Source organism: Lissotriton vulgaris, chromosome 4_1, assembly GCF_964263255.1.
Source record: "Lissotriton vulgaris chromosome 4_1, aLisVul1.2, whole genome shotgun sequence".
Taxonomy (NCBI): Eukaryota; Metazoa; Chordata; class Amphibia; order Caudata; family Salamandridae; genus Lissotriton; species Lissotriton vulgaris.
In genome coordinates, this window is record NC_141691.1 from 1,751,313,710 (window position 1) to 1,751,385,798 (window position 72,089).

The following is a 72,089-nucleotide window of genomic DNA, read 5'->3' on the forward strand; positions in this document are numbered from 1 at the left end:
CCTGCATTCCGCCACTTGTCTTTGATGCCCCTTCAATCCCGGAGCAAACAAACAACCAGTTCCTCCCAAGCCAGGAAGGCAAGAAATCAAACACTGTTCCAAAAAGGAGTCAGGACTGACTCGAATGGCTCCACGACACGAGCGCGCGGCGCTCCTTTAAACAAACATAAAGGCAAGTTAAATGTTTTCGTAACGATACCCAAGGCTGTACTTCCAGCGCGGCAGCATGCCTCAAAGCACTCTCTCCTTGGAATCAGCAGGAGAACCGAGAGCAGCCGCTGCCGCGGAATCAAAACAAATCACTAGCGCCGAGTATCCAGTACACCTGCGCTAAATCCTATAGAGGGCAAAGGCTCATGGGACTTGTAGTTCCAGGCCCATGATACCTGGGAACTGTAGTCTTTGGCAGGCGCGAGGGCTAATTCCTGACACCCAGTTTGAGAAGCAGGAGTGCCAGAGCCTGGAGTTAATCGGCTTAGCGCTCTCTGAGCATGATACGTGTTAAATAAACCCCTTGAACCTCAAGGCTGTATCCTATCGTCACTAACAGAAAGGCATACATTACAATGGCGACGAGGTCGGATTTAAAAAAAAAACGGAAAAATCGAGCAGTGAACCCAAGCAGGTGCAACCATCAGACCATCACAAGGTGCCTGAGAGAGCCACAGTCAAGCCACAAAAGAGGTCCCGAGACAGTAGAACGACAGCCAAGCCTCACAAAAGGATACCAAGGACATCAGAGAGCGCGGCAGAGCCTACAACACCCTACCCCACGAATGAGCCATAGGAAACCAGGTACGGGGAGCTCCCCACGCAAACACCCACAGAGGGAGCCAGACAGGGCACAGAGAAGGACAGAAAGGGCACGCAGCAGTGAAGGAACGCAAGGGATACCCCCACAGTAACTACACACCCTAGGGGCAGGAGCACTGGCGACTTCAGGGAAGAGTGAAGGAGAAGAGACAAAGAGTCCCCAGCTTCAACCTAAGAAGCAGGAGGAAGACAGCGCACCAGGCAGTCCCAAGGGCCAAAGTGGGATCTCACCGCCTGAAAGGCGCGAAACCATGTGCGCGCAGGCGTCTTCTGCAACAGCGCCCGTACCGTTCCTGCCCAAGATAGGAGAACCCCTTATGAAGTGGGAAGACTGGAGAGACTACATTGATAACTTTATTGAAGTACTATAGGATGAAAATGAGGAGAAATTTACAAGTAAAAGGAAGAAACGGATACTGTTACACAACCGTGGTCCGGAGGGGCTCAGAGTATTAAAAAACCTAGTACCTAAACAACGAGCAGATACCGACGACCATGTCTATGCCCACGCAATTGAAGAATTAAATGAGCACTACAGACCAGCAGTATGTGTCTGACTTGATCGATACAATTTTCAACAGAGAAAGCAAGAAGCTGGGGAATCGGTTGAAGAGTATGTGGCGGCATTAAGGAAACTAGCATCCACGTGCAGATACGCTGCATTCCAAGACGAGTTCATAAAAGACCAAATCGTGATGCACACCACAGGTAAGGCCGTGCAGGATAAATTATGGGCAAGTGGAGATGCCACGCTGAAGGAAGTAATGGCAATAGTAAAGAAAACAGAGTTGGCACGAGGATGCGCGGAGGAGGCGAAGAAAGAGACGTTGGCTAGACCTATGGTGAACAGAATAGAAGAGGAGGAGCCCCGAAGAGACAGCAGGAACAAGGGAACCCCACAGAAAGGCCCGAACAGGTGGCGGGGAAATCCAGGCCCACCGGGAAAACAAACGGGAGGCGGCAAGAATGCCTGCTACCGATGTGGAAGCTCGGCACACGAGGCCTATGACAGGAAATGTCCAGTGTTTCGCGCCAAATGTATGTTCTGCGGGATTGTAGGGCATTACGAGAAGGTGTGCCGTAGGAAGTCAGCCAGGAGTGTGGTAAAATATGTAGACCAAGGACAAGAAGACCCAGAGGAGAGCAACCACGAGGAAGAGGACACTGTACTCTGCATTTACGACCAGGTGCTATGCGTGGATACCAAGAGATCGAGCAAGCAGGTGCTGGACATGACGATTGGTGGAGTGCCAATAAGCATAGTGGCAGATACGGGTTCTCCCTACACGATAGTCCAGAGGGCGGTGTGGAACGAGACATTTAGACCACACTTGGGCTCAGAGTTAGAGCGGCCGGACATAAGGCCCGTCACATACAATGGAGACCGCATACCCATGGTGGGGTTCAGACCATTAAAATTCGAATTTAGAGGACGCAGTGCGAACTGCAAGCTGTACGTCTCGGAAAAAGGACCATCAGTACTGGGGTGGATGGACCAGGGTGACCTGGGCATCAAACTGGACCCGGGAGGAGAGCTTCAGATTTTACTCACCGAACCAGAACGATGGCCGGACCTGGACAGATGGAAGAGGGAGTACCCTAAGGTGTTCGGAGGCAAGGTGGGGAAACTAGAGAAGTGTGCGCACAAGATTGTACTCAAAGCAGGAGCGGAACCAGTGTCCCACAGGGTGAGGAATGTGCCCCTCGCTGTGAGAGACGCGGTGCAGGTAGAACTGCAGGAGTTGGAGAAAAAGGGCATAATCGAACCAATCACGTGTGCCGAATGGCTGGCACCACTGGTGGTGGTGATGAAACCCAGCGGGAAGGTCAGGCTATGCGTAGACCTGCGTGAGCTAAACAAGAACATTGTAGTGGAGAAGTTCCCCTTGCCACGGATTGCAGAAATGTTGGCCAAAACAAGAGGAATAAAGTGGTACTCCACCATTGACCTAACCTCAGCATACCACCAGATTGTGTTGCACCCGGAGAGTAGGAGGCTGACGTCATTCATCACCCCCTTCGGATGCTACCAGTTCCGCCGTATGCCATTTGGACTGGCGGCAGCGATGTTTCAAAAACTGATGCACCAATTGTTTAAGAACATGGACGGCATCCAGTACTTTCAGGATGATATCCTAGTGATGGGACGAGACAGGATAGACCACGATGCGAAACTTGCTAAGGTGCTGGAGGAAAAAGGCCTAACTGCAGAGTGGGAGAAGTGCCACCTAGGTATGGAGTCAGTGACCTACTTGGGACACGAAATTGGAGTGCAAGGAATCACGCCCAAGACTGAGAACGTGAAAGCGATTTGCGACGCGCCACCCCCCACCAGCAAGGAAGATGTCAGGTCCTTTTTAGGCATGGCAGAATATTATAGTAAATTTGTTCAACATTTCGCAACAAAAACCCACCACATGAGACAACTAACGAGAGAAAAATCAATGTTCAGTTGGACGGAAGAGGCACAAAGGGAGTTTGAAAGTATAAAGATGGACGTGGTAAGTGCCGTACCCCTGCAAGGTTACGACCCCCAAGGGAGAACAGTGCTCACGACAGATGCCAGTGACAAGGGACTAGGTGCCGTGTTGATGCAGGACAGAGGACAAGGAGTGGTTGAGACATTGAGCTTTGCATCTCGCACACTGAGTGACACGGAAAAAAAGTTCAGCGTCATAGAAAAGGAGATGTTGGCTGTGGTGTGGGCAATGACAAAGTTACGACAATTTCTATGGGGAACACGATTCCAGTTGAAGACTGATCACAAACCGTTGGTGAAAGTACTCACCTCAAGTGGGCATGCCAGTGCCACACCCAGAATTTCAAAGATGACTCTGAAGCTTTTGGAGTACAGATACGATGTGGAATATATCCTGGGCAGTCGGAATAAAGTGGCAGACTACTTGAGTAGGGCGGCAGCCATGGAGACGGAAGAAGAAGACAAGGAAGCTGGGGAGGAAATGGTAGCCTTGATGGATGACCAGGAGAGGGTCATTAGCAACCAAGAGTGGGACGAAGCCTATATGGAAGATCAGGACATACAGGAGGTGAAGGAGTGCATAGTGAAAGGTTGGCCAGAAAAGAAACACCTTAGCGAGAATCTACGGAAGTATTATGAGGTCAGGGAGGAACTGTCAGTGGATGATAAGGGAGTGTTCGTATACAGGGGAGACAAGGTCATCCCCCCAGCAGGAATTGTTCCGAGACTACTAGCGATACTCCACGAAGGAGTCTGGCTTCCGAGCCAACCACAGCACCGAGACCGCCCTCATCGCAGCCACAGACGACATCCGTGCCCTGCTCGACAACGGGGAAACAGCGGCCCTCATCCTCCTGGACCTCTCCGCAGCGTTCGACACAGTCTGCCACCGCACCCTAGCACAGCGCCTCAGCAACATAGGAATCCAAGATAAGGCACTAGAGTGGATCATCTCGTTCCTCGCCGGTAGAAACCAGAGAGTCCGCCTCCCCCCGTTCAGATCCGAGGCCACCGAAGTCATCTGCGGAGTACCTCAAGGATCATCACTCAGCCCCACCCTCTTCAACGTCTACATGAGCCCCCTCGCAGCCATCGCACTCCAACACAACCTCAACATCATCTCCTACGCCGACGACACCCAGCTGATCCTCTCCCTCACCAACGACCAAGCCACCGCCAGGACCAACCTACACGAAGGGATGAAAGACGTAGCCGATGGATGATGAACAGCCGCCTGAAACTGAACTCAGACAAGACGGATGTCCTCACCCTTGGATCATCACCCTCTGTCTGGGACGACTCCTGATGGCCCTCTGCCCTGGGCAGCGCACCCAAACCAACGGACCACGCACAAAACTTGGGCTTCATCCTGGACTCCTCCCTCTCTATGACCAGACAAGTCAAAGCCATCTCGTCTTCATGCTTCAATATACTACGCATGCTCCGAAAGATCTTCCGATGGATCCCCACCGAAACCAGGAAGACGGTCACCAAGGCCCTCGTCACCAGCCGACTGGACTACGGAAACACCCTCTATACCGGAACCACAGCCAAACTACAGAAAAGGCTCCAACGCATCCAGAACGCCTCCGCACGACTCATCTTGGACATCCCCCGACACAGCCACATCTCCGGACACCTGAGAGACCTGCACTGGCTCCCCGTCAGCAAGAGAATCACGTTCCGACTCCTCACCCACGCACACAAGGCCCTCCACGACCTGGGCCCCAAGTACCTCAACAACCGCCTGACCTTCTACACTCCCACCCGCCAGCTACAATCAACCAGCCACGCTCTCGCCGCCGTCCCACGCATCCGAAGAGCCACCATGGGAGGAAGATCCTTCTCCTACCTGACAGCCAAGACTTGGAACACCCACCCCATCCACCTCCGCCTGACCCAAGATCACCTCTCCTTCAGGAAGCATCTCAAGACCTGGCTGTTCGAGCAGTAGCAGACCCCCCCACCTCCCCCCCCCCCACCCCAACGCCTTGAGACCCTCCGGGTGAGTAGCGCGCTATATAAATGCCTTGATTGATTGAAGGACATCTGGGGATCGGGAAAACAAAACTAAGGACCAAACAGGGATACTGGTGGCCAGGCATGGACTTGCAAGCTGAACGATACGTCAGGGAATGCATCCAGTGCCAAGGAGCGGACAAAACGCTTAAGCCTTTGAGACCTGCGTTGGGAAAATTTGACTCCCCGAAGAACCCATGGGAAGAGCTGTCTATTGATATCTTGGGCCCTATCTTGGATGGACAAGGAACCCAGAAATATGTGTGCGTCCTCATAGACAGGTACTCCAAGTGGCCAGAAGTGAAGGTGGAAGAAGTAATGGACACAGAGACAATTCTAAGGTTTCTGAATGATATGTTCGTGTGAGAAGGCATTCCCAAATCCATACTGAGCGACAACGGTCCTCAGTTCACCTCAGAAAAATGGACTAAATTCATGGAGAGGAATGGCATCCTATCCAAACACACCTCCATATATCACCCGGCTGGTAATGGACTAGTAGAACGCTTTAACCGAGTGGTGATGGGATCTGTACAGGCGGCTATAATGAGGGACAAGGACTGGGAGAAAGAAATATGGCAAATGATCTGGGCGTACCGAATCACCCCCAGGGGAACAGGGTATAGCCCCTTCCAAATTCTGAGGGGCCGAGATCCTTTCACGAAGGACAACCGAGTGTGGAAGGAGAAAACAGTAACCAGCAAATGGTCCCCAACAGTTGTTCAGGCGAACTTGGAGAGAGCACAAGCTGTCTACGCCAAGTACTATAACTTACGAAGGAATGTGAGAGACACTGGATTAGAGGAAGGCGAATGGGTGAGAGTCAAGTTGGCGGTAATGCAAAGGAAGGGGGACAGAAAATACAGTAGACCCCTTCAGGTCAAGGAGGTGTATGATAGAGCCGCCCTATTAAGAAATGGCAATGTATGGTCTCAAGACCGCATGGCGAGATGCAATAAAATATTACAGTGGAACTCTGGTGAGCAGGAGCTGGAAGGGGCAGTGGAGCCCAATGAAGGAAATGAACTCCCCAATTTGGAGGTGGACACGGAAGATGGAGACTCGAACGAGGAGCAGGGCAGCAGAGGTACCACCAGAATGGAGATGGAGAGGAGTGTAAGGAGGTCGACGGGGAGCCCAGCTGAACTGAGCCATGGAGAAGGTAGTGGAGAGACTCAGGAGAGAGAAGCTACAGCCACCCCGGTAAGGCATACCCGGGGGGGGGAGCCGGGGGGAGAGCGGTGGTGAGACCATCCAGGTTCCAGGACTAGGATATGAGCGATGGACTGTAAATTTCCATGTTTGTTTCATTGGTGGAAAAAAGGGGAGATATGTAATGTCAACGCTCTAGCTGACTCACGTTGCGTGATGACGCAACGCGCCCGCCGCCATTTTGTGGATGCGCGCGCATCCCAGTTTGAGAAGCGCGAGTGCCGGAGCCTGGAGTTAATCGGCTCGGCGCTCTCTGAGCATGATGCGTGTTAAATAAACCCCTTGAACCTCAAGGCTGTATCCTGTCATCACTAACAGAAAGGCATACTTTACAATAGCATACATACCAACATTTTACGAATCAAAAGTGGGAGATTTCGAGAAAAAAAAATGAGGAGCATGAATTTTGTCCATTGTTGTGCATTGGAACCGTGACAATTTCAGGCGGGAGACAGGTAAAATAAAGTAATTCTGGCTATAAAAATCGGGAGTCTCCAGCATGAATTGGGTCGGTTGGCTCGTATGCACTAGGACTTTCACTCCATTGGACAACGAGGCAGTCAGACCCGAATACCCATCTGCATGGGACCACACAGAGACGTCCCAACGAAACCTAAACCCACAGAGCGAGGGCATCTTTGTCCCCGTTCTCATCCCCGCCCCAACATTTCAACCACACATCCCCATGCCCCGGCACTGCATTATGCTTTCAATGCCCCTGGGGTGCCAACCTGAGCTCAATTCTGATTGTTGAGGCTCATTCGGAGTCTCAAACTAGCAGTGCTCGCGCTGGAAAAAGACGCGCCTCGTGACGTAAGTCGTTATGCGCCGTTCGCACGAGTGATATCCGGTGTTGGTGTTCTCAAGTGCAGCGAAAATACAGGCTTGGATAGCGTCTGTGGATGTGATGAGAGAGGTAAAACCGCTTCCCAACTGACGTACCCCCAGAAAATAGGCTCTCCGTTTTCTATTCCTATCAGTAGCTGTCCTCCGCGCCATCAAATTCATAACCATTGTTCTTTTAGAGACATCCATCCAATGCTCTAGTCTGCCGTGGTATCTTCTCGTCCTATAGATTCTGATAATTGGCGCGAATATCTATTTTGTAGCGTTACATTTTATCCATCTTAATATTTACTTTTCAGTTTTAAGGGCATGATATGGAACCCCCGAAGGATGCACCGCCCCCAAAGCAGCAACCGATGATTTATATCTGTGGCGGTAAGATTAACTTTTCCCTTTAGCTTTTGTGGTCTTCTGTCAAGTTTAATCACGTTGTCGTATGATTACTTTACGTAAATTAAATCTTATGTAAAATTAGTAATGCATTTTTTTTAAATTGTATTCAGTGCTTTAGATGGGGGCACTCTGTAGTACGGTGTGACCCACAAAATGTAACCAGGTGTATAACATTTTGCTCAAATAACCTATATTGCTCATGGTACTCCAGAAATCTACCTGGCCCGTGAAAAAATCATAATCAAATTGTTCCTTTTCTGACAATGTAACGAGGTAAAACGAGCATTTGCAATGCAATAGGTCTCGCATGTGTTAAAGTTAAAGCTGTTGGCGTTTAAAAATGACAATGTTTTTTACTTTTGCTTTTTTTATTTGCAAAAATTAATGAACTGCTCGCTTTCACAGAATTAATAATCGACCTATAATACAATGGAAGCTATCGGGGAGCGATAACCTGAGTAAAGTTACCAGCATGGCAGTAACGTAGGGCAGTAATGAAGTGTTGCTCTTTAAAAATTAAAAAAATATCTATAGCTCAAAAAAAGAGATTAGTCTTATTTTCCTTTCTACGTTTTTATTCAGCCCACTTTATGTAAAGTATCTTGTTCATGATTTTCTGATTGCACTTTTTGTGGTGTCAGCGCTTTGTTGGCAAAGGCATTCGTGTCCCACTGGTTCTTTTGATAAGTTCAAGATTTGTGAAGATTGATTCCGACCTCGTATGATGTCAACCATCCTAGTATATATATAATACAGTACACAACAATAAAAGAAGAAATGGCAACAGAACCTTCAAAAGTCCATGTAAATGGCAATTCACATAGGGGAGATTATAAAATGCAAACATTATTTTATAGTTGTTAAATTATATCTATGGTAAAAGGGATTTAAAAACCGGCTACAGGGTTCAACATGAGCTGGACAGAAGAAAACCACATGAGCTGAATCTTGCCTGGCCCATGAGGGGATATTTCCCCTGATCAACCCATTTACCAGTAAGAGATTTCAAAGAGAGGTTTCCAAGGACCAGTAAAAGTATTAACCGTTTATGCTTTTGTCTGAAGACGGGAACAAATAGCTTTGGCTCCATCACAGGATTTTCTTTTTGGAAAAGTAATACATTTTTAATCTAGAACAGCAATCACCATTCTCAAAACTCAATCTTGATAAGGCATTTTTATGCTATAATTGCATCTTTCCAAGAGACCAGGAATCAAAGAGTCTTATTAAACAGTCAGATTTAGATGGTACTAATTGTAGATTTACTCCAAAAGTATAATTCTATGTTGGACTAAGGATAATTCGGGTTTCAGTAATTATCTGAGAGGGCCTTTTTTTGCATGAATTCTATTATACGCCACTCTCCTAGCTTTTGCTATTGTATATGCAAAGGTGCTAATGAGGCCAAATGCAAGATGTAAAGCCTTGATTGAAATCGCAGAACTTGCTGTGCTAAATCTCTAAATAAGTTTTCTTTCATACACGTTCAAACAAGATCATTTTGATATTGGTATATACTCTAAAGCATAACTTAACGTGGGTGTAAATCCTAACCTTTTACATTTCTTGGACTCCGCTGATTGACAACCTGGATTTCCCGCCGGGGTGTAAAACCGAATCCATGTAGCGATGGCATGAGATGGGCTGTAAAAAGGTGGACTCCCTTTCCGATCAGGAGGGACTCCTCCCTTTCGATCAGCTTCAGGCGGACTATGCAATCCCAGCGGCAGACTGCTATATGTACCAACAAGTGCAGCACTGGGTATCCTCGTTAGAAGTGAGACCCAGGGTCTCGCGACGGTTAGCACCATTTGAAAAGTGGCTCGTTACTAGCTAAAGATAACTGCCTTATATCAGAAATATACGCATTCCTTTCCTCGGGCACCTCTCTTGCAAATACCAAGGGACAGTTAAGGTGGGGGGAAGAATTAGGCAGACACCTCACAAGCCAAAAGTGGCAGGACATCTTCAACAGAGCACGGCACATGACATTTCAGGTACGGAAGCGGCATATAAGGTGGCCGCGTATTGTTATTTAGCTCCGGCACGACTCAATCACTGGAATAAAGAGCTGGCGGGGCTGTGGTTAGCCTGGGTCCCTAGTGCATATTCTGTGACATTTTGACATTTCCCCAAGCTAGTGCGATACTGGGACCTAATATTACAGGACTGTCGGAGAGATGGGAGGAAATGGATACTAGGAGGCCGGAGTGTTGGTTGAATGGTGAGATTTTATTAAGGAATTTTACAAGTTGTTTTATGGTGGTAGGTGTCCACAGTATGGATGGTCCAATGAATGTGGGATTGTTCAGCACAGGTGGTTGAGATCTGGGGTGGATTTTCCATTTATCGCTCTCCTCTTCGTTCGCTCAAGTCTGGTGTCAGCTGTCCCGGCAGTCTCAAAGAGAAGGAAAGCGCGGTCAGTGGACTGTAGGGTCTCTTATAAGGTTTATCGTCACCACAACCGAAGTGCACCAGGTCAGAAATCAAGATAAAGAAAATATCTAGTGAGCAAAACTTGTTCTTGAATCCTCCTTCTGTCGAGGAAATATTGTCTACTTTAGGCTTCTTTTACAGAGCACAAAGGTGGCTGAGTTATGGGGCGTACTCCCTTCTTTCACTACAGCTGTCCGAGTCCCCTCTCACACGCTACTTAGGGGAATACGGATTTGAGGCAGCGGCAATATAGGCCTATTGTCTATGGAGTGACGAGGATGAGAAGGGGGGGGTAAGTGCGGGGATGGTACGCCCATGCGGGCGTCGGGATATGACTAGTAAGGGTGGTGCCCCGAGTTACTTTCCTCCCCGGTGCTCCCTTCCAAACCTCCCTTCCCTGTGCGACCACTCACCGCGTCTGCTGCAACTCTCTAGAGTTGCAGCGGCTTTTCCGCATCCTCCGGGGGCGTCCACCAGTCTTCGGACCAGCTCTCCACGTCCTTCCTGTTGACCTCGATTCTGTCCGTGATTTCCTAATCTTCTGGCTCCGCCCGGGGCTCCTTCTTCACCCGCTGCTCCGTCTGCTTCAACTCCGTGGCGTCTTCCAGGTTCCTCCTTCTGCTACGCGCCTCTCCATTCAGCGTCTCCTCCCTTAAAGTTGGTTGTCCCGCCCTATCTGGCTGGTTCCTTTCATGCCATTTGTTAGGTTTCCCGTCCTTCTCCTTGGTTTCCTGTGGAGAGGAGGAAGGGGTTTTCATTAACTCTTTAGGTTCCTCATTGATATTCGGACAGAATGCAGAAGAGAGGGGTGAGTCCTCGTCCTTCGCCGGCATCGTTTCCTCACAAGGACATCAATGACTCCTTCGACACGGACATTCTAGGCTTCCCCTCGTACAATAGTGCTAGGCCTCCCCAACCGCGTGACCTTCCCTTTGCGCTCCTTGAGAGGGAGACAGACAGCCGTAGCCCTGACCGCCGCATGTCTAGAGTTGTTAACTAACTGGGGATCCAAGAAAGTCCTGGACCACTCTGCCTGGCTTAGACGACTTTGGGCAGTGTTGGGCATGGAACGATTATCATTGGTGTCAGCAAACACCGCCGGTACTGCTCTGTGGGGGCCGTGCGATTCCAGCCACAGTCAGAGTGGAGCTGCAGGGGCGCTAAGAAGATGTGAACAAAGCCTCATTAACATCTAAATGGGCGGCGGGGGAGAGTGAGACGCGGGGGCAGAGAGTGAGACGCGGGGGCAGAGAGTGAGACGCTGGGGCGGAGAGTGAGACGCGGGGCGGAGAGAGACGCGGGGGCGGAGAGTGAGACGCGGAGAGGGAGACGCGGGGGCGGAAAGGGAGAGGGAGACGCGGGGGCGGAGAGGGAGACGCGGGGCGGAGAGGGAGACGCGGAGAGGGAGACGCTGGGGGGGAGAGGGAGAGAGGCATATGCTGGGGAGAGAGACAGATGCTGGGGGGAGAGAGGGAGACGCTGGGGGGGAGAGGGAGAGAGGCAGACGCTGGGGGGAGACGCTGGGGGCGGAGAGGTAGACGCTGGGGGCGGGGAGGTAGACGCTGGGGGCGGGGAGGGAGACGCTGGGGGCGGGAGGGAGACGCTGGGGGCGGGGAGGGAGACGGGGGCGGGGAGGGAGACGCTGGGGGCGGGGAGGGAGACGCTGGGGCGGGGAGGGAGACGCTGGGGGCGGAGAGGGAGACGCTGGGGGCGGGAGGGAGAGAGGCAGACGCTGGGGGGGAGAGGGAGACGCTGGGGGGGAGAGGGAGACGCTGGGGGGGAGAGGGAGACGCTGGGGGTGAGAGTTAGACGCTGGGGGGGAGGGGGAGACGCTGGGGAGATGGTAGAGAGGGAGACGCTGGGGAGATGGTAGAGAGGGAGACGCTGGGGAGATGGGAGAGAGGGAGACGCTGGGGAGATGGGAGAGAGGGAGACGCTGGGGAGATGGGAGAGAGGGAGACGCTGGGGAGATGGGAGAGAGGGAGACGCTGGGGAGATGGGAGAGAGGGAGACGCTGGGGAGATGGGAGAGAGGGAGACGCTGGGGGGGAGAGGGAGACGCTGGGGAGAGAGGGAGACGCTGGGGAGATGGGAGAGAGGGAGACGCTGGGGAGATGGGAGAGAGGGAGACGCTGGGGGCGGAGAGGGAGACGCTGGGGGCGGAGAGGGAGACGCTGGGGGCGGAGAGGGAGACGCTGGGGGCGGAGAGGGAGACGCAAAGGATAAAAGTGAGGGGGACAAAACACATTTGTCCACCAATCCATTTTATAGACTTTTAAAACCGAATTAGCGAGAAAATGGCTGAATGAATTTACTTGAAATTTGGCAGGAATATGGATTGCTGTGGGAAGGGTCCTTTTTAGGTCAAAGCCTAATAGGCAGCAGCACAGCTGTCTGGCTTGTTAATGGCAAAGAACTCAGCAATTGCATCATGTAGCTCAGATTTAAAGATTGTGTCTAGTAACGAATATGGGGGGGGGTTCCTCCACAAGAAAGGAGGAGGACCTCGCGAAGGCACCATAATGGCCAGCAGGATGGGAGAGTGGTCCAAAAATGACCGAGCAAGCACCAGGCAACCCTGAACCTTGGACAGTAGCACTTGCGAGATGAGCCAACAGTCTATGCGTGTGTGACTATCATGGTGCGCTGAATGTGTAAATCCACCCCTAACATTGGATCTACCCCTCCAAACGTCAACCATTTGTAACTGTAAAGAAATATCCGCAATGGCCTTAGCAGCAGCAGACTGGTGTCGAGGTGGGCCTCTTGAGTACCTTTAAAAAATTTGTTAAAAAAACACTGGATACTGTTATCTCAAGAACCGGATTTTAACAATATATTCAATGAATTACCACTTTTTGCCTATCAACGATCTCCCAATTTAGGAAGTTTAACTAGGGCCCAGGAACTGAGTGAAAATCAGACTTTTAAAGGAACATTGCCTTGTTATAATTGCAGTCATTGCAACTGTATAATAAAAGGAAACGTCACGACACACCCAAGCAAAGGTTATAACATCAAACTGAGAGTCAATGCTACCTGCGACAGTACGAACATTATTTATCTACTGAAATGTCCTTGTGGACAAGGATACGTGGGAAAAACAGAGCGTAAAATGAAGGTTCGCTTGAATGAGCACAAATCTAACATTCGCAACAAATCCACAAAATCTACAGTTGCTATCCATTTTCAGGAAGCTGCACATATCAGCCAATTGAGATTTTTGATCTTGGAGACTGTTTCTAAACATGAAGGAGTTGATAATAACAAATTACTTTTGAAACGTGAAAACTTTTGGATTTACAAATTAGACACTCTGAAGCCCAATGGGATGAATGACCGGGTTGAATTTAGTTGTTACCTATAGAATCTAAACTTTAAATTAACTTTATTGACAATGTACTTGCTAGACATGCCAATGATTGACCGCGATCAGACGTTTTTTTCAATTTTCCCAAGTTATTTATTTTTTACATTGTTCACTTTGATTACGTTGTATGGTTGTATCATTGGAATGTAATATATGCTGCAAATTCTTAAACTATGAATGCTTCCTTAGGCTGTTTACATAGTTCCAATATGGCACTCATCCTCACAGCTAGAACGTTAGTCCTTCCTTTATGTTACAGCATTAACTTCTAATCGTGAGTTAAAACGCCGACTGACTTTACACTCGAGCAACATTTTTGAACGGATACTTGATGCGTTACTGCTTCTTACTTATGTAAGTTAACGATTAAGAACTTGTTAAGATTATAGGAACAATTTGTTCCTTTTTCATCGTATTTGCCACTGTTTAAATAACTTTTTAAATCTTGGGTGATAACTGCGATGGCGCGTAAATAACTTTTGAAACGCTTGGATATAAGATGAGCGCGTAATTACCATATTTGAATTCGATGACTATCTTGTTGTTGTTATATCTTTAGACATTCTATGGTCATTTATAGGATAAGAATTTGCGATTATATTCGACTTGTATGAATTTATTTTCCACTGTTCCTTCATTATGTCACGGGTGATTCAATTTTGGTCTATTAGGTTTAAGCTATTTTGATATTCATTACTGGGGGTGTTGTCCTTTTCACTATTTCTGTATTTGATAGATAGTTCTTTTTCTGTAAATTCACTAAATGTGGAATTTCTAGTTTCTGTTACCTCATGTATTATATCTTTTTGATTATAGACCTATATCCCTGATGAAGGCTCAATAGCAGCCGAAATGCATTGGATTATGGATATGTTATAAGGATGTGAATCAACTTAATTTGTTTGGAATTGGAATTGATAATGAATTTATGAGAATGAAGAAATTCTTGAAAATAAGAAAAATAAATGAATGTGAACTAAACAAATATTGGGATTAATTGGAATTCATCATTAATTGAGGACACCCCTTTGGGGTAATATGAGCTGTGACTAGGGGACGTCTCCCAGATGGGACACGCTGTTGTACTTTGCCTCTTGAGCGGTCAACAGCTAGATCTAAGTCACAATTAAAATCGCACCCATAGCAGCGGGAAGAGATAACAATCTTTAAGAAACCTAAAGATGGACTGGTAAAACTGTGGGTAATCATAATTCGGGCTGTAGGAATTAACACTAAGGAAATTCAGCTCTTTACTATACTATAACTACGGGATATAACATAACTACCAGCTGGGTCAGTTTCACAGTGTTCTATTTGGAGTCCCGACTTAGGAATAATCCAGGTCATCAACCCCCTAGAGTGGGAAGTAAAACACGCAGCATGGAAGGCTCTCGTTAATAGACAGCAGGTCAGTAACTCACAGCCAGGGTGAAGGTGCGTCTCCTGAAGCAAAGCAATGTCGACCTCCCTCTGTTTTAAGTAGACTGGTATTTTACGCACCTTTCTGTGATCATTTATGCCCCTGACATTCCATGTCATGAGGTTCAGTCGTTTAATACAACTCTGGCTGTTGTGCGTGGTTGACATGCAATGAATGAGTAAAAGTATAGCTCCCACCCTGTAATACCACAAAATCTACCCTGCTCAACAAGGGGAAATAAAGACGTGATCTGCAAAATGGAAAAATACCACATAAAACCCCAATACCACCCCACGCCTTGCATACCCCAACTAAGCAAAGGCAAATAGCATCCCACCCTGTCTCAAAAGGACATTTGCACATCGAACAAACATAAGCAACAACAAACCCCCAGAAATGCAGAAAATACAGCATGTAACGCATTGGGGCGGATGGTCCCCAGCGATATCCCACTAGTTAACCCCCTGCCGTACTACCAAACATCAAACGTAAAGCTTCAGTCGTTACAATCAGTAACATTCAGGAAATACTTATAATTCCCGGATCCTGTAACCCTCCCGTCTCAGAGAGCCCATCAGAACGCCTCATGCAGAAGAGACCCAAAGAACAAAAAAGGAAAGAACATGCATAAGCAAATCACGTGAGACTGGAATGCACTTAATAGCCATCCGCAATAACAACAACCCTCCCAGCAAAACATCAGAGCCAGCCACCTCACAACGGCAATAGGGTTAGACAGCTAGGAGGGACCCTGGTGTGACCAGCCTCCCCCAGCTACTAGACAGGCCTTATCTTTTTTTTTTGTTTTATTTATAAATCTTTTTATTAACTTTGGTCAGTGACTCAGCAAATACAGAAAAAATGTATAAAAGGCATGTGCATGGATACCAACACAGTTCACATTGGAAAGCAAACAATACAGTGCCATGGAACAACAATGCTGATCAGTCCTGTCCCACCCTCCCCCTCTGGGCTCTGTATTTGCGCCAGGGACCCCAGACCTTCCTCCTAGCTTTGTACACTGTCTCCTCCGCCCTTTGACACCAGTCCCGGTCTCGCTGCCACTGGTCCCATTTTGGGGCTCCTGCACCCTCCCATAAGCTCGTAATATTCCTCTTGGCCACTCCAGCCAATAGGGCCAGCCAAATCTCAGCGCAGCGTGTCCAGTCCGTCGGACCCTTAATCATAAGCAAAAACCACCTAGGGACCGGTGCGCCCACCACAGTTTCCATTGTATGTGCCACCCTAGTCCAGAACTGCACAATGTAAGGACAGTCCCAAAGAATATGGAAAAAGGAGCCCTCCCCGCGACACCCCCGGGCACAGACTCCTGCTCCAAGCCAACAGGTGAATGCGTGGGTAATACACCCGATGGAGGATTTTTAGTTGGACCACGCGGAACCGAATCCGAATCGCCACCTCAGGGGGACTTTGCCGGGCGTCCTGCCAGTCGCCGTCTGCCAGGTCTCCAATATCTTCTGCCCCTCTAGCCCTCAGAGACACCAATGGATCAGGCATAGTATTAATGAGTTTACGGTAAATAGTGGCCGTGGTTTTCTCTAAAATGGGATCTAGCAGGAGCCTGTCTTCCATGGGCTAGTACTCTGAGACCGAGGTGTCTGCGCCTATATGCGTGCGTAGGACATGCACTTAGCGAAGGTAATGGTACTGTTGTGAATCATGCATTTGATACTCCTTTTTGAGATATTCGAAGGTTCTAGGGGCACTCCCCCTTCAGACATCCCCAAGATAGTCAATCCCAATCAATTTCCACCCCTTAAAACCTGTTAGTCGTTTCACCTCCGTCAACAGATCTCCTGTCAAGAGCAGGGTCCTTCCCGTTACAGTGCCTGCCCACCCCAAATATTTATTGGCCTCTCTCCAACAATGAACCACCGCCCCAGTGTGCAAGGACAGATCTTCATTTTCCTTTTTCTGCGAGTACAGCAGGGGCTCGCAGTTTCCCTCCGGCATGACATACCTTTCAACCCTGTAGGCCGGATCTCTCCCCATAAATCCAGTCATTAACGACCAGCAACTGAGATGCCCAATAGTACAGCTGCTCGTCCGGGAGGGCCAGTCCCCCGTCGTAGGTAGCCCCCCGTAGCTTAGGTAGTGAAATTCTTGGGTGTCTCCCGTCCCATAGCAGCGTTCTCAGGGCCCGAGATACCCGTTTAAACATCCCCACGGACCGGGTATGGTGTATTTTGCAGGATATAGAGGAGGCGCGGGAGCGACAGCATTTTAAAGAGTGCAGCGCGTCCCATCGGGGAAAGAGGCAAGGACCTCCACTGGGCAACGTCCGAAGCCAGCCGTGCCAGGTGCGGCTCAAGATTTTTCACAAAGAACTCCGACCTGTCCCTAGTAACGTACACCCCCAGATATTTAAATCCTTACCGTAACTATCGATGCTGGACACCCCGACGGAACCCGGGGGGGGACCAGACAGTGGGTAAATCGGGGATTTGGCCCAATTGATCGTGTAGCCAGAGTAACTGCCAAATATTTCCAAAAGATGGAGCGCCTGCGCCAATGAATGGTATGGTCTGGCCATATAGAGGACGATGTTGTCGACGTATAGGGATATACGCTCCTCCCACTCATCAGACAGGGCTAAGCCCCAAAAAGACCGTTCCCTCCGGATCCAGTGGGCTAATGGCTCCAGGGCCAAGGCAAAAAGGGGCGGGGATAGTGGACATCCCTGCCTGGTGCCCCGCCGCAGGGGGAACTTCCGTCCGATACATCGCCATTGACTCACCCTTGCTACCGGTTGTGTGTACAGTAAACGCACCCAGCTGCTGAAGACCGGTCCAAAGCCCAATCGTCGCAAGGCAGTAAATAAGTAAAGCCATTCCATACTATGGAAGGCCATGGTGGCGTCCAGCACCATTAGGGCCGTTTGGGTGTCACCGACTTCCTCCGTCATGTGTAAGACTCCATAAAGGCGGCGCAGGTTCTGCCTAGTACTCCTATGGGGCATAAATCCTGACTGATCCATGTGAACCAGATGCAGTAGAACCGAGAGCAGTGTCATCGCTAAGGCTTTAGCCAGCACCTTGGCCTCAACATTAAGGAGCAGTATAGGGCGGTAAGACGATCATTGGTCTGCCGGCTTCCCGGCCCTGTGTATGACCACAATCGTGGCCTCTCGCTGATCCGGCGGGAGTTTCCCCACGCCTTGAGGAACATTCGTCTGAGGGGCTCAAGCACAACACTAGCTTGCCTCTTGTATATTTCAACTGGGAGCCCATTGGGCCCCTGCGCCTTCCCAGCCTGGAGGGCATTGAGGGCCTCCCCTAGTTCCAGTGCCGTGAGGTCAGCGTCAAGGCTATCGGACTGCTCCTGGGACAACGTGGGCAAAGCGAAGTCCCGCAGGTACTCCTCGCAGTCCGTTTCTGATCTGGTGCATACCAGGGTATAGACCCCTTCATAAAATGACGCAAAGGCCTCAGCTATCTCAGTCCTGGTGGATACCAATGATCCTGACTCGCCCCTCACCTCCACAAGCCAGGATCGCTCACGGTCCCTTCGCTCGAGCCATGCCAATAACTTCATGCTTTTATCCCTGGCATCGTAAATCCGATGCTGCGTGGCTAAGGAATAGGTCCGCGCCTCACTCTCCGCCAACGCACGAAGTTCTCACTCTTTAAGGGCAAGTTCATGGCTATGCTCCACCGAGGGGGGGGGGCCCGTCTCCCGCTCGAGCTCTTCAATGTTCCACCTGAAGTGCCTCCTTTTTCTGGGCCCCAATCCGCGCCTGAGCCTGTCCCCTCAAGACTGCTTTAAAGGCCTCCCACAGGATTAACTGGGAATCAACGGATCCCTGATTCTCGGCGAAATACAGTTGGGAGCCTTCACATATCTTTTTGGCTATGGAGTCATCTTTGAGGCACCATGGGTCAATTCTAGGGAAGGCCGCCCTAGTCGTTGCCGCCCCTCTAAGAGTAACCCCCACTGGAGAATGGTCCGAGATTCCCCGGGCCATGATACAGGAGTCGACAAAGTCACCCAATTGGTCCTCCCGGGTCAAAAGATGATCTATTCTAGAGAAAGAGCTGTGCCGTGCGGAGTAGGTGTAGTGAGGGGTGGTGTATGCGCCAAATATCACTGGGGCCCAGTGCTGCAACAAAGCCACTCAAGCCCGCCTCCCCCTGTGCCCTTGTCTCTCTCCAGAAAGGTCCAGGTCCGCATCCATGACTGTATTAGTATCTCCCCCCAAAATCAAAGTACCCCAAGGAAGGTCCGCCAAATGGGCACCTATTTTAACATAAGTCTGCGCGTGTAGCCCAGGCGAGATGTAACAGGAGCTAAGCACCAACGTGCGACCTGACCGCCACAGCCACCACACAACCAGAGCCCTTCGCCCACGTGCCCGTAACCACCATCGGGAGGGCCTTGTGTACAAGGATTCCCACTCCCCTAGACCCCGACGTGAACCCAAAGTGAGCCACCATCTTGTTGTCAGCACCCCCCTCTCACACCATTCTCCCCACAACGCTGCAGAGGTGTACAAGAGACCCTCAGTTTAGTCACCAAACCTGCAGGAGACCCCGTCCTGCAAAGACAGAGGAGACTGCTGCCCCAAGTCCTCCCACCCAACCACCACCTACATACAAGGACTTATGAGGCATATCACCCTCCCCGTAGCTTTCCCCAACAGTGCCCCAGGTTGTTACCAACGCAGTCACTTGTGGGATATCTGCTCAAGCTATTGGGGTTCTTGTAGTTGGCCGTTCATGCTTTTAGTCCCCTTACCAGCATGGCCCAGGGCAGAGCATCTCGAGCCATTCTGGTGGACCACGGTCCGCCAACCCTCCATCCAGTCGCTCGCCTCGGTCGGCGTGTCGAAGAAAAACGCCTTGTCGCCATCTAGGATCTGGAGGCAAGCCAGATAGAGCATCATGTATTTTATTCCTTGATCCCTAAGGGCCCGCTTGACCCCTTCAAACGTTCTCCCCTGGCGCTGCACGTTTAGCGTGAAGTCGGGAAAGAAACAAATTGTGGTGTTGTCCAGGTGCAGGTCCCCGGACACCCTTGATGCCTGCAGGATTGCGTCCCGATCCCTGTAGTTTAGGATGCAGGCGATAATGGTGCGCGGCGGGGCTCCCGCCTTGGGTCCCCAGATCCCGATGAGCGCTCTCCACGGAGAAGAAATTAGAGAGGCGCTTTGGCTTAAGATGGTTAAGTATTAAGTCCTCCACGAACCAGTCTGTTGACGGGCCTTCCATGCACTCCGGGACTCCCACGATTTGGACATTATTTCGGCGCCCACGGCCCTCCTGATCTTCCAGGTGGGCGGCCATGGCGGCTACTTGTTCCTCCAACCTCTTTGTCTTAGACTGCAAGCTACCAATGCCGCTTTCAGCCTCCGCTACCTTATGTGACATCTTAACTAAGTGCGCGCGCAATAGATTTACTTCTTCAGTCACAGAATCGAGCTTGGGCTTCATGGTGCCTCGACATGATGTACTTAAGTGATAGGTCGGGCCCACCGGCTGTCGTCTTGCTTCTCTGGCTCCCCCCTGGTTGATCGTCCTCCCGTCCCATGCTGACTGTGTACTTGTCTTTGTAGTTAGTCTGGCCTTGCGTCTGTGCCCTATTACGGCCCATACCCCCCCTCCCCACCCTATCCCCCCCCCCCCCCCCGGGCTATCCCTATGTGCCCCTTTTGATGCCTCTAGCCCCCTGCGATTCCATGTGTGCCCCACTGGGCGTGATGTCACTGCACCTCTCACACTGACCCGGGCTCACTCACCGTCCACTCCACAACAAGGTACAACCTGTAGCTGGCGCCGGGCAACTCTTCCAGGGCCTGCAAATTCCACGTGGCGTCAGAGACGGGCCAGGGGTCGGGGGGGGCTGTTGCCCCAGTCCCTAAAAGTCCATTCAGCAGGCCCGCAGGCGACGCTGCGCTTCAAGGTGTATGGGGGCCGGTATCAGTATTATGCCGCCTGGGGAGATAGAGCCACAAGCCCCAATCACTTTAGACCCTGGGCTCCAGCGCCAGCGAATGCTCAGGCCGCCGTTTTGTTGCGGCCGCCGCCTCACCCACCACCAAAGGCCCAACTCCGGCTTCTTCCCTGCAGTGCCTCCTCACCTCTGCAGGGTCCCCGAGGCCGCCACGCTACCAATGTCCCTCGTCGCAGCGGGACTCTAAATACAATCCACTAGCCTGGGTGCCGCTGACGCTCCTGAGGCTCTCTGTCCACACGCACCCAGGCACAGCAGGTTCCGCCCGCCCGAGCCTTTCCAGCTGATCGCCCTGCAACTGTTGTACGGCAGCCGGCCAGTCGCACCCCTAGGCGCTGCCGAGAGCCGCCACTCTGCACACACATTGGGCCAGGCAGCGGCAGTCCGGATATCCACCCCCTGCCTTCACCAACTGCTCAGATACACAGCGTCCTGGACGAGTAACCTCCGCACAGTAGGACACACTCTACCCCAGGTCCAATCCTCCGGGGACCTGAGGTGCCTCACGGCAGTCGCCCGCAGCTGCTCCTCCCGCCGCACTGCAAGCTCCATAGGACCGCAGCTGTGCTAGGCTGCGACGAGCGCCATTTTCTGCCCACCAGACTCAGGCCCGGGCCTCAAAGCAGCCGCGAGGAAACGCTGTGAAGCGGATCTGGCACGGGTCGGAAAAGCAGCCCACCGTTTCTCTGCAGCGTCAGAGACCAGAAAATGCTCTTCAACGTGACTGATTATGCGGGATGGTAGGTGAAGTTTGTGACCCTGCTACAGCAGCTCGCATATTGTGCAGCCATTTTCTTTGGCTGCCGGCCACGCCTCCCAGGCCTCCTCATCTTAGTAATCAGTCGAGGCCACAGCATGGGGAACTAACAGACTAACCCGTCCCCCGTGAACTGCATTAACCCACTACCCCGATGGTCCTTCACAGGGATCACTGGACTAAGTATATCTTGGCTTATCCCTCAGAATCCCTGCCAAGCTTGTTATTCCCCATGACGCAACCCACCACAACCATGGCCAGCAATCCCCGTGGCCAGCAATCCCCAATCAAAGGAACTGTAGACAAAATATTTTCATTGAGCAGCACAAAATAACCACAGTTGCACAACAAAAATTTCTGAACCACATAGAGCAACACTTAGTCAAGAATTTAGGAGAGAAGTGGACGTGCCCATCGATCACCACTACGTCATTATCATCAAGGTTGGTAGGTTCATCATCGGCTTTAGGACTGCCTTCTGGACCCTTCTGTTGTTTGCCAACCTTTTTTTTGTTTTTGTTTTCCAAAACCTTTATTGTATGAAAAATACGGTACATCAGTGCAATGCAATCAGATAATATAGTGACAAGCAGCATTGCTAATCAGCACCTTCCCGCATAAGTCAGTAAACATTGCAGTAAATAAGACCCATTTAGAACCAAATCACCCCCCTCCCCAACCCATATCCGATATTGTTCACAGTGCTGTAGGTGAAGAAAGCAAAGGAAAACAACATCTGATGGCTTAGCAAAGCAATTAAACAAATAAAAGTCCCTGTGACCTAGGTAGCTCAGCATGCAGGGCACATACAATATAGAAGTCTTAGACATTCTCGCAGATACGCAACGAGGTACATCATCTTGCAGAGGGCCCGTAGTTCCAATTTCATCTCAGTCTTATAGTGTTCAGGGCGTTTCATGCAATACACAGAACGTGAACTGTACATTTATCACATCAATTGCCATATAGGCTTCCCTTTTAGTCTCTGCATTCCTGTATGGCCTGGGGGTCCCCCCCTCCCACATTGTTTTCACTCTCCAGCTTCTCCCCTTCTCCACATTGCTGAGGGAGATAGGACGTTAGCGGGCCCCATATGTCTTTTGGACACGACTGAAGTGGCAGAAGTTCCGCGTATGATTGCAACTGGTCCGTCCATGTGGCCATGGTAGAAATCCATGTCTTGAATTTGGGGGCCCGCCCTCTCCCCCATCTGCAGGCAACTTGTCGCTTGGCTAGTAATAGACTCATCGCCAAGAACTTTTTGTGTGTAGTCTCTACGTTTTGCGTAAGTCTCAGAAGGGCCAGGCGCGGGCATGGCGCTAAGTCAGTGCTCAACATGTCTGAAAGACCTGCAACCAGTACTCGGCTACCTTGGGGCATGTCCATGCTAAGTGTGTAAAGTCCGCCCCGTTCTCTCCACACCGGGCACAGCGGTCCATTTCCCGTAGTCGGATTCTGTGGAGCTTGGTCGGGGTGTGGTACAGCCGATGTAAGAACTTAGTGTATGAGGCGCAGCCGAGCGTTATTGGTTATGGAATGTCTGCGTACAGCTGGTTTCCCTTTGTTCATCTGTTAGCGGGGAGTCTAAATCTCTGTCCCATTCGGACCTGGCTCGCAAGGGAGTAGTTTGTGGTGTGTTCTGCACATGTTTATAGATTAGCGAGACTACGTGCTATGGGGCTTCTGTTTGCAAGAGTGCGTGCAGGGGCGCAAGGGTGGCATGCTCCTCCGGGAAGGAGGGACTAAGCGCACGAACAGCTTGTTGAAGCCGTGTGTATAAAAAGACGTCCATGGTTGAGGGTGAGCGTTCTCCAAAGAATTGGTCTAGTGTACGAAATTGCCCATTACGGTAGAGATCCCCCCTTACCCCCCATGTGCGGTAATTAAGGCCTAGCAGCATCATGCGTCCAATAGCCTCACATGTGACTTGTAGTCGGGAGTCATTGAGTAAGGGTAATCTAGGTGAATAAAGAAGTGGACTGTCCATACACCGGGCTATGCGCTTCCATGCCATGGCTGTGCAGTCGACTGTCGTTGGGTCGCGCTTCCTATTCCCCACAGCGGTGAATACGAAGTTAGCAATAGGTGTCGGCCGCAGGTGTCCCTCAACCGCCAGGTGGGCCATGTATGGTGGAGGGTGAAACCAATAGGTGGCAAAGTGGGCTTGTGCGCTATCATAGTAGCGCTCGAAGTTTGGTACATCAAAACTTCCTTGATGGTAGGGCAACGTCATTGTACTAAGGCTGAGTCGTGCTTGTTTCCCGCCCCAGATAAGCCGTGTCAATGTTGTATTCAGTGTGCGGAAGAAAAATTTGCTGGGGTGGTAAGGGATATTGGTGAAAAAATACAGCAGTTTCGGCAGAATCACCATTTTAATCAGTGAAATGCATCCCACCATTGAAAGTGGGAGGCGCAGCCATTTGGTAATATTGTCAGTGATTTTATCTATTGCCACCCCGTAATTGGCTCTCATAAGGCTCTCCCTTTGGCACGTGACCTGCACACCCAGATACCTTGGGTCATCCATTTCCCATACTAGGGAGGAGTCAAGTTGGTGCTGTTGCGTTGCGTCCGTGATAGGGAAAACTGCAGACTTGGCCCAATTAATTTGTATCCCCGCGATATAACCGAATTTCGTGATTTCGCGTAGGATAGGGTTAAGATTTTCCTGGGGTTTGTGGACATAGAGCGTCATGTCGGCGTAAAGGGATATGCGCAGCTGTCGGGTAGGGTAGATGAGTGCCCGTGATTATGGTGCTGCCGCAATTTCACTGCCAGGGGTTCTATGGCAATCCCATAGAGTATGGGGGAGAGCGGGCATCCCTGACGCGTACCTCTATGTATGCTAAACGGCGAGGATCTGGACCCATTTAGTAGCACTACAGCTGTTGGTTGATGATCTAATAGTTGTATCCAGTTCAGAAAACTATATGGGAGCCCTATACGTTCTAGTATGCCCAGTAGATAATCCCACTCCAGCGAGTCAAACGCCTTCGTGGCATCGAGAAACACAGCCGCTGCTTCGCAATGTGGGTCAATATCTTGCATTACCGCATGGAGAGTGCGCAAGTTATGTAATGTTGAGCGGTGTGGCACAAAGCCCGCTTGATCAGGGAGGACCAGGCGTTCCGTTAAAAAATTGAGGCGGATCGAGAGAACCTTTGCTAGTATTTTAGTGTCGCAATTTAGTAGGGACAATGGCCGGTAGGAATCTCACTGCACGGGAGGTTTGCCAGGCTTCAGTAACAATGTTATGAGGGCTTCTCGCATAGTTGCTGGGAGGAGCCCCTCCTCTAGTGCAGCGTAAAACACCTTTTTTAGGATGGTAGCTAGTAGGGGTGCGTAAGCTTTATAAAATTAAATTGGCAGGCCATCCGAGCCTGGTGCCCGGCCCGACTTCATTGTCATGGTGGCTTCCGTAATCTCGTCTAACTCTAATTCGAGATTCAGGAACATCTGTTGGGTAGGCCCCAGCCACGCCAGCGCAATATCCTCTTAAGTATGTAGGTAGGTCTATTGGTGCACCTCTATGTGATGAGTATAGTGTCTTGTAGAAATCTTGGAAGACGCGAATCTGGTCCGAAAGTTGACGATGTGTTTTTCCCTGGGTGTCTTGTATGGCAGTTACGTAGTTGGCAAATTAAGGGGGTTTGATGGAGTTCGCCAGAGCCTTCCCGGGGCGGTCTCCCGATCCATAAATGCGTGCCTCATGCGGTTAGCGCGAAATTTACATTCCCTGTCTGCTGTGCAAGAAGCAAGAAAGTCATAGTAGTAGTAAGTTTATTGTTTGATTAATTAAAATCATTACAAACCCCACCAATGTCCATAAAAACGTAGTAAAAATATCATTACATTTAAAAATACACCTAATTTTAACATGGTTCCATAATTATATAAAAGGATATTGTTACTTTTCATTAAAAACTTGTAAGGGGCTACAATTTGAAACTTGGAGTGGCAAATAAATAAATAAATAAATAAATTTGGGGACCTTTTGGAAAAGATGATTGTATTGTATAAGCCCCAGTGTTCCAAATTTTGATATTCATGCACCACTATTTGCGACCTGCTGCTAGACGCTGGTGAGCATGCTGTCCGTTCATTAATGTTATTGGTCGGCTGTTGAAAGGTGACATTGATCCTGCCTATTTTGTTTACTCTCAGTCAGCTTGCCGTAAGAGGTTTCTGACCATTGTCATAAATTTGACGCCCCTGCAGACCAAGATAATGGAAGCGCCTTCCAGCCAGCTTATCACTGCTTATCTGCATGAACAAATGTTCAAATCATTGAAGATGAATTTTAAATACTGTCTCCTCAGTTCCAGGACTGCTGGACAAGCACATAATAAGTGGGTTACAGATTCTGATTTAAAACCACATAGTCGACAGTTTGCCGATTGATAAGGCTTTTTCCAAGTTGGATGCAGGTCTTTTGAGTCATGCAAGCCCATGCGGAAGTTTGTAAAACTCTTTTTTAATTGCAAGCTGAAGTGAGCGGATAGATAATTTTGGGGCCTTAGGGTTCTATATGAGTTGATAACTGTCCACCCCTGCCGGCGCTTGGTGATTGCTTTTTTGTCAGCCAGCACGGATTTCTTTTTAGCTGCGGCGTTTACGGCTTTGCCGAAGCTTACTCTATCTTCCCCATTTTCCCACGCTGTTTGTAGTTCCAGCTCGGTCAAAGCTGTTCTCAAAAAGCTTCCCCATGAGCTCGGTGTTTCTAGGTTCATTTGGTGCTTAATTTCATTCCAGCATAGTTTGTTCAGGGTGTCCGGGTTGGAACAGCGGATTTCGTATTCAGTGAGTTTATCACGTATATGGGCCATGGTCTCTGCATTATCTGCACCCTGACTTAGCATGCGCTCTAATGTCTGCAGTTCGGTTTCCAACTTGCGAAGGTCCGCCCTTAGGGACTTAAGTATTCCTTCGCCCTTGGCTATGCAGCACCCACGCTTCGTGACTTTAAAAGCCTCCCACACTGTTGTGATACTGGCTACTGATGTCAGGTTATGGTAAAAAAAATCCTGGATGTCCTGCTCTAGTTCAGCCTTGAAAGCCGTATCAGCTAAGTGGGAGGGGTTGAGGCGCCAGCCTAGATATGGGGAACAATCCAATGGAATCTGTAATTCTATCAGTACTGGGGAATGGTCGTAAAAGGTACGGGGTAGGTGGATCGCCTGTGTAAGCCAGTGCGCCATCCCCGTGGACATAAATACGTAGTCAAGTCGAGCCCATGTGGCGTGAACTGCTGAGTAGTGTGTATCCTCCTTGAGCCGTTTGACAACCTTATGCCAGTCTTTGAGAGCTCTCTGAAGGGACTGCAGATCCAAGAATATCTGGGGCTTCCCATCAAACAGTACCCTGAGTCGTGCAGGGTACAGCATAGCATATTACATTTTCTGATCACGTAGCTTACGCTTCTGAGGAGCGAATTGCCTCCTGGCTTCCTGGATGTTAAGGGTGAAGTCAGGGAATAAGGAAAGAGAAGATCCTTCATCTTGTAAGGTGCTGAGTTCGCTATCTTTCCGTAGTGCAGCGTCTCTGTCACGGTAATTGAGCATTTTAGCAATGATGGGCCGTAGAGGAGTGCCAGGCTGGGGTCTAGGGCCTAAAGAGCGGTGCGCTCTCTCGACCACAAACCTAGGTGAGAAGGTATCCGCACCCAGCAGCATAGTCTCCATATTGCCTGTCATTGTAGATTCAGGTAGGCCCATAATGCGGAGGTTACCGGTCCGTGACCTTGCTTCCAAGTCTTCAGCTCTGTCGTGCAGGGAAACCAGGGTCCTCTCCACTCGCTTCTGGGCATTGTTTGAGTCAGACTGGGCCTCCTCTGTTACCGCAATGCAACGCTACGCCATATCCAGGCGCTCTGAATGTCTGTCGACCGTTTCCAACATTCTGTTGGCCAAAGTGTCGATTTTGGCATCTATAGCCGTCCGACCGTGCGGCAAGAAGGCTATAATCTGTTTAATGTCGCCAATAGGATCCTCCGTAGGGTTATCCGGCTCAGACATCACGGATTCCGCTGCGTCTTCTCAGTGCCTGGTTTTTCGCTGCTCGAAATTGGTCTTTGCTTGAGATTTGTCAGGCTTGCCCATTGCAGCTTCGCAGGCACACAAGCATGGCGCGCCATGGCAAAATGTGCGGGTAGGCAGCTGGTCTATGCACCGGCTCTCCCAATAGCACATCATCCTAAACTTTCGGTGACTCAGGACAAACGGGCGCTGGGGATTCTGGCAGACATGGATATCATTATGATGGATGATATATACCCGGAGGGCTTCTTCATTACACTGGCACAGATTAGCGATGGGCATCAGGGAGCGGTAATGTCAGTCTTCACATACTATATATAGGTTGCAGGAGGCTCTCAAGGCTTTTAACATCGATCATCATGCTTCACCAGACACCTTGCGTTCCTTGCAGACTATTGGCAGGTCCCTCGCAGGGTAGGCTGGTCACCCGACTATCAAAGCATGCAATCTGACACCGCACCTGCACTCAGCCAGGACCGGGTGCGTTGGGAATAGGCTCTCAGCAGTGCGTTCACTGACGAGAATCGGGAATTTTGCTACTTAATGCAAAAACGGCTAACCGCTAATTGCTACCTGCACATAATCCATTTTAAGAATTTACAACAGATGTATTCTACACCCCTTCAGTTACAGAGGTATAGTCTGCGTGACACAGCTAGATGTAAACGGTACGGGACACAAGTCTGGATTTCCTCATCTCGCATGGGACTGCTCCGGTATTTGGGAATTCTGGGTCCTTTTTATCAACAGGAGGTCAAAGTTCCTAGATCAGGGTGCAAAAGTCGCCCATGGATCAAGGTGCAGACAGTCACCAACAAGGGTGCAAAAGTCACCCATGCGTCTGGGTCCTTGTCACACAGGCATTAACTGACATGATAATGGAAGTAGTGGAGTGCTCTGCTCGTTGAGTCTGGTGAAGCGTTTTCAACCAAAGAAAAGGCGACTGGTCTTGATAGCACCTTTAATGGCCAAGAGGAAGGTAGCACAAACATGGGACAGAAAAAAAAGCACCTAATTTCAGAGACTGGCTACGTGACTTGACATTTTGCAGAGAACAATTAGCTTGTTATGCTGAGGAACTGTCTGCTCCCTCTCGCCCTAAAGATGTATGGTCCCCACTGACTGCATATCTAACTCTAGATGCTGCTGATGACAGTTGTACACAGTAACAGCTCTTTGATGTAATATGAAATGCTCTGGATCAGTGCAATAATTCTTGTTGTATGATGCTATATTGTAAGATCATTGATTTTTTTTGTTGTCAAATGGTGGAGGGGGGTTGTATGTATTTGAAAATGCAGAAATAAAAAAATCCTCTAGTTCACTTAAATAGAAATTTCAAGTTACTCCATTGCAATGATAATGCTAATTTACCAAAAGCAAATGTTTAGCAGGTATCCTTCATCTAACCTGCCTCTCAAATTGTACCATGGAGCCAAGACCTTTTATAAAGAATGTATTGATTTGCTCCAAACATTTACTCTGGTGTAGAATAGCCACCCTTAAGGATGGCGCTCCTGAGTACCATTAACCAGGGATTTTGTCTGGTCTCTGCTTCACCTTGAGTCCTCTGGCAATCAGAATGATGGACTGGATACACTACAGAACTATCTGGCACACCATTGAACACATTCTCGATTTAGCAAATTGGCTAAAGCATATATTTAAGTTGGTACTAGATTTACAATATTTCTTCTGTTTTTTTTTTTTACAGAGTGTCACACCGAAAATGAAATTAAAGCCAGAGACCCCATACGATGCAGAGAATGTGGTTACAGAATAATGTACAAGAAACGAACAAAGAGATGTATCCTTTTTCAAAAATTGTGCGTGGGCTTCAACATAGTCCTTCTATACTTGGTTTTAACTGTTTGTTGATTACACGAACACATTTGTATTCCTTATCTCTAGGTCTCTTTGACAATAAACACTAGAACATGTGTGATCATCAAACTTATTTGAAATGTCTCAAAAATAAAATATCTTCTCAAGAAAATATGATTACAGGAGGCAACAGTTTTTTCACTATAAAGATGATTTGACCGAAAACACCACAATATCCGTATTTCATTAAGAAAAAATTAAGTTGAGGAATGACTGTCGTGTATTTAGACTGCATATGATTGAAAATACTCTGCTACTACAGTCTGCTTATTACATCACATGCATCAGGGTGTTAGTAATACTAGCCGATGTGTGCCATGCCAGTGAACATAATGAGGCCAAATAATATGCTATCGACTCTAATTACAAATGTTACCCTTGATGTATTTTTATGTTAGATTGTTATTTAAGGGTGGTTGGCTTAAAAAAGAACGTTTCATCAAAGTGCGGCTAACCATAGGCACTGATTTGAATTTGAATATGTAGGCTTTGCTTCCCTTTTATGAAATACACTGTTGATAAAATAATAGCCAGTAGTGAGGTCCAGTGGCTTAATAATTCTGTGGCTTTGATCGTTGAAGCTTATGCCAGCAAATCTGAGTTAACAGTGGGCCCAGGTTGCAATTAGAATGGTAATTTTTCGCAAATACACAGACTCAACAATATGCATAGTTTCCTTTTCTTCCACAAATAGACTGCTAATTAAACCCTGAGTAGTGGGTTAAGCTCTGAGACACTTGAAACTTCACTAGATTCAAGCCAGCCTGGCTGATGAGGGGCGATGTCCCAAAACCGGTCCCTGGATGCTTGTTTCTGGTCGAGGGAGGACCTGGCTGGGCAGTTCGGGCTGTTCCCATGAGAAACCGGGTCCAGGCTGATTTGCATATGGCGTGGTCCAAACTGGGGTGGCGTGGTGAGCAAAACAATGGATTATACCCAGATGTTTGTGACTTGGGGTGAATGTTTGCATTGTTCAGCATTCCGTCCATCAGTTCTTCCTTTTGTTTTTGGTACTTTGATGAGGACACCGTTTTGTTTAACTATCTTTCCATGCCTTCGTTGTTGCCTCTTCCTACCCACCCCCCTTTGCCCTCCTGCCCTCTTATTGATCTGTGATGCTCCCGCCCTCGCATTTATCGGTGTTGCTCCTTCCCTTCCATTATCCCTCTTGGTTTATCTGTCCCACCCTTCCAGTGTCCCTGTTGCTTCTACTGACCCACCCTTTTATTATCCCTGTTGCTTCATCTGTCCCACCCTCCCATTAACCCGGTTACTTCTTCCGTCCCACCCTCCCATTAACTCGGTTACTTCTTCCGTCCCACCCTCCCACTATCCCTGTTGCTTCTTCCCTCCCACCTTCCCACTATCCTGTTGCTTCTTCCCTCCCACTGTGCTTGTTGCTTCTTCCCTCCCATTATTCTGCTGTCTGTGTTGCCCCTCACCCGCCGTAAGGAAAATAAGCGTTATGGCTCGGCCAGCACTGGCAGCAATATAGCTTTTTTTTAACTTCCTGTCCCTTTGAAGCGAGTTTTTTTGTAATTTTTTGTAAAAAAAAAAAAATCTCCATCTTTTATACATGCTGCCACATAGGCCATGCCTACTGGCTATGTCGATGGTTTTCACACATGTGAGCACTATCTTTGCAAAGGTTTCACTTCATTAACCCCTTCGGTGCTCATGACCAAACGGTTCCGTCATGAGTCCGTTGGCTCAATAGAACCTTCAGCACAGCGCGAGAATTCAGTGCTGTGCTAAAGGGGTTAAGACCAGTTTGACACCCTTATAGACCAATAAGCGAAGGGTAAATGTGGCAAAAGTGACAAATTGAGGAAAATGCCACTGCCAGAAAAATCGTACAATTCCAGTGGCTCTGGTAATGGTTCTGAACGTGCACAGTCGCTGAAATTCGGAAGTAATGGTTAGCTGTGCATGCATCAGCTATGTTTTTCTCCTGACAACTGTTTTTGTTTCTGAACCTTTGCAAAATGTATATTTTGAGCATGTTGGACACAGTGAGTTAAGACGTGGGCACCTATCAATGGCCAAAGAAAGGGGCATAGTGGCAAACATGAACACCCCTCCCCAACTATTTTGGAGGGTGAGGCAGATCTCCCAGAAGCGCAAGAAAAGGGTCTGGTCAGAATTCTTTTTTTTTTTTTACTTTCCTAGTTAAAATGTAGTGACCTAACTATAACTTTCTCTATTGTAATACTCTGCTTATGACCTCAAATATTACATCACATAGCATCACTGTTGGTGTTTACAATGCCATAATCCATGATACTACTATTCACGTTATTCCATAGCATTATTTAAAAAAATTACTTTTAGTGAAGTGCCTAATGCCATATACAGCATAGTTACTGCGTCTACAAATGTGGTTGCAGTGAATAGAAATAGTAATGTGCATATTGAAAGTTTTTATATGCTGCACCATTTACAAAAGTTTGGGGTGCAAGAAGTACTCTGTGTTAAGCTAAAGGGCTTGAGGGAACCGGATGTGGTTTGTAGAGGCATGTTTTAAAGTAGGTTGTGGCTTAAAGACCAAGCCTGTTACAAATAAAATGTGAGAAAAGGCAGAGTTTTTGTTTACCATAGATTATCCACTAGTGTATTGTGGTTTATCAAACTACAGAGGGTTTTCCATAAAGCCTGGCAGAAGAGTTGTTAGTGGCAATTGCGTACCTGTTAATCTCTTGGCTTAAAATGTGTTTGTGTGAAGTCTTTAAGATTGTGACCCCATTATGGTGAATTGAGTACAAGTTCTTTTTGAAAGGTGTTCGAGGTTTTAAAAGTCTTTGGAGGTGGGTGATAATCAGTAAAAAGAAGGTAACTTCACCATATATTGGTGAATCAAAAGAGGCTTTGTATCCAGCATGTGGTCAAAGGTTGTCTCCATTATCACTTGATTGGTGATCGTTTTTTTTTCTTAAACCTTTATTGAGAAGCTTGCACATCAAGTTACAATATATAAAGGTGGAAAGTCTGCGCAAAGGGGGAAAAACCACATCTGCTACATGCATCATAGGAGCAATTGTACTAAGCAGCCCATAACAGAGCTTAAATGGGAGCGACAGGAGCTGGAGCAAGAGGAATGTAGAGAAGCGCCCAGGGGAGGACGGGAGGCCAGGTACAGGTGAGCGAGACAGCCAGGAAACTGGCAGGTAGCATGAATATGGGAACTGCACACTACAAGCCAATACTGCCAGCCGCTGCGGGCAAGGAGCCGGCGGGGAGCGGGGGAGAGGCAGCGGGTGGCAAAGCGCTCTGGCACTGAAGGTAGGAAACGAGGGAGCACCAAATGTCAATCGGGCGGCCAGTTACTGGCATCAGATCCCAAAATTTGGAAAGAAGCGCCTGACAGCGCTTGGCTTCTTCAAGCCAAGCGCCTACCATGGGCTTCTGCCCCAATGCATGGCGACCCTATGCCGTGCATGAACTAGCAGCATAGCAGTTAGCTGGCGGGAGACGTCTGGACAATGTTTCACAAACCCTAAGAGGCAAATCAATGGGTCTGGCAGGATAGGGGAGAAGGCGATCTTAGTTATGGCGGTGCACACTTCGCGCCAATATGCAGAGACTTTCGGGTACAGCCAGGCGAGATGGGAGAAGTCTGCAGCGGGTTAGAGCATCGGAGGCATCTATCACTGGGGGTGACGCCCATTTTATGCAGCTGGGCAGGGGAGAGATGCAGTCTGTGCAGGTATTTAAAATGTATGAAACACCGGCGGTAGTTAGGGGACAGACCTGTGGTTTGCTTGCAACAGTACATCCTGACCTCCTGGGAGAGGTCGGTGCCTAGGTCCTCACTGCATAATGTCGTCAGTGAGGTAAATTAATGTGTCATCAGTGATGTAATATGTGAATCAGAAGCAGTAAATGACGCAGCACAGGTTATAATTAGTTCACTAAACTATAACTGCAAAGGGTTTTTCTCAGTGTAAAGTGTGTATGTATAGTACATATTTAATAATTTGATTGGGGTGGGTGACTACCTACCTCAATGAATAATCACAACCCTTATCAGGGAGAACCCTCAAAGTCATTAAATTAACCCAAGCTCAACCCCCTGATAGCAATGGTGCAGACAGACCAGCTTGGCTTAGGGCAATGAGTAAGGTATTTATGAAGTACTAAAACAATTATAAACTCAAAATACAAAGCAATAAAAATCCCAAACCAAATTGAAACGATAGAATAAAAATGTAATAAACAAAATAACAGAAATCCACTGAGGTGAACCAGAGCTATGATTCTTTAAAGCTTTAAATAAAAATAGCTCGCAAAAGCACAGAGCACCAATGATAGTTAATGCTCGTGGTAGATAGGGACCTAGATGCAATTTGAGGCTGACCGCAATGCAGCGCAGGTTGGATACACCAACCTGGGTCATCTTGGTCAAAGATTTTACCTTCCGGTATAGGGCCTGATTTACATTGGGGCTGGCGGCCTGTGGGTCTGCCATGGGGAGGCTGCCCACCTTAATTGTAAATGACAACTGAGCAGGCGGTAATTTATAAAGGCCAGGACCTGTCATGGCGGTTCCTATCCATGCATTTTACTGTTGGCTACAGTTCTGCATCGGAAGGATGCAGCTCTGTAGCAAACAGTATTTTTTTTATTCTTTTCAAAAAGAAAAAACCAAAACAGGATTTTCTTCTTCTTTTCACTTTTCTTTTTTTTTTAAAAATGCTCCCCTCTCTAAGGGGTCTTCTCCCATAGCGGGGAGAGCATTCTAATATTTTTTATTTTTCAAAACCTGGTGGTAAGAGACAGTAAAATGTGACTACATCTCGCCAGTCTAAATTAGGTGGGAGGACATGTAGACATTTCTCTGGCCCTTATTCCCCAGGGTCATTGGAGAAATTAGTCTCTGCCGTAGCCACACTAAAGTTCCACCTACAATAAAATTTGATGGACTGGGCCCTATATTGTCAGGGAGGGAACTCCGTCACCGTTGTGATGGAGTACCCTCTCTGCCAATATATAAATCAGGCCCTTTGTTTTTTAAGTCCCAGTCCACCACAGTAGTACGCTTCTAAAACTCCCCAGGACATTAGTGGAAGCACTTAAATAAATAAATAAATAAATAAAATAAATAAACTTAGAGACTCACGTGGTAAATGCAGAGGCCAGCAGCATGCTCAAGTACACTTGCCACTGGTCCAGCTGGGTACTTCCAGCAAAAGGCCTCTTGTAGCTTTTTGTATCCTTGTAGCTTGAACAGGAGCTCAGCCTTATGACCATTGGAGTCCACTTTGTCCTGCATACTGGAGGAAGCAGGTCCATTCCTTCAGTTCTCCTCTTTTGTCTCCACAACAGGTTCAGTCCTGTTCTTCCTCAGGTCCTGAAAATATTTTGAAATTGGTGCTTAGAGGTGCCACATTTATGCCTGACACCAGTAAGTGGTTGGGAATTCCTCGAGGGCATGCCCAAACCAATTCCTCGAGGGCATGCCCAAACCAATGGGATAAAAGTTCTGGGGTCTAACCATACCCACTTTGGACATTTTCAAGGTGACCAAAGTCTTCCGTCACACTAAGCTTTGGCTATAATGCTGGGTGTGTACTATGGTAATCCTCGTGTACTGCCACACCCAGCACTAAAATCCTATTTGATGCCGCCACTCTACCCATAATAAACCCAGAGACTGAGTTCTCTTAGAACAAAACCAGTCCTGCAGCAACCACACTGTGGCTCTACAGGCATTGTCTTTGTTTCCTGTTCTCTTTCTTTTCAAGTGTGCCCCAGGGGTTCTATGTTGACAACTGGATGGGCATAGCTCTTACCCTTCGACTGGGCTCAAAGGAATTATCACTGCCCATTCAGATTGCCCGGTCAATCAGTGACCTATTGTGTAAGTCCTGAGAAGAATTTCACACCTCATTCACACCTTAGTACGGCCTGAGAAAAGCTTGAGATTTAATGTAAATTTAGCCTCCTGGAACTTTAGGAAGGGAAAAGGTAACTGTCTTGGAGTTTCTTTTCCTAAATATTTATCAAAATGCAGCTTCACAATTGACTTGGATTTTTATTAACTTATAAAAAATAGTTTTAAAATTCTTTTTCTAGCAGGCCCTTTTCCAGAGATACAGTATCCGTATTTAAACTGTGTTCTGGTTTCCTACACAGTACCACTACGACTGCCACTGTGAAAATAGCTTTTGGGTGCTGGTCACATTAACGACATGTAGAAGTCTAGTGGTACCATGTCCTACTTTTTAAATACCACGCACCTTCCCTTCTGGCTACAAGGTCTACTACATATGGGTGACTTGTTAAAATTTAGGAGGAACTTTTTATCTGTCAAAAAGGATTTATTAGATTTAATAGAATTGCAAAAAAAATGTTTTACACTACTATAGTCCGGCTCTTATGGTAGGTCTCAATCCATGTTTGCACTGCCATTGTAGTAGATGGCATAATAGGTGCTGCAGTCCACTAGTGGCAGTTCACTTCCAAGCCGTGGGTACACTTTGTACCATATAGTGCGGAATAATAGGCAAGGAAAGTATGCCTAATAGGAATATGCTAATTCAATCTTGTTGTAAACTGGGAGCACAAGCACTTTACTACTGGTTAGCAGGAGTAAAATGTATAGAGTTCTGAAGCGGGCAAAAAAAAAATGGGTTAAGCAAAAAAACTGGAGTACCAGGTAGAAAAAGCTGCTCTTCCTACATATATAATACCATGGGTAAACCTTCTTCTTGAATGTTTGCCAGTGGCTTCAAAACTCATATTTCATAGAAAAGAGATCTTAACTGAAATATTTCTCATAATTCATTGCTGAATTTGCTTTTCCTAAAAAAAATAATAATAAAGTTAAATGGATTGTTAACAGAGGATTTTGTCTTTCTGTGCTGGTAACGAAGAAAAATGCTTTCACAATGACCGTGCTACTCTCACAGCATAAATCGGTGCAACTGACAATCTCAACTTTGCAGGCCAACCATTCTCTATAGTGGCAATGTACCACCAAAATGAAACCACAATTTAAAATGTTTTTATTTACCTTACAATGAACATTGCAGTTAAAATGTAACTTGTAACAATACACATTGTTGCAAGAATCCCTTTTTAAATATAAGAATATTATCCCCAACAAAACTAATTTTCTTAAAACATTAACCTCATCGCTGCGGATGATATTTTCCTCCTGTGCTGGGCCCCAATGATAATGGGTGTGGTCGTGACGGAACCATTCCGTCATCAGCACAGCTCAACCGTGACTGATGACGGAATGGTTCCGTCACCAGCATCGAAGGGGTTAACAGACTATTTGCAGTGTCAAGCAACAACAAAATTATATGAATCTTTCTAAAGAGTACTAAAATCAATAACTTGCAATATAAAGACTATATAATGACTAATGTGTAATATAGTCCGAAATTGTGACTTCGGGATTCTGGTAACATTTATAAACCACTCTGCATTCAACCTCCTGGTTTATAAATGTTATCAGGGCCTCCTGATGGCAATATTAGTTATTTATCTCTTTCTTCTGAGTGAAGTGCTTTAGCTTCTTCAGTTCTCGGTTTATCATTACTTTGGAGCGTTTTTCTTTTCAAAAGCTTCACTCTCATATAGTTCTCATAGGAAACCCAGGGCAGAGGTGACTTTATTTGGCCACACCAAATATGCATGCAAAAGATGAGGTGCTTTATAATGTTTTCAGTTCTGCCAACATACTCATTTTGAGTTTGAGGAGACCCTGTATGGTCAAAGTTGTTGGGGTTTTCTATATTGTATGCATTTATATTCCTAAGAATAGGTGCCTTAGTAAATGAAACATCTGATGTCACTAGTAACCAGTTTCATCAAACAGGTCTGGTATATAAGGGCATCCAAATTTGCTATTAAATTCTAGATTCTCTATGTGCAATGCATTTCACTATTTGTCTGTAGTCACTAGCATGGTTTCACTAAACAAAATTAAATGGCCAGGTTGAGTAGTCCTACATTTGTAATGTTAAATATATTTTTAATTGGAAGTATTTGTTCCTTAACTCATCTTGTACCAGTGGTCGTTTTTGATGCACGATGAAGCACCAGCATTACTTTGGAATCTGTTTTCCCCTCTCCTTGTTAGATTATGCAAAATGTATGTCCTGATTTACGAGCCTGTGTTTTCTAAAACTAAGTTATTAAACATTTTAAAACAATTTGTCTCATTTGATCATTCAGTATCTGATGTGGATAACACCTTCTTTAGAAACGCAGTTCACCGTAAAAAAAAATGGACTGTTAACACAATTCCTTTGGAATATTCAGTTTTTTTCCATTGTCGTAATAGCATTGTTTTTGTGTTCTAATTTGTATCTCCATACAGATTGTTGCTCATCTAATAATTTATTTTCAGCAGGATGTTTTTCATTGGAGGTTTGAAGTATTTTTACCTCCGTGATTGTAAATCATGGCTTCTTGCAGCTTCATACTTTTATTAATTGAAATATGGCCTCTCTCAGTTGAGAAATAATATGTGCATTTAATACTCATGTTCAGTTCTAGTGCTTTTGTAATACTAATGTTCCCACTCTGGTGGCTTTGTGGTGCTAGAATCCAAATGGACAGGGATCTCTAGACATGATTACTTTCTGGTTTGCCAAAGTTCATTATGTCGGGGATCCTCAAGTTAGTTCCCATTGACCTGACTCTAGAAGTTCTGCTACCGTTGGGTATAGTGAGTTCTCCAGTATTGGGGTGTCTTCAATAGATTCACATGCTTCAATATTCCACGTCGTCGAAGTGGGAGTTCCACGGTAAATAACTTAGCAATGTAGCCATAGCACAAGCATATATACATAGAGAAAGCAAAAAAACATGGAGTTTTCCTAGATAGACAACATATCACTTCTATGATATGTCTTAGTGATTATGTTTTGGTCCAAATTCCAGACAATCAGGCATCAGCACCCTCTTAGAATGTTCTCCTCAGAGGCTCAGGCCCTCAGATTTTCTACCGCATGTCGTGTGAAGGAAGTCTCCCTGAGCTCTGCTCAGTTTTTCTTCTCAAATCTCTCGAACTTAGTTTTTTGGAATGTCTACCACCAAGAAGTCCCTCTTCAGGCCTTGTGGTACCTGTGGAAAGCAGAGACTTCATTCTGAAGACCCTCATAAAAAATGTGTTTATTGTCTGTATCCTGAACATCAAGTTAATGATTGCAAGATGTGTAGAACCTTCTCACAGAAGACCTTGAAAGATAGAGAAGGCCGTCCCCTTCTGTGGCTACAGACGTTGAAGACATCAGAAAAACCCTGTCTCTGATGCGGAAAGTGTGTCTTCCATCAAAACTTCTTCATCTTTGAAGAGAACCAGTGAACATCAGAAGACCTCTCCTAAACCTAAAGTGGTGAAGAAACATCACCTGGAACAGCCTTCCACTTCAAGAGGGGTGTGTTCTCCCCCTCAGTCTTCCTACTCCTGTTATGCTCTCGAGATCTGACTCTCAGGCGTCTAAAACTCCATCTATGCAGTTTTTACCTCAGAAACTGCTATCCTCGTCGACGACTCCATCATTGCTTCCCCAGTCGACGAGCTGCCGTCGTCGAGTCGATTACGTCGATATCATCATCTATGAGGACTGACATGATCCTGTTGTCGGCATCTTCGCCGTCGACTGTGGTATAAGTGAAGGTGAGGCTTATCTTATCGACTATACCTTTGACATCGTAGACGATACCATCCAAGCAGAAGAAGAAAAAGGCTCCGTCGACGCGTACCTTGCGTTGAAGGCGGCCGCGACGGTGGTGGCTTTGTCGGCGGTGGCTTTGTCGGCGGTGGCTGCGTCGGCGGTGGCTGCGTCAACGTTGGCTTTAGTTCCCCTGAAATAATCAAGTTCTCTTCAATGGCGCCATTCGTCTTTAGAAGATTTAATACCGATTCAAACACCTTCTCAGCATCCAGCAGTATTTTCTTCAGATGATGAAGATTCTGATGATGACGGTCGATTCAGGGCGGCTCGAAGTCCTTCGGAATTACTGATAAAATGTCAGGACTCAGATAAAGACCTACAGGAAGAAGAAGAGGATGAAGATTACTCTACTTGTGGGACACACCTTGAGCCTGAACCGCTAATGACACAGATTCCCCTGACTCTTATCTACAGTATATGCTGGATGATTATAATCGCCGTTTTCCGAGATCAGGACAGGCCTCTCCAGCACCTCAACCACCTAGTCATTGGTGGCACCTTCCGATTCTGCAACGAGGTCTCAACAGACACCTCAAGTTTTAATTGAAGACCATGATCATAATGATGATGGTGAGAGAGAGGAGGGTGAGCTGGATGATAGATCCATACTTTCAAATGGTACAACTATCAAATTCAAACGCCATCCCCTATTCCAGCTCCTGTAGATTCCCTGCCAGTTGACATAGGCAGTTTTCATGCGCTCATGGAAAAAGCAGCTAAAAGACTCTTCCCATGACAGTAACCGAAGAAGAGTGCTTCTTATATGATTTTAAAGAGCCGCCCCAAAAACAAGTCCGCTCTATTCCCATCATTGATTTTATTTGGCAAGAAGGATGAAAAATTATGCAAAATCCTAATTCTATTCCACCCGTCCTACCGAGACTGGACAAGAAGTATAAGGCACCTGAGAATACACCTGCATGTTTGATTTCTCAGTCTAAACCTGATTCCATAATTACTCAGGCAGCACAACGACGATCAAGAAATCCTTCGTCTACAATATCCTCACCACCTGACCGTGAAGGTAGGCGTCTCGATGCCATCGGCAAGAAATTCTCAACAACGACAGCAACAACAGTTTGTGCAGCCAACTCAATGGCCATGCTTGCCAGGTACATTTCTGCTCTAGTGCAATTAATACCCGAGTCTTCAAAAGCAGAAGCATTAAAGATTCTGCATTAGGGAGAAAAGATTTCTTCTGAGATGATTGACTGTTGCATCAATATATCTTCCACTGGTTTCCGCCTTTTGGCTGGTGCTGCGGTTCTCAGAAGGCAGGGATGGCTCGTCTTTCCGTCAGGAGGTTCAAACAAAAATATTAGATATGCCTTATGACAGGGAAACTTTGTTTGGCCAACATATGGATAATGCCCTCCAAACAATAAAGAAAGACACCGGCACAGCCCGTGCTCTTTGGACTCTCCAATTTAAAAGGCAAACTTTTCGAGGCGCAAGGGGTCATGGTTCCTCGTCCTCTTTTTGAGGCTCTTCCAATCAATATAAACAAGGTCAACAGCGATACTCCTCCCAGACTCAATCGTGCAGGCAACAACACTCTTCAGCCTACAGGCAGTACAGAGGAAAATCCTCTTACAGACTAAAGGATTCTTCCAAGAAAACATGACTTTCATCTTCAATCTTTTCTAGCCCCACCCGAGTGTCCACGAGTTGGAGGTCAAATCTCGCACTTTTACTCAAAATGGCCACAAATGACTAAAGACCAGTGGGTCTTGGATATTGTACTCAGGGGACATGCATTAGAATTGCTAAAAATTCCTCCCAATTCTCCACCAAGAGGTCCTCCTCCTGCTCCTCTCAAAGAACTTTTAAACCTACTCTCTTTTCTAATAAGAAAAGGTTCAGTCGAAAGGGTACCAAAACTCCAGAGAGGCAGGGGTTTTTATTCAAGGTTTTTCCTCATTCAGAAAAAATCGGGAGAATGGCTTCCTACTCTGGATCTACGTGTCCTAAACAAATACATCAAAAAACAAACGTTTTGCATGTTGTCCCTTCAGGAAGTACTCCCGTTACTCTCTCAAGGAGAATATATGACAACATTGGATCTCCAAGATGCTTCCAATTCTTCAAAGGCACAGAATTTCTCAGATTCAGGGTAGCTGGGAAAGTCTTTCAATTCAAAGTTCTCCCTTTCGGGCTTCGTTCTGCTCCCCGTGTGTTCACCAAGGTTCTCGCACCTGTGGCAGCTTATCTTCGCCTGCAAGAAGTAAAAGAAATTCCGTACATAGACGACTATCTGCTAAAGGCACGATCATTCGAGCAGACTTCCAAACACACTCCAATCTGCAAGTCCCTCTTTCAGTCACTGGACCTCACATTCAACATGGAAAAATCTCAATTTCTTCCTGCTCAAAACAGATTATTCTTGGGAGCCATTCTGGACACCTAACTAGCAAAAGCTTTTGTGTCACAAGAAAGACGTCTGCGTCTCCACAAATTAGCATCCTCCTGCTAAAAGAGTCCACTTCTGTCCGACAGTTGAAATCTTTCATATGGATGTTATCCTCTTGCATCCCTCTTGTCCCTCACTGCCGGCTGAAAATGAGACCTATTCAGGAGTTGGACAAACAATGGGCTCAAGTTTCGGGAACCTTCAACGATATAGTTGGCATCACGTCTCGAATGAGAAAACGTCTCAAATGATGGACTCTCGAAAGGAACGTCTCGTCAGGTCGTCCATTCTTGGAGGACGCTCCAAGCTACACTCTCACAACAGATTCATTTCTAGAGGGCTGGGGTGCTCATCTTCAAGGATTAAGAGTAAAAGGAAAGTGCAACTTTCAGCAAAAGACCTGGCACATCAATCTATTAGAGTTACTGGCCATTTATTTAGCACTAAAAGCGTTTTGTCACGTCATACAGGGAGCATCAGTGTTGGTTCGAACAGACAACACAACGTGCATGCACTACATAAACAAGCAGGGGGGCACAAGATCCATCCTACTATCCCGTCAGGCTCAACAGATTTGGGAATGGGCTATTCAGCATCAGGTTGTCCTTTCAGCAGTGCATGTTCCGGGAGCATCAAACGATCTTGCGGATTCTCTGAGCAGGTCTTCTGCAACCAACCACGAATGGGAGTTACATCAACTCAAGCTGGATCACATTTTTTGGGTATGGGGCCACCCGAATCTGGATCTATTTGCAACACATCTGAACCGCAAGTGGCTGTCCTACGAAAGGTGGCTTCCCCAACCAGAGTCATGCGGAAATGCCTTTTTGATGAATTGGTTGACAATATATGCCTACGCTTTTCCGCCAATACCTCTGGTTTCCAGAGTTCTTTGCAAAATGAGGAAAGAACCCTGTCTCATTCTAATTGCTCCAGATGGCCGAGACCAGTATGGTTCACGGAACTCCTGCTTCTGTCCAAGTGCGACCCGATCATCCTTCGCCCTCTTCCGAATCTCCTGACCATGCATCAGGGGCAAGTTTGCCATCCCGACCCAGCATCTCTACGCTTGGCGGCTTGGAACCTGAGCACTATGAATTTCTGAATTTGGACATTCCTAAGGATTGTAGAGAGGTCCTAGCAAAGGCAAGAGCACCTTCAACTGTGAAGACATACAAACTTAAATGTAAACGATTCTGTCTATGGTGCAGTGGTGCCCAAGTACACCTAGCTATACATTCCACTCCAGGGCAACTTTTGCCTTTCTTTTTGCAATTGGCAAAGTCAGGCCTCTCGTTTGCCACCTTAAAGGTTTTTCTAGCAGCAATCTCACGATTCCGTCAGGATGGCTCTAACTCTGTTTACTCTTCCAGAGTCATTCAACAATTTTTTAAAGGTCTTTTTCGGATGTTCCCACCTATTCGTAGATCACCTCCTCGTTGGCGTTTAAACATTGTCTTGGCACAACTAATGAGACACCCTTTTGAGCCGATTCATAAAGCTGATCTTAAATGCATTACCTGGAAAACTTCTCTACTTTTGTCTCTCACTTCCTCACGTCGAGTCAGTGACATTCAGGCGTTTACTACTAAACTGCCTTTTTCTTCAGTTTACTAATAACTCAGTCTTATTACGCACCAATCCCGTTTTCATCCCTAAGGTGCCGTCAGACTTCCACCTCAATGAACCAATCGTTTTAAAGTCATTTTTTCCTAATCCTCAGACATCAACAGAAAGAGCACTCCACTCCTTGGATATTAAAAGGTATCTAAAATTCTATCTTCAAAAGACAGCAACCATACGTAAATCGGACCAGCTTTTTGTGGCCTATGGGATGATGCGGAAAGGACATCCAGTCACCAAACAGACAGTTGCACGCTGGATATCTTCTTCTATTAACTTTTGCCATCAACAAGCAGGAAATCCACTTCCTGCGTCTGTCAGAGCGCATTCTACTAGAAAAGTTTCCACGTCTACGGTGCTGTTTACTGGTGTGCCTCCATCACATTTGCACTTTTACGAAGCAGTACTGTCTAGATGCTGCAGACCACGCTGATTCAGCTGTGGGACAAGCAGTACTTCGAAATCTTTTTAAATAAGGTAAGCCTCTGTTGCTTCCCTCCTCCTATATACAAGGTACTTTCTATTTCTTTGTTATATACTTCAATCTTTTGCACTGTGCATGATTATGGTTATCATTATAGTATCCTTATTAAGATGATTGATCAGTACCTTGTATTATTCTAATTCTACTGCTCACTACTCTTATTCAAGCATGTGAATCTATGAAAGACACCCCAATACTGGAGAAGAACATAAGTTACTTACCTGTAAACTGTGGTTCTCCAGTATTGGTGTCTTTCATAGATTCACATGCGACCCGCCCTCCTCCCCTCAGAGGCTCTCTCTTTATCTCCTGGCTCTATATTACTCTGCTACAAAAATCTGATGGCTGGACCCTCTGAGGAGAACATTTTAAGAGGGTGCTGACGCCTGATTGGCTGGAATTTGGACCAAAATATAATGACTAAGACATATCATAGAAGTGATATGTTGTCTAACTAGGAAAACTATGTTTTTTTGCTTTCTCTATGTATATATGCTTGTGCTATGGCTACATTGCTATGTTATTTACAGTGGGACTCCCACTTCGACGGGGAATATTCAAGCATGTGAATATATGAAACACACCATTACTGGAGTACCACAGTTTACAGGTAAGTAATTTTTGTTCTTTTGGATCATTGAGCAGATTCTGAGTAAAGTATCAAAAGAGGACACAAGCAGCAATATCCCTGTGAAACTTGTGGGTGGGAAAAAACTTCTGTGATTGACTCTGCTTAAAATACAAGACAGCATTAAACCTAATGTGCTGATCAATTAACAACCAGTGAATTGTGGGTTAGTTTACTTGCTCCTACCTTCTAAAGTCTCTGGATATAAACCAGAAGTTTCATTGTGTGGCCAAAATGAAGAATGTTCCTAGTTCATACCTAGATGAGAAAATGTCATTGGTAATGGAGACTTGATAGGAAAAGGGTGGAAGTTTGATCAGCACTCTGAGGTTTTACCAATGTGAGCTCCAGAGTAATGCCGCCAGTATTTCCCTAAGGTACCTGCTTATAAATAGTATGGGCTTAGGGCAGTTATCTAAATTTGGAGCATAATTACACAATCCAGAGGAGGAGTTCCGTCAAATATTATGACCTTTGTCTTAAAAGTATTCCACTTGAGCCCTGAAGTTTGCTGGCGTGGGTATTACCCTGTGACTTTGAGACAACAGCAGATTGACAGCGATATAGTGCAATCTCTTCTACTGCTTTCCTATTTTGTTGGTGCATGTACACATTTTGGGAGCAGTTGGAATCGGCTTATTTGTATTTTCCAGCCCTCTTATTCCACCTTTTGTGCGCCTGGGTCGCAGGTTTGCCAAGTCATTGCTTCCTTCCTACTCATCCATGTGTGAATTGATAATTTTAATGTTAAATTGCATTTATAAAGCGCTAATCACCAAAGGTCTCTAAGCGCTGCATCGTGGGTCAGACAGTGCGAGTTCCGTTGCGCCACTGAGTTTAGCATAGATCCGTATAGGCCTGCTCAAATGCATCTGTGAACAGCATCGTCTTGTCTCCTCTGAAACTGGAGTAATCGGACTTCCTTGCGCATACCATCCGGCAGCTTATTCCACATCTGGGGAACAGAGACCGAGAGGGCCCGGCCTCCAAATGTTGCTCTGTTGAAGCGAGGGCAGGCAAGGAGGCTAGCCTGTGATGAGCGAAGATGACGGCCTGGTTCGTAGGGCTACAGACTGTCTTTGATATATTTGGGTGCTTCACCAAACAGGGATTTGTGTCCAATGCACAATCCTTTGAAACTTAGCCTTTGTTTGATATGCAGCCCGTGCAGTTGACGCAACAAAGGAATAACATGCGCTCTATGTGGTAGTTTATATATCAACCTTGCTGCATCATTCATGACCACTTGGAGTATCCTCAGGAGTGTACCAGGGAGGCCAATGTAAACTGCATTGCCATAATCTAGGCGGAATAAAGCAGTCGCCACAGCCTGCATGGTGGTAGGTGACAACAGGTCAAAAGTTTCCGAAGTCGACACATCAATCCGATGCAACTTCCCGCGGCAGCCGACGCCTGGGTCTCCAGAGTCAATCCGGTGTCCAGCCTAATACCCAAACTCTTCACAGCTGGCACTGGCATTGGGTAGTGCCAAGCTCTTGGGGCCAAAAGAGGCTGGACCAAAGGTAAAGATCCTGGGGAGAATACCAAGACTTCGGTCTTGTCTGGATTCACCTTTAAAGAATTGGAGGTCCTCCAATTCATGGTGTACCGGAGAATGTTCTGAACGTTCCACTGTGAGTCAAGGGAGTTATCGATGGGTACTATTAGCTGAGAGTCGTTCGCATAGTTGAACACCTGGCAATCTGCTTTTGCCGGAGCCTCAATCAAGGGTTGGCGGTAGATAGTAACAAGCATTTCCAATGCAATGGTTTCGCCTTTTGAAAAGTTTGAGCTATTGGCATTGTAAATGACAATTTTTATTTATGTGTTTGTTTTGAAAATAAATAAATAAATGGCATTGTCATTTACAATGCCAATAGTTTCAGAAAGCTTAAAAAAAGGCAAGAGTGAACGTCGTGCAGGGCCAAAACACAATTATGCTCAACAAACTCCTAAATAATTTGTTGCATGCAAATAATAATAGGAAAACTAAAACCGAATCATGCTGCACACTTACTAAAAAAATATATATATTGGCATTATTAAAACACTAGTTCGATTTCTGAACTCTAAACATTATACATAAACGCAATAACATCAATGCACCAAAACCTATAAATAAGGCACATAAATCATGCCATGTCTTCTACTATAAAGGCCAATGTTTGGGGTAAGAAACTCAAAGTATACATTATACCAAGGGATAAATATTCATCTAGGGCCCTTAGTACAAATTTTAGGTAAAATCAAGGGGCATATTGAGCAATGTGGCGTAATTGCATAACTTCGGAAATTTCATAACCGGTGCAACATGAGTTTATCAAAAGTATGTCAGATTATGCCAGCAAAACAAAAATGTTATCTCTGCCTTCTACAAAGCGGCCAGTGACTGTGTGAAGGTGAACATCGGCTCAAAATCAACTTCAAATTTAAAAAGTGCAACACATGTAAAATCAAGAGTTGATGCATCATACACATTCTTGATGAATTATGTACACGTTTAATACATTCTATTTTAATATGAGTGAGAAGTCTTCCGCTTTAAAAGCAATCTTCTTTGAAACTTTTGCAACTAAAAAGGTCATACGAACCATGGTTCTTTTGAGAACAGTTTGTGTCACACTTAAACAATAATGTGGGAATATATGTTTGAAAGGGGAAAACAATGACATTGTTACACATCTAGCCTTTGATGCATCATTTATGACTGCTTTCTTCTGAAATGGGAAACATACCAAGACTCACAGATCGCTGATGCTAATTAAAACATTGATGAAAGCATGGGGTGTACCGAAGATCAGACCAGAGAACCTATACTGTAAATGTATTTCTGATTGGTGCCGGTAGGAGAGGGGGGAGGGGGGGGGCAAAGGATCGGGTGCAAGCGAGCTCCGCACTGCTTGGTGCTGGTAGGGGGTGGGGGCAGAGGATCGGGTGCAAGCGAGCTCCGCACTGCTTGGTGCCGGTAGGAGAGGGGGGTGGGGGGGCAGAGGATCGGGTGCAAGCGAGCTCTGCACTGCTTGGTGCCGGTAGGAGAGGTGGGTGGGGCCGGGGGCAGAGGATCGTGTACACGGGAGCTCCGCACTGCTTGGTGCTGGTAGGAGAGGGGGGTGGGGGCAGAGGATCGGGTGCAAGCGAGCTCCGCACTGCTTGGTGCCGATAGGAGGGGGGGGCGCACGCAGAGGATCGGGTGCAAGCGAGCTCAGCACTGCTTGGTGCCAGTAGGAGAGGGATGCTGGCCAGAGAGGTAGCATTGATAAGAATTTCGTGCGAGAGCATTACAGAGTGAGGAAGGTTTAAAGCAGCAGGGAGCCAGTGGGGCATGGGGGGTTAAAAGGATGCAAGAGAGAGTGCTTTGAAGTCTGGGAAGATGAGGACATGCGTGTGTATAGAAGTAAAGCAAATGAAAATTACAGGGGTGGGAGAGATAGGAGGAAAGGAGGAAAGTAAAACAAGCATTAGAAATGCAATAGGGCTCGGATTTATTTGAGTTTGAGCTAATGGCATTGTAAATGGCAATGTCTTTTCGCCATGTGTTATGGAGTGTGTGCATGTGGTGTGTAGTGGAATTATGTCGGATGGATTGGAATTGTAACAATGGTGGCATGCTGTACTTTAGATGAATATGTTTAAAAGTAAAGTGTACCATACTGCGATTACTACAATAGTTAATTGTGGATGCGTTAACAATTGATGCGTGCACTGATGGCTGGTGGTGTGTGTGTCTACCTGTAGAAATTGTGCACTGATGGCTGGTGGTGTGTGTGCTTGGTGGAAGCATGCACTGCCGGCTGGAGGTGTGTGCGCCTGGTGGAAGGGTGCACTGACGGCTGGTGGGTGTGTGCTTGGTAAAAGCGTGCACAGATGGCTGGTGGTGTGTGTGTTTGGTGAAAGCGTGCACTGACGGTTGCTGGTGAGTGCGCCTTGTAAAAGAATGCACTGACGGCTGGTGTTGTACGCCTGATGGTGTTTGTGCTTGGTGAAAGCGTGCATTGATGGCTGGTGCTGTGTGGGCCTGGTGAAAGCGTGCACGGACGGCTGGTGGGCTGTTGTTGTGTGTGTGTAGTGGTGAGTCTGGGGGGGTGTGTGTGGTAGTGAGTGTGTTGTGGTGATGGGTGTGTGTGTGGTGTGTGTGTGTGGTATGTGTGCGTGGTGTATGTGTGTGTGTGGTCTTATGTGTGTGGTGTTATGTATGTGTGTGGTGGACTTAGTTTGAGTGTTCGTTTCCTGCCCACTCACACACTGCCCCTACACATTCACACACTGCTCACTCTGCACACTCACACTGTTTACCCTGCCCACTCACACTGCAGTCACTGTCACTCTGCAGTCACACTCGCTCTGCAGTCAGTGTTCACTCACTGTCACTCTACACTCACTGTCACTCTGCACTCACTCTTCACTCACTGTCTTTGCACTCACTCTTCACTCACTGTCACTCTGCACTCTGCACTCTCACACTTACTCTGCACTCCCTGTCGCTCTCGCACTCACTCTGCACTCACCGTCACTCGCACTCACTCTGCACTCACTGTCACTCTGCACTCACTGTCACTCTGCACTCACTGTCACTCTGCACTCACTGTCACTCTGCACTCACTGTCACTCTGCACTCACTGTCACTCTGCACTCACTGTCACTCTGCACTCACTGTCACTCTGCACTCACTGTAACTCTGCACTTACTGTAACTGCACTTACTGTAACTCTGCACTCACTGTAACTCTGCACTCACTGTAACTCTGCACTCACTGTAACTCTGCACTCACTGTCACTCTGCACTCACTGTCACTCTGCACTCACTGTCACTCTGCACTCACTGTCACTCTGCACTCACTGTCACTCTGCACTCACTGTCACTCTGCACTCACTGTCACTCTGCACTCACTGTCACTCTGCACTCACTCTGCACTCACTCTGCACTCACTCTGCACTCACTCTGCACTCACTCTGCACTCACTCTGCACTCACTCTGCACTCACTCTGCACTCACTCTGCACTCACTCTGCACTCACTCTGCACTCACTGTCAGCCTGCACTCACTGTCAGCCTGCACTCACTGTCAGCCTGCACTCACTGTCAGCCTGCACTCACTGTCAGCCTGCACTCACTGTCACTCTGCACTCACTGTCACTCTGCACTCAGTCTGCGTCACTCTGCACTCAGTCTGCGTCACTCTGCACTCCTTGTCTCTGCACTCACTCTGCACTCCTTGTCTCTGCACTCACTCTGCACTCCTTGTCTCTGCACTCACTCTGCACTCCTTGTCTCTGCACTCACTCTGCACTCCTTGTCTCTGCACTCACTCTGCACTCCTTGTCTCTGCACTCACTCTGCACTCCTTGTCTCTGCACTCACTCTGCACTCCTTGTCTCTGCACTCACTCTGCACTCCTTGTCTCTGCACTCACTCTGCACTCCTTGTCTCTGCACTCACTCTGCACTCCTTGTCTCTGCACTCACTCTGCACTCCTTGTCTCTGCACTCACTCTGCACTCCTTGTCTCTGCACTCACTCTGCACTCCTTGTCTCGGCACTCACTCTGCACTCCTTGTCTCTGCACTCACTCTGCACTCCTTGTCTCTGCACGCACTCTCTGCACTCCTTGTCTCTGCACTCTCTGCACTCCTTGTCTCTGCACTCTCTGCACTCCTTGTCTCTGCACTCTCTGCACTCCTTGTCTCTGCACTCTCTGCACTCCTTGTCTCTGCACTCAATGTCACTCTGCACTCACTCTGTACTCACTGTCACTCTGTACTCACTGTCACTCTACACCACACAGCACTATCGGGTTCCCCATTGATTATAAGACAGTAGCACTGTGTGAAATGCAGCGGGGTTTACAACCATACAGATGTCCCAAAAGGCTGCCATGAGCCCGTCCTTACCTCATCTCAGCTGCCACTGTCCTACAGATGTAATGCACCCGAAACCAAATGGGTGACATGCAGGCTAGCACAGAATCGGGCTACAGTCGCCTCACCCTTTGATTTAGTGCCTTAGATACACAGCTGCTCTTGATGTCGTTCCTTCATTGCTACAGTGCACGGACCCACCTGGATACTTTATCCGTGACCTGCGCCTGTCTCTTAACACACATGCAGTAAAAGAATGACAGGCGAAAAGCCTATTTACAAAGTAAACTGTGTCAGAACTCCTAAGTTCCTATGCTTTGCAAGAGGGCTCTCATGTAAAGCGCTCCGACACCTTTGGGCTAAGTTCGCGCTATACAAAATTGCATCAAGTAAATGAAAATGAACCGGAGATGCCAAAGATGGAGCCCAGAGCTCCGCAACACCTCTCTCTGTCTGCATCTCCGCCCTGTGTGACTTCACAACTCATACATTTACAATTTATAACTCTGATTGTAACCACCACCATGAGTGCATCTATTTCAATCATCTCTGATGCCCGTAGGGGCAACCAAACTGGCAACCTTCGCGCCATGCAAAGCCAGCTTTAAACCCACAAGCCGACCACACAAATAATCATTCGGCCCGCCAGATAGACATAAATGGCAGTGACTCACTCTGTGAGCGAGCCTTCCCCCCACTGCCGAATCATTAACCATGACCGAAAACACCCAGAGTTCCGCACACCTCTCTCTGCCCGTATCTCCTCCTTGTGCGACTCTACAACTTCTACGCCTGCAATCCTGTGCCACAGTCTCTTATGTAAAGCGCTCCGACACCTTCGGGTAAAATCTGCGCTACATAAATTGCATTGAGTAAACAAACATAAACCGGAGATGCCGAAGATGGAGCCCAGAGCTCCACAACACCTATTTTACAATTCCTAATGCAGTTTGTACCTTTACGTAACATGTCTAATCCTAAAACCTTATGTTTTGTAACAAACTCTTATGTAAAGCGCTCTGGCACCCTCGGCCAAAGTTCGCACTATATAAAATGTCACTAATTAACTAAAAGGAACCGGAGATGCCAAAGATGGAGCCCATAGCTCCGCAACACCTCTACCAGTCCGTATCTCTTCTTGTGTGACCCCATATGCAACTAGGTAGAGAGGTTGAGGAACAGGTTTAGAGAGGCATAGACTGGAACGGACAGCGGGACATCGCGCAACCCACCCCTGCAAAGGACACTTCCGAAATGGCAAAACAAAGCTTTGAAGAGAAAAAAAAAACACGCCCACAGCCGCATGACGTGGGCAAAAGCCTAAAATTCTCGGGAACGCCCACGAATCTGCTCCGGCTATGACGGACAGATGTCTGTTCCAATGGCTAGCCTCCATTTATGGAGCTAGCCAATGGAACAGAGAGGCGGTGACCAAGCCACATACTGTTCTCATTAGATTTGGCGAAACCTAAAAAGCAGGGGGGATAATGCCGAGCCCTGCAGAACACCCCCCGCCCCCCCCCCCCCCAGCGAAGATCACCCTGCCTAGAAATGAGGTCTCCGAATTGGACCTTATGCCGACGATCCTCCAAGAACGAAGTGAACCACTGAAGAGCCGTCCCAGTGACTCCCAGCCGCCGCATACGAGCAAGTAACTGCCCATGATTCACCGTATCAAAGGCTGCTGAGAGTTAAAGTAGGATTAAAGCCGAGTGGGTATTCTTGTCCACTGTGAGTCGCAGATCGTCCAAGACTGAGAGCATAACTAACTCAGTGCTGTTATGAGCCCGAGACACAGCTTGACAATGATGTAACCGGTGATGTTGGTCAATGTTTGACGAAAGAACTCGAAGAACATGCTGTTTGAGTATGGGACTACTATAGCTTCCTTAAGCTTCTGAGGTACTGTTCGTGAGGTGAAGGATCGGTTCAGAACAGACAGCACCTCAACCAGAGGAATAATCATTTTGAACACCTTCGGAGGACAAGGGTCCTCTGGTGACCCAGATTTCACTTTAGCCACTAAGTGAGCCAGGTCATGTGGTTCGAACGCAGGGAACAGAGAGAAGCCCAGAAAATCAGAAGGCTCATCCTCCGCCGATAGAGGACAAGGGGTGATGTGCATATTCTTAACAGTGACAATATCTTCGACCTTGGTTAGGAAGAAGTCCTGTATTTTGTCACAATCTGCTTGATTAGTGACTGGTTTTTGCTCAGTCAACCTACTCAGCTCCTTGAGTACAGTGAATGTCTCTTTTTGCGTATCACTTGCCTCGCTAATCCTAGCTTCATAATGAGTGGACTTAGTTTTGATGAGGGAGGCCTTGTAGTGAGCCTGTTTAGCTTTAAATCTGCTTGGCTTTTGGATCAAGGAATTCCCGCCATGAACGATCAGATTGACGGAGAGCTTGTTTTTCCCCTCTGAGCTCATGAGTATACCATGGAACCCCTTTTGAGCCTTGCATGATCCTAATCCTCCAGGCAAGAGTAACTTCATCAATGGCTATCCTCGGCCGATGTGAGAGTACTTCAAGTTCTAAGTCCGGGTCCTTAGACAGAGGTCTAGGAACTGAGAGCCTATTCAGAGCGTCCCTCAGATTGGCAGCATCTTATTTGCACCAATTCCGTAGTGCATTCCACCCCGCTGGCACCTGCTTGGAGTGGCTGTCTATGGGGAGTAAGAGGCGGACCAGATAATGGTCAAACCAGCTGCACTGTGTGCAATCAGCCTGGAGTTAAGCTGCGAAAGTAGTCCAAATAAGATCCAGAGTATGACCCTTCTCATGTGTGAGAGACTCCACGATTTGATTTAGCCCTAACATGGCCATAGGATCATCAAACTTACAGGCCGCGCCTTCTCTCACGGTCGAATCCCAATGATAGTCAAAATCCCCAATGACCAAGATTTGTTGATATCTGGAGCAGAGATCACTCATTACTTCAAAGAACACAATCATTAAATAGGGGGGAGGGTGATAGACAACTACCACTATCAGGCAGGAGGTAGTGAGTCCGAGTTTGATCCCCAGGACTTCTGCCCCATCCAGGCTCTCCTCTACTATTCTCTCCGAGGCAAGTGTCTTGAGACTAAAAAGCGCGACACCTCCACCTCTTCTGTTGCCTTGCCGGTTATGAGTCCAGGCAGTGAACTCAGGAGAAAGGAAGAATGGGGCGTAACACAGGCCCCCGCAGCCCATGCGGTGCGGGGGGCCCTAGTTCATGGGGGCCCCCTCGGCACAGAACTCTGGCCGGAAGAGCTCCTGATTGAGACCGTAGGGGGCCCCCCTAAGTACCGTGCAGGGAGGCCCCCTCACTTTTCGTTACGCCAGTGCAAGGAAGCCACTAAGTAGGGCCCTGTCGTATCGTCTAACCAAGTCTATGAAAGTGCTAGGATGTCTAACTCAGTCTCCTGCAGCAGTGTAAAGATTTCGAGGCTATGCTTAATAAGGGATCTGGTATTTAATGAGGCGACCTTCGGGCCCGAGAGAGCCTCTGAACACATCTGTGGGGAATCTCAGCTCACAGCAGCTTACTGACTGGGGCAGGGAGGACGGTCCTGAGGGAGGAATTCTTCAAATTTACCAGTTCTTCCTTGGAGTAATGCACTTTTCGACCAGGGATCCTGGCCATGGTCTGACGCGGACCGGCGCAGACGGGCTTGCCTTAGGCGTGCCCACTGCGCGCCCGTCACAGCATTGGGTTTATGAGCGCGAGGAAGGGCAAAGACTAGACCGCTGACCACGACTGGGCGGAATTGAGCCAAAGCTTTCTCCACTCAATCATCACATACTGGTGGACCGGAAAGCGGCTCAGCAGGGGGGGAGGGAGGGATGGCGGAGCAACAGCTGGTGAGTGCAACACAAGATATGGCAAAGTAAAAAAGTTTAGAAAAACAGCGTTTCAAAAACCAAAAAGCGACATTCAGCAAGGTTTGCAATACAGCAGGGCGAATGTGTAGAGGCCAATCAATGTGAATCTGAGTGTTTTAAAAGCTATTAAAAGCGTCTAATCCATGTGCGGCTGGGAATGAAAAAGGATTAACTAAAGAAGCTTCTGTAGATCTTGCAACTGTTGTGATCGGGGGCAACAAACCAGTCCTTTTGAAGTCTGTCATGCCACATCGAATCTTGCACACCCTCATGTTTATTCCTGCATTGTATTGCAAGACAAATGGCGATCCCTTGCATAAGCAGAGTAGCACCTGGAGGCTGGAATTGTGACAACCAAGAGGGTAGCAGGCAAGGGTAGTCCTGAAAAAGAATTAGTTTGGTAGTATCCCAAGACCCTCCGGAGGCATGAAGGATGGGTACTGGAGGTCTCTGGATCCATATGTTTATCTTCTGGAGCCTAACCCTTCAAAAACCAGAACAGTGAAGCAGACATGGGGGGGGGAGGGGGCTGGTGCCTCACATTAAGCACTGAGGTAAGAGGACAGAGGGACTAAAAAGAGGCAGCAGGGAATCAATTGGGCAGTAACAAAAGTCGGTGGGGCACACTTTCAGAGCCAGCGGTCATCTGGGGATTCAAAGAAGTGTCCTAACTACACTGGGATAGATCACATTGTGTTGTATTTAAAAGAGACAGCATACTGGGACATTTGAGATTGAGGAATACCTTCCTAGAAACAACAAAAGGATGGATAGTTGGAGCCTGGATACCAAAAATGCAGAGTTCAAATCTCACTGTGTGCGTGTATGAAACTGATAGTTGGCGTTCAACATATTAAAAAGGTTTTGTGGAATTGACTGCTACACATCAAGTTTGCTCAGTTTGAGAGATAGCAAGGGCCGGACACTATACATATATATTCACACAAAATAATGGTTAATAGTTTATAGTTAATCGTTATAGTTAGGTGAAATGTTCAGTAACACTGTAACTTTTTAAACTCTAAAAACCACAGAAATTCACCCGTTCTAGTGATCTCAAGTAACTATAACTTGCACCCCCGCCATGCACAGTTTTCCCATCCATACTTTCTTTGCTAATGTTGCAATGTTATTATCAATGATGTCCTAAGACCCGCCCATGTATGTATGGTATATGTATGTATTATTTATATATACACGTGTGTGTGTGTGTATATATATATATATATATATATATATATATATATATATATTCTCCACAAAGTTCCCAAAGCATTGAGAGAGAACACTACAGTGCTCCACCATCCGGCAATTAGATGTAGCTTGCTTCCTGCTCCAACTCTTTAACATATGCCAACGCGTTTCACGGTCTTGCGCCGCTTCTTCCTGGGCTGCTGAAATCACACAAACAGGCACGCATTACCTTCATTTCCATTCTATTTATTCATGCTTGGCCACAATGGGCGTGTGCTTTCAAGTCTTTTATAGTAATGCATGATGGGACATTGAGTTCCCGAATGCGAGCAAAATCAAGTTCAATGTGCATTTCAATTTTTAAGCTTCATATTAACCTTAAGTAGGTGTCGGGGCTTAGATGCAAGTTTCATTAGCATTTCGAGCACTGTGCTTCCATGATCTCGATAAGTTCGATTTCAAAGCCTCAGTCAGCTGGCTGAGGTGTATCTCCAACTGACGATGGTTCCTCTCTCCACGGCAGGGATGCCGTGTAAGTAAGTTTTCCACAAAGTTCCCAAAGCATTGAGAGAGAACACTACAGTGCTCCACCATCCGGCAATTAGATGCAGCTTGCTTCCTGCTCCAACTCTTTAACATATGCCAACGCGTTTCACGGTTTGCGCCGCTTCTTCCTGGGCTGCTGAAATCACACAAACAGGCTCGCATTACCTTCATTTCCATTCTATTTATTCATGCTTGGCCACAATGGGCGTGTGCTTTCAAGTCTTTTATAGTAATGCATGATGGGACATATATATATATATATATATATATATATATATATATGGTTCAGTGTAAACAGAGAAACTGCACTCACGGGGGTCAAATCCAGCCTGATTTTATTGCACACAAATTAAAGATAAAGACGCGTTTTGGCAGTACGCCTTCGTCAGTTAGCACAGTTTTCTCATCCATACATTCATTGCTAATGTTGCAATGTTATTATCAATGATGTCCTACAAGACCCGCCCATGTATGTATGGTATATGTATGTATTATTTATATATACTTGTATGTATATATATATATATCCATACTAATATATATATATATATATATATATATATATATATATATATATATATATATATATCCATACTAATATAATAAAGAGAGAGCCCAAACCTTTGAGACGGGTAATCTCAGGAACCACAGCACCAATCACAACAACCAATACAGCGTTGGAAAGGGCAGTTGCAGCAGCAGGACATAGGCTATGCAGACGCCCACCATATACATTTAAAAGGTAAAAGAACCGTGCCAGCAAAGTAGTCCCTTGTGGGCGTGTCTGGGTTGTGCTGTGGGCGTGTGCTGGGGGCGTGACAAACGCTGGGGGCGTGTGGTACGTTCCACCCTTCATGCCATGTCTCATATTGTGTGCTAATCCCACCTTGCTTCCTTTAAATACCCCTGCACCCCATAATCATAACCCACCCTTACTCCTTAAAATACCCCAACACCCTTAAACACTAACCCATCTTAACCCTATAAATATACCCTGTACCCCAAACCCCAAACCTATCCCTAAACCCTAAAAATACCTCTGTACCCCAAAACTCAAACTTAGCCCTGAACCCTATAAATACCCCTGTACCTCAGAACCCACACCTACCCCTGAACCCTAAAAATACCCCTGTACCCCAAACCTAGCCCTGAACCCTAAAAATGCCACTGTACCCCAAAACCCAAACCTAGCCCTGAACCCTAAAAATACCACTGTACCCCAAAACCCAAACATACCCCTGAACCCTAAAATACCCCTGTACCCCAAAACCAAAGCCTACCCCTGAACCCTAAAAATACCCCTGTACCACAAAACCCAAACCTAGCCCTGAACCCTAAAAATCAGCCTGTACCCCAAAACCCAAACCTAGCCCTGAACCCTAAAAATACCCCTATACCCCAAAACCCTAACCTAGCCCTGAACCCTAAAAATACCCCTGTACCCCAAAACCCAAAACTATATCTGAAGTCTTAAAATACCCAAACACCCCAACACATATACCTCAGTACCCCAAAACATATACCCCAATACCCATACTTACCTTATACAAACATTAAAAAAAACATGTTTTTACCATTCATGCATTTACAACGAATTTCGTTGTAAATGTATGCGTGGTAAAAGCATATAAAATGTAATGCCATGCGTTATAATGGCATTGCGGAGTCATGGTACTTTCGTAATGCAAGTATGCGGAGTGATGGTATGCAGAAAGAAAGTTGCGGAATAATGGGTGTTTACCCTCCCCGGGTAAGTACATTGGTGGTACGGCAGCCCACATCTCCAGCAACATACTTATATTTTTTCACCATCCATTTGAAAAATGCACAGGTCTCTCTCATTGATGGCCAGCACGGACATACACTTTTAGACACACCTCCCGCCACAAGTTCTAGAATTGCGAACTTTAGAGCTGGGGAGCTACGTTCGAATCTCGGCATCAGCTCAACATCCTGTGATTCCAGGCAAATCGCTTTGTCTCCCCGTGCCTACCACAAATGAATGTGTTCTTCTGTAATGTAAATTGTGCTCATACCATGTTGTCGAGTTTGCGCTATATAATATTGCAAGGAAAAATAAAGTAGGGAAACTCGAGTTCACACACTACTGAACGCGCACTCTTAAGTGCATCAGCAGTGCACTGTGAATCGGAGCGTTTCACAGGCCTGTCACAGATAAGAAATGCTATCAAAACGAAATCCTACAAAACAATATACTACTGGCCGGCAGCAATTCATACCCGGACAACGTCAGGACGGACTGCTAGTATATATATATTTACACACATATCCCCCATGCCACAGTTTTTGCCAAGTTGGGGGTTGCAGGGGGAGGCCTACAGAAGTTGGCATTTAAAAAAAAAAAAAAATAATAATTTTGGGTTTCGAGCTTTAAAACCTATTCTATATAGTGTGTGGGCTTACAGCCTTCCTACTGCTTTTCAGTTGTTTATTTGTATCCTTTAAAAATCCTTGCTTGCTAATGGTCAGTCCTTCCTCTATCCCTCCTTTTTAGGTCTCCGCCTGCAAAAGACTGCGCACATGCGAAGTCTCGCTGGGGAGACTTAATGTCTTGGAGTAGCGGGGTTAACCCCGCCCCTCTTCTACATTGGCTGGCCTCCTAAACGCTGGCCAGCCATTGGAGAAGAGGTCCCAGGGACGATCTAAGCCCGTCTTTTTCGGATTGGGGGGGCGTGTTTTTTTCGTTTCTTTCTCTCCTCTTTCCATTGGCTGGAATGTAAACAACAAGTCAAAAACAAGCAGCCTGTTGTTTATATTCCAGCCAATGGAGAAGAGGGGAGAAATAACCCCCCCCAGTCTGAAAAGGCCGGGGCTTAAAAAGTTTGTGTTCGCCGAGAGGGCCTCTCTCCGCATGTGGCATTGCATTTGATTGTGCATATTATAGCATTTTATGTGTGATTAGTTTATAAATGTTAGGTTATGTTTCTGCACGTTGTGTAATGTGTGTAACATAAAGTGTGTTATGGAGTTTGTCTTTTGCGTGTCACATGATCTGATTTTATACATGGTTTTTCCTTGGGGCGACACAGTGGTATTTTACGGATGTGGCTTGCAGCTGCCCCCCATATGCCACCCCCACCTGGGGCAGACGAGCTCTCTTGTGGGTTAGCGCTTTCTGATTTTTTGCGTATCTTCCCAATTTCTTTGAAGCAATCACATCTGAATGTGAAAGATTTGCCTTCTTCCTGCATTTGGTTGCCATGGCGGAAGCCACGGCATATTCCCAGAATCTTACCAGGCGCTAGATTTTCTTAGAGTTGTTTTAAATGGAAATCATTTCCGTGGGGTGGGATCTGGCTGGCGCCAACAGTCGGGTTTCGCGTCCGGTCCGTGGAGCTCCTTTCCCTGAGGGGGTGCCGCGCAAGGAATAAGGCTGTTCTTGAAGACACTGGAGGCGCACACCTCTCGCTCAGGCCTCGCCCACAGCCACACAGATGCGCCCTCTGGAGCACAGGGATGGTTGCAGCAGGTGCACTGCCTGCCCCGCTGGAGCCGACTTGCCTCGAGGGAAGCTTCGGGGGTCCACTGTGCCGACTAGCGCCAATTCCCCTGCCTTTAGCCGCTTCACCACCCAGCGCGCATAGAAGAGCTTCCGCATAGATGCACTCTCGAGACTTTTTCAAGGTGAGCACAAACCGTGTTAACCATCCCGCTCCCCGCATGCTCCTCGAATACCCCAAAATATAGTACAACAGTAAAAATGATCATAACATAACTTGCTTTTTTGAGAGCTCGCCGATGTTGCTGTTTCCTAAGCACTATTGTCAATTTCAGTGAATAGCTGATTTTACCTCTCAAAAAGGAGATTTGTATTTATGCAAAAGGTGTGTGTGTGTATGTATATATATATATATATCTCCCAGCATTTATCAGCATTTCCGTCATTGTAGATGTGGGAAACGGGGCACGGGGAAATGAAGATATTTGCACAGGATCACAAGCGTTACTAAAGGGGGAATGTCGGTACTGAATGGAGTGCCCGGGACCCAAAGCTACAGCGTGCTCTCTGGACTCCAGTTCGCACCCCTTAATGGGAGCTGCAGAGAGGAAGACTGCACTGGACCCCGCATCCCAAAGATGAGGAGGAAACAAGAGCCAATTGTTTCTGACTCTTCCCCCCCCCCCCCCCCCCCCCCCCCCACCCATCCATCCCCAACTCACTGGGCTCAAATGAATCGCCTCCCAGCTAAGTATGACGTTCGGTGCTTGCACTCAAATTGCTTTCATAGTCAGACTCTGGGCCGGTCCGAGGATTTTTGAGGGCCTGGGCAAAAGGGAATGTGCGAGGCCCCTGAAATTTACCTAAGTGACACCTTTTGATCTCGGGAAGCTGCGTTGTGCAGACTCCCCCTGGGCCACAGCTCCTCCTCTAAGCCACCCCAAGCACATCTTGAACAACCTATTGCGGACTGAAGGTGTGAGAATTGTTTGGGGGCTGAGTTAAACCTGTATGGGCTAAAGTGCTGACAATGGGGGCCCTGCAGAGTCTCTGATTGGGCAGCCTGAGAGGTGTCCCCCTCTCCATGGCCTTCCCACACCATCCCTCAGAGGCCCCAGGAGGGGGGGGGGGGCTCCCATGAGCCCAATTGTGAAGAGACGCATTTCTTTCACTCTGATTGGCAGGGGAACACACACGAGGACTGGTGGGGTGTTAATTGACATTGTGGGGGGCCCCATCCTGGCAGGCAGAGTGCGCGAGGCCCTGGGCAGCTGCCCATGCCTGGCCCCGGCCCTGGTCATACTACAGATTATTAATTAACCTAATTTCTGGGCAGCTCCCTCCCTGCTCGGAGCGCCAGAATCACGGGTTATTAAAGGTAACCAGGATCACACAATGCAGACAGCCATACATGTGCGGGGATGGAAGGGAGGTGGGGCTCAGGGGTGCGACAATACTTTCGCAAGTAAATGATGGGTGAGTCGCCAGGAAGCGCTACCCGCACATACACGCTGGACTTCCGGTGGCCAGCCAGTTTCCACTCTCCTGCAGAAAGTAGGTTTTTCTTGACAGTGGGGGGGAGGGGGGAGGATGAAAGAAAAAGAAAACGCAGACCTCACAGGTAAATGGGTTTATTCTGTGTGTAGGGGCCCAATGGAAAAGAGAGTGAAAAGAGTTTGCTGAAGCAGAAATAAACGAGGCCTAAGATATACAGACTTGGGTCTCAGAAAGAGGTGTGGAGTAAAAGGGCACACAGGTTGCAGAGGAAAGTAAAGGAAAGGGAGAGAAAGTGAGTAAGTGTGATGGAAAGGGAGAGAAAGCGAGTGAGTGAGCCACCCTGAACAGGACTACTGCTTCCACAGGCATTATAATGGTTAATTCTCAGTGTCACATTTTCATAACTGAATGTTTTCAAGTCTAATTAGTCACAACAAAATCGTTGTTACTCCTTGTCCTGAAACTGCTGTCAAGCATTGGCAAAGCCAACAGGTGTATGTCCATTACTGTGTGGTACACCTGGATGTAATAACTGAAGGACCAGAGCGAGGCATCAAAATACTGGTTGGCTTGTAGCTGTGGGAAGGAAGCACAGGGTTTTAGTCTACATGCTTCAACCCATGACATTGTTTAATATACACGCCACAACTCTTGGAAGGGATTCTTAGGCTGTGTCCCTTTTAGAGAGCCAGAGAATGTAACCAGTGATGCTCCCTACCAAGGGGGTGTAACCTTAGAGATCTGTTGTCACGGGGGACAGTGCCAAGAGCCCTGTCTGTGAAGGGAATGTAACTAGCGCCTGCCTACAACGGTAATGTAAGCCTAGATGGCTGCCTGCCAAAGCCTTGTTGCTGTAGATGCCTGGATGCCCTGAAAGTAACGTCCCAGATGTCTTAATACAAGGGAATGACTGTGGAATGTAACCATACATGTGTACACACTGGAATTACTAGATGATGTAACCTCCACAGCCAAGAAACGTAGGTGTGTAAATGTCCCTGTAGTATGTAGCTGTATATATCCCGTTACGCTTGCAGTGTGACTGCCAATGTCAAAGGTTACAAGGAAGTCTAACCGCATAATTCTAGATTCTTTACAATTGTAGAAATGCATTAAAGACTGTTACACACCCAGGGAATGTAATTGCAGATGCCTCTTAAGCAGCTATTGTACATTTCTGGAGACCCATGGGATTTTAGCGCAGCTGTTTAGGAATGTGCAGTGCAGGGTGTGTGTGTGTGGGGCTCTGTGTGTGTGCGTGCCAATGCAATCGGTCTCGTATTTACGAGAGATTAAGCTATTGGCATTGTAAATGACAATGCCATTTATTTATCTGTCTTCAAAACCAACACATAAATAACAATTTTGTCATTTACAATGGCAATAGCTCTAACTTTTGCAAAGGCGAGACCGTTGCATTGTAAATGCTTGATGTCTTTAGTTTCCTTCCACATAGCATTAAGCAAGTACTGTAGCTTTATGGTTTGGTTCTTTTTCTGTTCTTTGGGGAGACAATTTTCATTTTTTCTGCTCGTGTTACTGTTTGAAGCTTTGGCGCCTGTAGCTTGCCTGCATGTAAATACTCATTTGATGGCATCTTTAGTTTATAAACCCACACACAGTATTTTTCATTTATAAGCCCACATTTTCCATTGTTTCCCTTGCGTGTATTTTTTTTTGGGGGGTGGGGGGCTTTTTGTTCAAAACGCGCATAGTTGTTGGTAGTTTACAACCATACACAGGAGAGCCAACGCTGAGACTTAAACCCGGTTCCCCAGTTCCAAAGTCGGCAGCTCTGGATGTTATGCCACATCCTTACTATTGAGACTATTTAAAACAAACTGACATCTGTAGTACATGCGTGAAACAATTGTTCAAATGTTGTGAAAACGCTACACCGTTCCGAAGCCTACGGAGTTCCGCTTAACTGTCATGGTCTCGCAAGTAACTCACGCCTTAAATATTTGCAGTTTAATTATGTCCATATGACATATGTGAATCCACATCGCATTTAGCTTGCATTTGGGGGTGAGCCCAGGGAGTGCCCACGATGTCGACAAATGGATGCAGATTTCATGCACATGACGTGGGGCTGTATGACTATTCAACAGTTTTGGGATGCAGCGGTGAAGAAAGTTGCCGACACACTGGGCCGGGGACTGACTCCATTGATCGAGGTTTGCCTCCTGGGTCTGTTTCCTGGACCGTCTAAGCACAAAGTGGGGAGTCTATGCATTGACCTGGCCCTGGCCTTGGCCAAGAGGCAAATCGCGATTACTTGGAGATCTGCGGCCGCACCACAGTTTGGGATTTGGGAATCTGAGGTATTGCGCTGGGCGGTGGCAGAGGGCAGGGAACTGCAAAAGGAAGAACAGAAGGGCATAACAGTTCCCTTTTGCAGAAGCTTGGAGAGCGGTACTGTAGAGTTGCGCTCTAGTCTTTGTGTGTTGCGTCACGACGCAACGCACGAAGACGCCTGTTCAAGAGCGAGTGGCATGCGTGAGGTTACCGCGAGGGTTGTAAGCGGCAGACGTTCGGCGCTCTCCCTGAATGTAAAGACTTACGTGAAAGCTAATAAAGCAACCATTCCCCTAAACCCTGTCTGCCTCCTTATTGTGCCACACGCTGTGGGCATCATCCTCACAGTGGCAATGAGGAGTGGGATCTCCCACACAAAAAAAAGGGACAGCAGAAGACAAAGGGGCACAAACTCCATCACTGACCCACCTTGGGGAGCACAACAAAGGAGGACACGAAAGCCAGGAGTTGCTGGAGGAGCAGGGAGAGCGCGGCAGAAGCACAAACTAGCGGTGAGCACCCACTAAGTGCACCAGTGCCAGAAGGAGGCAGCAGCCAGGAGGAGAAATACGGTAGGGGATTGATAAGACCCCCACAGAGGCCCTGGCGGAACTGGAAGACCGCAGAGAAGGGGGTGCAGGAGAACCCCGACAGAACCCGAAGCAAGGTGGGAACGCAAGCGCACCGGGCAGCCCAAGGAACCAGGGAGCAGAACCGGAAGAGCAGGCCAGGATGAGCACGCAGGCATCCTCGCTTACAGCGCCGATCCCATTCTTGCCCAAACCAGGGGAACCCCAGATGAAATGGGAAGACTGGAGGGAATATTTCAAAAATTATCTTGAGGCCCTAAAAGATGAAAATGGGGAGGCCTTCCCCAGTGCTAGGAGAAGGAGGATACTCCTGCACAACCTAGTCCCAGAAGGGATAAGAGTATTCACTAACTTGGTGCCCACGCCCAGACCTCAAGCGGACGTCGATGTCTTTAAACATGCCCTAGAGGATCTAGACAATCGCTACCGTCCAGCGGTGTGTGTCTCCATTGATCGCTACAACTTCCAGCAAAGGAAGCAAGAAGCGGGTGAATCCATAGACGACTATGTTGCGGCGTTGAGAAGGTTGGCGATAACGTGCAAGCACGGGGCTCTCCAGAATGAATTCATAAAAGATCAAATCGTTATGCACACAACCAATAAGACTGTACAAGATAAATTGTGGCCACACAGAGAAGTGACGCTGAAGGAGGTCATAGCGATGGTAAAGAAAGCAGAGTTGTCGAAACGATGTGCTGAAGCAGCGAAAAGGGAGACCGCCCAGAGGACCATGGTGAACAGAGTAAAAAATTCGGAGCCTTCAGGAAGGAACAGAACGGGGCACGGAGAAAGTAAAGGAGCAAGCCGATGGGTGGGAAAACCCGGACAGACAGGAAAACAGGCAACGGAAAGCAAGACCGTGTGCTACAGGTGCGGAAGCTCTGCACACTCAGCCCAAGATAAACGCTGCCTGGCGTTCAGAGCGAAATGCATGTTCTGTGGCCTAATGGGTCACTATGAAAAGGTGTGTCGCAGGAAAGTTAAGAGACATGTGGTGAAGTACGTAGCACAAGTCCAACCAGAAGAAGAGGATGAGCTGGAAGAAGATGACCTTGTGTTGTGCATAGAGGAGCAAATGTTGGGAATAGACAAGCGTTCCCGTAAACCACAATGCGACATGCTGATAAGAGGAGTGAAAATCAAGATTGTGATAGACTCGGGATCCCCGTACACCATAGTCCAAAGATCAGTATGGGAGGAAGAGTTTGAGCCCAGCCTAGGACCCAGATTGGAACCACCAGATATACGGCCGGTGACGTACCTAAGCACACCCATCCCCATGGTAGGGTACAGGACTCTAACGTTTGAATTCAGGGGACGGTCAGCTGAGTGCAAGCTGTACGTGGCAGAGAAAGGTCCATCAGTTTTAGGTTGGATTGATCAAGGTGACCTAAGGATAAAACTGGACCCGGGAGGAGACGTTCAAGTGTTGATGACAGCCCCTGAGAGCTGGCCGGACCTGGAGAAAATAAAAAAGGACTTCCCGAAGGTGTTCGGAGGGAAGGTCGGCAAACTAGAAAAATTCACACACAAAATCCTGCTCAAGGAGAATTCCAATCCAGTGTCCCATAAGGTTAGAAATGTACTCCTAGCAGTAAAGGAAGCAGTACAACAAGAATTGCGTAGACTGGAAGAACATGGAATAATCTAACCCATAGACAGTTCGGAATGGCTGGCGCCCTTGGTCATGGCAAGAAAACCAAATGGCAAAGTGTGTCTGTGCGTGGACCTCCGAGAACTTAATAAGTGCCTGATCGTGAAGAAATTCCTGTTGCCTCGCATAGAAGATATGCTGGCCAAAACGAGGGGAGTAAAGTGGTTCTCCACTATCGACCTCACATCCGCCTATCACCAAATAGACCTGCACCCTACAAGCCGGAAACTCACATCCTTCATAACGCCCTTTGGATGCTATCAATTCCGCAGGATGCCCTTCGGTCTTGCCTCGGCCGCAGCGGTGTTCCAAAAGTTAATGCACCGCCTATTCAAGGACATCGAGGGCATCCAATACTTTCAAGATGACATTTTAGTGATGGGGATGGACCGGAAAGACCATGACAGGAAATTGGACGTGGAGCTGGGTATACTACAAGAAAAGGGCCTGACAGCGGAATGAGAGAAATGTCGGCTAGGAATGACATCAGTCACTTACCTCGGACACGAAATAGGAGGACACGGAATAACACCGAAAAGAGAGAACGTAAAGGCGATCTGCGAGGCCAGAGCGCCCGACAGCAAAGAGGAGGTGAGATCCTTCCTGGGCATGGCCGAGTACTATAGTAAGTTCGTCCAGCACTTTGCTACCAAAACACATCACCTGAGGCAGCTGATAAGAGACAAGACAGTGTTCAAGTGGAATGAGGAAGCTCAGAAAGAATTTGAAGAGTTGAAAAGGGACATAAGTCAAGTGGTGCCATTACAAGGATATGATCCCCTGGGGCGGACCATACTGACGACGGATGCCAGTGAGAAGGGACTGGCAGCAGTCCTCGCGCAGGAGAGGGCAGACGGATTGGTGGAGACCCTCAGCTTTGCATCCAGACTTCTTATCACCCACAGAACAGAAATTTAGTGTGATTGAGAAGGAAATGCTGGCGGTGGTATGGGCCATGGGGAAGTTCAGACAATTCCTGTGGGGCACGAGATTTCGACTGCAGACAGACCACAAACCACTTGTCAAAGTTCTAACCTCGAGTGGACATGCGACCGCCACGCCAGGCATAACCAAGATGTCATTGAAGCTACTGGAGTATGACGTGGGATATATACCGGGGACACGCAACTGATTACCTCAGCAGAGCCTCAGCCATGGAAGAAGCCCCAAACCTCTCGACTGAGGATGAAGAGATGATAGCGATACTGGAGGATCCAGAAAGAGTGATCAGTAAGCAGGAATGGGTCGCTGCATATGATGAGGACGAAGAGATCCGTGAGGTCAAAGAACACATTATCAAAGGCGGATGTATGACGTTACAACGCATACTTTTACTCCGCATACCATTACAACGCGGTATTTACAACGCATACCGTTACAACGCATAGCGCTTTGGGGTGCTGGATAGTGGTAAGTATAATTTACTATTCTAACTCCAGTCCCCGTGGACCCTAGGGAAGGTGTTGGATAGTAAATTAAACTTACCTCTTATCCTAGAGCGCCCCCCAGCGCAATGCGTTGTAACGGTATGCGTTGTAATGCCTGCGTTGTAGTGGTAGTGCGGAGTAAAAATTGCGTTGTAACAGGTGTATACCATCAAAGGCTGGCCCGAAAAGAAGAGGATGAAGGAGGTACTCCGGAAATTTTATGAAGTCCGCGAGGAACTGTCTGTGAGTGACTCGGGCATCTTTCTATACTGAGGAGACAAAGTGGTGCCTCCTACGAGATTGATCCCGCTCCTGCTGACACAGTTACATGAGGGGCATCCCGGCATTGTCAAAACCGAAATGAGAGTGAAGCAAATGTACTGGTGGCCAGGACTAGACATACAAGTGGAAAGGCATTTGAGAGACTGTGACCAGTGCCAAGGAGCTGACAAAATCCTGAAACCGCTAAGGCCAGCTTTGGAAAATATGACCAGCCACGTGACCCCTGGGAAGATGTCTCGGTCGACATTTTAGGACCTGTACTGGACAACCAAGGAGTGCCGAAGTATGTATGTGTCTTGGTGGACAAATACTCAAAGTGGCCGGAAATTCACATCCAAGAAGAAATGGACTCCGAAACTGTGATAAAGGTCCTCACTTCGGTTTTCCTGTGAGAAGGGATCCCGAGGACAAACCTGAGCGACAATGGCCCGCAATTCACCTCTGAGAAATGGTACAAGTATGCGGAAAGGAATGGGATCAAAACCGAACATACTTCTGTGTACCACCCCTCGAGCAACGGACAGGTGGAAAGATTCAACCGGGTCATCATGGGGTCCATCCAAGCAGCCATCATGAAAGGCAAAGATTGGGAAAAAGAGGTGCTAAAAATGATATGGGCCTATCTGATTACCCCCACATCTACACGGTACAGCCCTTTCCAAATCCTGAGAGGCAGACACCCCTTCACCAAAGACAATGTGGTCTGGAGAGAAAAGACCATCACCAGCAAATGGTCTCCTGCAGTAGTACAGCACAACCTAGTGAATGCTCAGAAAATATATACCGAACACTATAATCGGAGAAGAAACGGGAAAGAGACAGCACTTGAAAGAGGGGAGTGGGTGAGTGTCAAACTGGCAGTGCTGAAAAGAAAAGGAGAGAGCAAGTACAGCCCACCTCTGCAGGTGGAAGAAGTATACGACAGAGCGGCGTTACTCAGCGACGGGAATGTGTGGTCCCAAGACCGCATGGCTAAAATCAACAAGATCCTACAGTGGCCTGCGGAGGAAGAGAGAGCTCCACTAGATCAAGGGCCAAGAGAAAGAGAAGGAGGTACATCTGCAGAAGAATAACGCCAGACAGAAGAGGAATCGGACGAGGATGGGGGGAGCCAAGAAATGCCCGTTGCAGAGGAAACGCAGACTGAGAAGAGTGAGACACCCAAAAGAGAATAGCAGAGTCATCAGAGAGACAGGATGGTGAGCCCTGCAGAGAACTGCACCCGAGAAGCCTCCACGCCGGTTAGACGTACCGGCGCTGGCAGAGTGGTGGTTAGACCCCACCATTTCAGAGACTTTGAATTTGGGGGATGTTAAGCCCCTTGGGACTCAGTAGACTCTTTTGTGTGTGTGTAGAAAGGGGAGATATGTAGAGTTGCGCTCTAGTCTGTGTGTTGCGTCACGACGCAATGCACGAAGACGACCGTTCAAGAGCGAGTGCGCATGCTCGAGTTTACCGCGAGGGTTGTAAGCGGCAGACGCTCAGCTCTCTCCCTGCATGTAGAGACTTACATGAAAGCTAATAAAGCAACCATTCCCCTCAACCCTGTCTGCCTCCTTATTGTGCCACACGCTGTGGGCATCATCATCACAGGTACTGTTTAATTGGGAATACCAAAGTTGTCCCAGTAGTGCAGATGAGGCGAGTGGGATAGACCAGACATAGTGGACCTCGTCGTGAAAATGTACAGTGAGGAGGTAGGGGGATGCAGGGCGCGTGTCGACTTTATTCCTGACCTGGACCCGGGCTGACCCAAACTGCTTGCTCTCCTTGACCGACGTCCACCTCTCGAGGAAGCGCTCTCTGGTTGCTTGCCTCCCCTCTCACCCCTCTTCCCCCCCCCGCACTCCTCCCCTTTAACCCCCATCACCCCCACCCACTGTAGATATAGCTGGTTGATGTCAATCGTGTGTGGGCTTGATCCCAACCACGGATGGGTGACTCCACCAGACCGGGTCAAAGATGACGACTGAAAATTCCCCCTCCCGCATGCAGTGGTAATAGAGATGATGACCGACAGGACAGGTTTTGCTCTAATTTATTTACGTTTTTTTAACACCTTGGCTGCTAATGGTTTTCCCCTCCTGTGCTAACATTCCTTGAATCCCTTTATTCATGACGAGCTCAGCTTGTCATAAGCACAGCTCAACCGTGCCTCATGACAAGCTGAGCTCGTCATGAGCAGCGAAGGGGTTAAAATGTTTTCTTCTTGCAAAGGCATATGGACATAGGTTACATTAGCTTAGACCAGAGATACCTGGCCTTTGGCTGTCAAGACTGGGCCCCAGGGATCGGAGAAAGGTACAACATGGGCACATTAAAACGTTGGACTGGGTAGAGCTGTAATTTTGCGCTATGTGCCACGCACACCGCATAGAAATTGTATTGCTGGAATGCATGGTTCGACTTGTAGCTCATTTTCTGCACGGGTGGTATACATTTCATGTAAGGCCCTCTGCCCAAATGGACAGATATTATATACATTTCAATAGTTTTGATATCACATTCTGTTATTGTGCATTTTACGTGTGAAAGTTTTATACATTATCAGAAATGTCGATAAAAATATATTTTTTATAACGGTCATGGTCTCGCATGGGTCAAGTCTCTACCCAGATGGTATAATATTACTGACAGTGGCAGCACAGGTCATAAGCTATGATGCCGGCTTGCAGCAGCAGATGAGGGGCTACTCATAGCTTTAGAAGCAGTGCACTGAAATTCCACCACATTCAAAGAAAGGGCAAAAGCTGGGACGGGCTCCAGCAGCAGCCCAAACCTTCCTCTGACCACCACCCCTTTAAAACTCTGGGACACAGGAACAGCCTCTTCGCACCCACTGGAACAAGCAGGAACACCCCCGCCCTACAGTGCCATCCATCGTCCTACCTTGTGAGTCTTTGCCATTGGCTGCAGATGCCTTTTTTAGGTCGAGGACCTAAAAGCTGCGCTTGCGCAGTCTCCGGACGGAAATTTATTGATCTGGAGTATGGGGGCTTGAACCCGCCTCTCTCCTCCTCTCTCCTCCATTGGCTGACTTCCTAAACGGAAGCCAGCCATTGGAGGAGACAGGCGTCACTCCAATAAAGCCCTGTCTCTTTCGGATTCGGGGGCGTGTTTTTGGCATTCTTTCCACCTGTGATGTCATCCGTCACTCAGAATGCCAAAACACGCCCCGAATCCGAAATTGTTCGGAGCTTTGCAGCCGCCATTTTTTTTTTTTTGCGGCGGTGGTCCCGGTGGTCCAGGATCAGGCAAGACCGCGCCTCAGGCTGCCAAGCAGCTCAGGAAGGAGTCACAGAAAGACCGCAAGAACCCTCTGCCCGACAAGAAGGAGGAAGCACCGCTGCAGCCGCCAGCCACGCTAAAAAAGGAGGGTGAGTGCAGTTGGAAGGGGGGCGGGTCAGCTGATGTACCTAGCGCGTTCCGACCGTGTTCCGATAAAGAACTGCGCAACTGCCCGTAGATGTGCTGTGCATTTATGTTTGAGCTATTATGTCTCTGAAACAGACGCTGCTTCTTCTTCCAGTGCCCGTTGTTCATGTTGCTTCCTCCGTTCAAACTGAACCTTTTAATGTTGCTCCGTGCAAACACCTCGCCTCCGGTGAAGCTGTTTCTGCGGCTTTACCGCGGCTCGGCTTGCAGGCCTCACCCTCGTGGTGAGGCGGAGGGAGCTGGGCTGTCAACACTGGCAGCGCCGCCTCCCTCCAGGCGGGAGAATGACATGGCCCCAAATAGGAGCCCGCCCTGCGCCGCTGGTTGCCAACCGGGGAGAGGGCCCCGCGCCTAGTGCATCGCAGGAGAAGGCTGCTCCTCTCCCCGTCCTTGACATGGAGAGCCCTGGGTACGTCTTTGGCGGGAGTGTGGGGGCCCCCCATTGTTGAATGCCTCCTTTTGAAACAGGTCTGTTGTGAATAGTAGCTTCCGTGATGCAAGCGTCTGTTTTGTTTGCTTTCTAGCCCCCATCATATGTGATCGACTACTGATAACATTATGAAAAATTAGTAGCTCTCTTGTAGGACATTATATTGTAAATGTTACAAGATGAAGCTGGAGCCCCGAGTTGAGTTTATTTATTCTTTACTGACCATAGTTTATAGATGGTGTCTGAACATGTGTCGTGTCCCTTGGAGTCAGTTACAAGCTTGTTAGTGGACATCTGTACTGCTCGCCCCATTTCGTTCTAATGTTAAATATTTAATTCCTCAAACTTTATTTGTGGCTGGACGTTGGAACTAGTGTAACACTAGTTTACTTTTTACCTCTTGCGGCCTGCCTTGTCGCTTTACCGCCTTACCGCTGTGCTATGTGGTACCTTGCTTTTACACTTTTGTGCTCTTTTTCACTTATGTGTAGCTTTGCGCAATCTACACTAATGAATGATGTCGGATGACTGAGGTTTCCTGCCTAACGGTGGCTGTGTCCTTAGCCTGTCTCAGCTCGCCTCTCCTTTTCCCACAATGTTTGGCCTTTTAGAGCCTTACAGGGGACTATTAGCTTCTGTCTCCCCTCTAGCCGCTACTATTATTACAGCCTCAATCAACCGAGCTGTAATCCTCGGGAAACACAAACCCTCAGTCCCCTCATGGTGCTCCGGGTGGCGTCCGGCGGTACTGCCGCTTGTCTCGTGTCTATTGTGCCGCCGCCCGCAGTCCGTAGACAGAGCTCAGAGTGTAGAGAGGAGGAGGAAGAAAGTAAGTAAGAGTGTGTCCCCGGACCTGGACCCTGGACCCGCTTAGCCCGTTACAGGTCAGTTTTCAACAGTATGGAGGCGCAGCTTTGTTTTCGCTCCTGAGTACTTGCTACTTACTATCTCCTTGGTCTGGCGTCGGGTGGGAGCAGTGGCGTCACTAGGGGGGTGCGGGGGGTGCGGACCGCACCGGGTGACACCCTCACATGGGGTGACACCATCTGGTTACGGTACGCTGTGTAACACAGCTCTGCTCAAA

At 47.6% G+C, this 72,089-nt stretch overlaps 1 protein-coding gene across 1 annotated transcript; it reads left to right on the top strand.

Annotated features, from left to right (window-relative positions):
- The first annotated feature begins 7,341 nt into the window (after window positions 1-7,341).
- POLR2K (RNA polymerase II, I and III subunit K) lies at window positions 7,342-37,795 on the top strand. The gene is made up of 4 exons (XM_086967028.1): window positions 7,342-7,439; window positions 7,669-7,744; window positions 29,464-29,556; window positions 37,655-37,795. Exons 2-4 carry the CDS (start codon window positions 7,684-7,686, stop codon window positions 37,675-37,677), a joined length of 177 nt encoding a protein of 58 aa, XP_086823154.1. The 5' UTR covers window positions 7,342-7,439; window positions 7,669-7,683; the 3' UTR covers window positions 37,678-37,795.
- The last annotated feature ends 34,294 nt before the right edge of the window (window positions 37,796-72,089 follow it).

Bases quoted from the DNA above. Each gene is read 5' to 3' on its own strand.
- POLR2K (XM_086967028.1), top strand. From the start codon at position 7,684: ATGGAACCCCCGAAGGATGCACCGCCCCCAAAGCAGCAACCGATGATT. The intron at 7,745-29,463 runs GTAAGATTAACT...TTTTTTTTACAG, and splicing joins GATGATTTATATCTGTGGCG to AGTGTCACACCGAAAATGAA. The intron at 29,557-37,654 runs GTATCCTTTTTC...ATCTTGTACCAG, and splicing joins CAAGAAACGAACAAAGAGAT to TGGTCGTTTTTGATGCACGA.